The following is a 72,089-nucleotide window of genomic DNA, read 5'->3' as shown; positions in this document are numbered from 1 at the left end:
GATCTTGAACTAATAAAAATGGTTGTTTGACATGTATAATATATTTTTTTAATTCTTGTCTCATTTTTTCTTATAAATAAAAATTACCAAAAATCGCATGCCCAATTTGTATTTGAGTTTTGTCTTATTATTTTTTAAATGACTGTCTCTGTGTCTAGCCGCCAAATGGTCAATGCCCCTTTGCTATTATAACTAAAATCACTTTTACATGTCATGTAAACTACTCTTTCCCTTTCCCTGAATATCCTTTACTTGAAACATTTCCTAACCATCACTACTCTCTCTCTTGCCACCCCTAGAAGCAGTAGTAATATAGGTGGTTTATTCAGCAAGAGTACCATAACACCCATATCAGTGCTATCATATTACGATTGGACGTCACCAGAGTTGTAAGGAAAGGGATTGTGAGAGGAGCTGGCCATTTTAATAAATTTGAAATATTAAAAACCTAAATAATAAAAATTAATTATCACTTACCTGGTCCACCAGTCCGGTATCCCAACTTGATTTCAATTGATGAATCTTCTAATCTTCTCCAATTGCAAACTTGAAACACTTGAACAAGCCTTGTCCTTGTTGAAACTTGAATATAATTGAATAATATTATATATGTATATATTTAATATATATAATCGGAGTCAGGACGGAGTGGGTATTCACTCCTCATCTCCATCCCCGTCCCCAATTGGGTATAACTATAAACCCTTTGTCCCCGACCCCATTCCCACTAAGGCAATCTCCTTCCCTAACTCAATGGAATAAAGGAGGCTAGGTACCTGGTTTGGATAGGGAGAATTTCCATCCCTAAGCCCACCCCATTAATAGTATATAATACAGACACATAAAGTTAGTCATAATAAAACAATGCTAAGATAAATTAGGAAAACTAAAATAAGTATTTATAAATAATACTAAAACAAGTTAATTAGTAAGTATATATGCGTAATATTTCATTAGATGTTTTAAGTAGCCATTTAACTTGAAATTATTATTTGTATACTGCACCTATATTTAATTCCGTTTAAAATAAATGAAAATGAACAAAATCTAATAAAATATAGTAAAAATCAAAACAAATTAATGTAACAAAAATTAATAAAAATTAAAATTCATTTAAATTCAATATAAAATTATAGAAGTTAAAAATAGTTTATCTAACAATAATACAAAGTACAAAACATCAATAGAAAAATTAATACAAGTTTATCTAACAGTACATAACCTAAAAATAATGCTTGGGTTGGAATCTGTTTAGCTTTGTCCACTTGAGAATGTCATAAGGATCCTTCAACATGCATTTAATTTATTTAACAAATCCTATCCATCACACAAGCCCCTGTAAATTAGATAGGTCAGTTTAATTAAAGTAGCTTAATTACTTATATTAAAGTAAAAATACTTAGATTAGTTATACCTATATGTGGTTATGTTAATTTATATATTGATTTAGTTTAAATTGTAATGATTGGAAATAAAAAATTGATATTAATAAAAGATTTGCCCTATTTTGTTAGCTAGTACATATATTATCCTAATTTAATTGTTGATAAATATAAAGGTTTTGTTTCTATTAATAAAAGATAAATTAACTAATTATTTAACAAAATAATATTTATATTTTTTAATCCCTTTTATCATTATATTAGATATCAAGTATTCCCGTACATTACTTGGGCCAACTAATTTACATATGAAACATTTAATTCTGACCAAATTAAATCTCGTTTATTATATTACTTTTCATTCATAAAATCACACTGTACACTAACTTTTCTAGCATAAGAAACCCCAGTTCAGAAAGGAACAAAACTTCACACCTCATAACCCCGTCTTACATTTGTACAAAAACCCTATTTATATTCCTGCTGTTTGATAAGCCCATGACAGTCTGTCTGCTATATATCTGCTAGCAAGCATTGTATATTGTATTGCATTGCTTTATTAGTACTTGACAGATGGTATGTTCACCAACAGTGGTTTCAAACCCTACCTTCTGCCAAAATTTCATACAACTTTTAGAAAGTTCTGAAAGCAATTTCAAAGTTGGAAGTCAAAAGTTTACACCTGATGATCATAAGTAGGGCCCAATCAGTAATGGGGACTCAAACTACCAATTAGAGTTTGGCTTCCATGACAAAGCCAGCTAACCACACCACACCCATTTACATTTTCTTTCTATCTGTTCCTTTTATTAATTATTACAGCTACATCACTCTTCCAATGCATGGGATCCTTTTCAACATTAAAATACCAATAAAAAATTAAAAGAAATCATTGTGGGATCCTTTCTATGTCCCATTACTTTTAGTGCCCGTTTGGGAGGACTTTGATGACCAGTCTTCTGGCGTGGCGTTCCCATCCGTTCCGTTGAGAAACCCGGATGGTAAAAGCCCAGAATGTTGGAAATAATAGGCTTACAAAAGCCGCAAATTCGACTTTTCATTGGAAGCGGCTCAACCTTCCAAACGGCCTCTTAAAAAATGCAGTTTCATCGGTCTATAATTAATCATTTATTATTTTATGAGTTTATTTTTAATAAAAAAAAGTAAATAAATGATATATTATTAGTTAAGGGCAATTATCGTCTTGAACTTAAGATCTCTGAACTTTCACTTTACAATAAATACCTTTGTCCATGGTTCAAACCGCTGTTGAATTGGATGATCGGATTGTTTAGCCTAGAAATGGATTAGGCAATCAGTTCCATTTTATTGTAAACTTAATCCTTGTTCAAAAACTGTTGAATCAATTAATGATATATTGATTTGGGTGGTCGAACCATCGACCCGTTTAACGGTTTTTGACTTTTTTTAATTATTTTTTATTTTTTTAATTTTTATTGTTAAAACGGGTCATTCATTTGAACTGAACAATCAAACCATTGATCCAAATATTGGTGGCTAAAACGGTTATGTTTCTGGGTCATTTTTTAAAACCATGCCCTTGGCTGTTAAGTCATATGACAAAATGCATTAAATCACCAAAATACCCACCCAGATTTTCTTTATTGTTTTTTTTTCTTGCCCTTTTCCTTTAAACTCTAATTGACTTAAAAATATCTCTATTTTCTTCAAATGAAACCAGTTAAAATAATAAGAATTATTTTACTGACATAGAAAAACAAGTTTTTTTTTTTTTATTTTTGTTTCATTTCACTTACATGAATATCTTCATCTTACAATATGAAAATTATCATTCCTTTTTTCCACCTTAAATTTATATCCATCAAAAAGAATCCTCTACCATTTCATCTGAATACTAAGTCCAGCCAATAATCTGTAAGGTTCAGTTTGGAAAGAGTGTAAATGTAAATATGTACAATATAGATACATACAAAATAATACAAAATATAAGGTTTTGCACTCTATATATTTACATTTGTACTCTTTCCAAACTCAGCCAAGGATTTAGAGCAATGAAAAGAATTTCAATATTTCAAATCATAAACAATTCAAACAAATAAGAAAAAGATAATTTAGAGATTTAAAAAAAAAAATAAACAGCTGAATTAAAATCTTTTTCAATAAGCGACAAACTCTAAGGGAAGGGTGTTTGTTGTAAAGTAAAAATTTAGGTGATCTTTATGAAAAATGAAAGTTCAGTGGTTAATTGTCACTGACCTCATTAGGAAGTGCTTGTAATTTACCAAAAAAGAAGTGTGGATGAACATCAACGTGGCTGGCACTTGTCTCGAGGGGGAGATTCATAATGCGGGAAAAGGAAGAAAGGACGAGATTTGTTTATCTGGGCTGATTGATCATTCCCCCATATTATTATTACGCAAAACAAGCCCTGCAGTGGCCTTTTTTTTTGCAGAATTCAAGGATATGCCCTCCACAAGCTTGATATATATGATTTTTTATCCATTTTATGCAATTAAATATAAATTTCTTACAAGTGTTTGTGGGAGAGGTTGGGGGTGGTTGCTCAATCCACCACCTCTCTCTCTCTTAAAAGAATATTTTGACAATTAAAATAGAGAAGAATCAAAATTCTGGGTTAATCAGAGATTTCATTGGAGTCAGCTAAAAGTATGTTTGGTTAGGAAGGATAAAAGATAATTTATATCCCAAAAATTAACCTTGTATTGATTAGCATTATGGGTATTGACAAATAAAATTAAATAGATGATACAAACCTAACTCTATTTTTTTACATAAATATGTAATACAAATCTCTCTTTTGAGATAATAAAAACTCAGGGAGAGAGAGAGAGGCAAATGGGCTACAAAGGGAGGTTCTCTTGTGTTGTGTAGAGGGTTGTTTGGCTCGGGTGATATGATTGTAGGGTAGGCAGAACTATGGGATCTAGAGATGCTTAATGAATTGGTTAATATGGCATTATTATTGATTGATTTCTCCATATCTGCAACTAGTTTCATGTCAAAATCACCTTGCCAAGTGTTTCGTGAAAGAAGGTGGATATGAGATAGGCCTCAATTGGAGTCAGTGAAGCTATTATTTCTATTATTTCTCTCTCTCTCTCTGAGCTGATGGTAGTGAAAAGGAAGTGCGATGGATCATTTTTTGGCAACAATCCGTGTCATATCTAGATCTCTGGACGGTGGCAAAGAGCTAAGAACGTCCACACAAACAAACAATTGACAATTGAATTCTTCAATGCACCAACTTTAGGTCCAATTTTTTTTTGTCTTGAAAGGGATATTTTTCTGATATAGATCCATATATAGATATAGATGAACTGAATGTGAATATGAAAATAAGGGAATAAAAAATAAGGGTTTATCAATATTTTATTTAATTTTTTTCATAAAAAAAAATAATAATTGGCATTCTATTATTGGCTTTATTACCAATTCTAGGGTGTTTCATGGCTGCACTCATTAATAACCAGTAGAGACAATATATTATAGTTATGACCAATATATGCAAATTAGATTGAGGCCCCTTCATCACCTACCATGCATGTGATCTCATTTAATCCAATCTACCACTTTTGCCCACCCTACCCCAATGTCTGAGAAGTGTCAAGTCTCTGGCTTGGATCTTTGAGAGCAACATTAATGCACACCAAAGAGTTGTCCTTGTTCACACTACCTGGATTCAGTAATTTGCTTTATCTTTGTGTCATTGTTTTAATATCATTTTGGCTATATGAATTTATTTTAATGTCTTTTAAAATGCAAAAGACAAGACTACCCCTCATCATTTCTACCTCTAAATATTCTTGACCCAAAAAGAAACTCTGAATCTCTGATAAGCATTTTGAGTTCATTTAGTGAAATTGAGACCCATTACCAGCTTCAATCCTAAAATTACCAAGTGATCTTTACCATCTATCTTTTTATAGTTCATTTAGTGAAAGACCCACAAGGGGGCTGTTTGGTCTTCATTGGTGTTGTAAATATAAACATCACAACATTAGTGACATATAGGTATTTTGAGTTTAATTATTATTTTTCTGTTGGGGAGCAAAGTTTCAACGCCCTGACTCTCACATGGATGAAAAACAAGAAATTTTCACCAAACTGGATTCAAGTATAAATGGCGGTGTTTTTATTTCAAGTACAAAATGAGTTTGTGCATTGAAAGAAAAAAAAAAGAGTGTTTCAACTCAAAACATGGCAAGTTGAAATACTAGAAGTACTAAACACAACCTAAATTATTATAAATTTTCTATCAAAATTTGCCACGTGGAAAAGGAATGGCATGGAAAATTGATAGTATCATGCAATTCTTCTGTAATATGCCCTATTTCTAGCAAATATTACAGGAGATAATTCATACTGTAGTTACGACAAGGCTTAAGTATATGCAATTAGAAAACGTGGGGTTTAGGTAGAAGGGTTTGTTGTGGAATTAAAATGGGAATTGAAGATCCCTCCTCATCTCATCCCGAGAAAAGGCCCACTTGTTTTGTCTGAATGCAGAAAGGTAAGTTATTGGCTTTTCTTTCCACTTGATACCAAACCCCACCTCGCACACCTTTACAACTTTATACCTCCCCCCCCCCCATCAAATCAGCCTTTTTAGAATGAAAACAAAACCCAACCACTCTCCTTTCTTTCTTCACCTTTTATTAAATAAATTAATTTATTGAGAGAAAGAGAGAGAGAGAGAGAGAGGAGACTTTTCTCTTTATCTTCCAAGGTACATAAAACCACGTCTACCATGTGATGTATTGAAAAGCTCTCTCCCTCTCAAATTATAAACAATGGTATTATTATTTTATGCGAATAGAATATTTTCTTCTTTTTCTTTGTTGTTATTGGGGTAAAGGCTTTCTTTTGGATGCATCTCCAAATCTCTTATACTAAACTCAGTGTCCTTTTCATTTTGTTATTTTTATTCTCTTTATAAGGGTGTTTCTAGTAATTTAATTAAGATTGGTTAAACTCAACCCTGCTTTTAAGGTTTTTATTCTTATTTATAAACCCTACTTTTAGTTGGGTATATACAGGTAAGCAAGGGATCCAGGCCCAACAGATCTCTTGCAGGTAGCTAGTATATGTTTGATTTGTCTTATGTAGATCCATTGCCAACTACAAAGGAGAGCTCTGAGAGTAAGAGAGAGAGAGAGAGAGGTTGGTCTCAATGCCTTTTATTCATGTGCCCATGTCAGAGATCCTTTCAAATTGGATTCTTTTAAACTACAAACAAATAAAACTTATAAAATTATTAAAAGTTTCCAACAACTAATATCACTTGGGTTTAGTTTTTCTTTTTTTTTTGGGGGGAAAAAAAAGGTTTAGTTAGTGGTGTGAAGTTGTTATGGATTGGGGAAATGATCATGAGCAGATGGCTAATTCAGAGACTACCTATTTAATGGATGATTCAGATTTTCCACACCATCTCTCCACATGGACTAAATAGGATGGATCATGGAGGAATTGAATGACAAATTAAGTGAAATTGACTAAAACTGTTGAAAATATATGATATTTGTTAATACAGTTTTTGGAGTTGGATGAAATAGTTTCCTGATTTCTTACTCGGTTAACTTCTAAAGATAACTTTTGGTATTACAAAATATTAGGAATCTCCAACTCACCACCTGGATCATAGAGACATGAAGATATTAGAGTTTTCTGCTGTCAAATTTCAAAGGGTCATTTAGTGAGACACCTCTTATAGTTTTATGTATTTGTTAAAATATACCCTCTAATTTGTATATTTTTAAAATACCCCCTATAATTTGCAATTACCAAGTGCTTTATTTGATCGGCCTTTTGTTAGGAATCATATATATATTTTTCCTGAGAATGGTCATATGACCTCTTAAATCAAGTGTATAATGTGAAAGGACATGGGTTCACAGTTTTTATTTCAAAAATGCCCCTAACAATTGTCATATCACGTCCACTTTACACTTTCCAAACCAAGTTATAACGTGGGAGAAAGGTATTTTTAAAATAAAACCCCTGAGCGATGCCCATGTAAATATATATATATATAAACAATTTCTTAAGGAAGGTCGATTATAAAGTAAAGTAATCTTTTCAAAAAATTAAATGAAGTAATTGCAAACCATATGGGGTGTTTTTTGTAATATGAAATGTAGAGAGTAGGGTTTAATAAATACATGAAACTATAGAGGGTGTCATAGAAAATGACCCAATTTTAATCTTCTTTTCTACTTTATTCTTTACATTATTACAAAAGAAACCAAAAATGAAATTTAACCAAAAAAGGGTTATAATGGAAGTGCCATTTCATTGGGATGTGACTTTTCCTCTCTAAAATGTCAATATTTTTTTCTACTATTTAATTTAAAAAGTATACTTAAAAAAAATTAAGTGACGAAGATGCAATATAAAATGTCAGTGATGAATGGCAGTTCTTTTTCTTGATTTGTTTTTTATAATAATTCTTCACAAAAGTTGAAAAAAAAAAAAAAAAGATCTAGAAACACCTCTGGGCTTTCTAAATTATTATTGACCTTATGAGAGGTCTTGATTCTTGACTTTAGTATCCATTACCTACCCCTTATAAAAATAAGGCTTCTACTTTCAGTTTGCTAAAAACAGTTCGCATGATTTGATTTAAGTACATATTATAGGTCATATTGCTACTAAATGTAGTTATCAGTTCAAATTAAGAAAAATAAATAAATATTTTCCCAACTAGAAATTGGGCTTTTCATGTTTGAAAACAATTAATTCAACTAGTGTGAACTTGTATTACACCATCAGCAATTTCAAGTCTGGATAAAAAGGATGGTTGGATCAAGTTGACAGTCGATATTAATACTTTTGCCAAATTCTTATGGTTTTGATTTGTCTTTTTTATACTACACCTAAAATTTTAATGTTCAAATTCATAATTTAGCAATGGATATACAGGAAAGATAATAGAATAGCAAAATCGAATTCATGTAGCCATCTAATATAATTGGGACAAAGGTTTAGATAATGATAATGATGATATGTAAAATTAATTGTTGTGGGCATCTTAAAGAAATGAATTTTTACCAGGGGAGGTTCTTGGTAATAATGCTTAAACGTTGGTAATAAATAAGGAAATTTCGAGGACGACGAAGAGATCATTGTGGAATTTTATGAAACCTCATGGGGGATCTTTGAAATTTTGAAAGGGGAAGTTGGTAAAAGTGAAAACCTTCCTGATGTGTGTATCATCAAACGCGGTTTGAATAGAATAGGCGAGTCAGAAGAATTGGTTGAGATGTGAGACAAGTGTTTTCTAGAACATGGGCCGGCTGCTCTAATAAATGGCTCCTCAACTCTCTCTAATTCAACATCTCAGCTACTTTACAAAGTCCCCCCACGGCCCCAACGGTATAGGGCACTCCATCTGCAGCTTTACTTGGCCGCGAATTCTTCATGCTCAGCATCATTAGCCTTTTGAAAAGAGATACTGACCAAAAAAAAAAAAAAGGTGATAGAGACTCCAACCTTCTTTCCTCTTCCAACCTAATACTTTATCTTGTATTTTGCAACCTAACAACTCATCAAGTGGGTCAGGTTGGATAAATTCATGGAGTTCGTGTAATGTTTTAAAAACTGATTATTAGAGGCTTAACCATTTTTGCATCCGGGTCATGGATTAATGGTTCAAACATTTAGGTTGGATGGGTCAGACTATGATATGTCAATATGTATGTACATATATAAATATGTATTATATTAATTAGATAATATATAATTATATTCTATATATAATATAGATCTTGAAATGTTATCCAAAATTAAAAAACATCACAATCCAACAACCAAATGCAAAGTCATGACCTCTAAAAGATTAAGGTCATGTTTGGTTCACAGGAATAGAGGTCTGGAATCAGAATTGGAATGGGTTATTTTGATTCCAACTGTTTGGTTGGGCCGAATCAGAATCTCATTCCCATTCCTATTCCTGCTAGAATGGCATTCCCTCATTTGAAGAAATGGCCATTCCCTCCCCCTCCCCTGCTGATTTCAATTCCCATTTTCACTCCTATTTGAACCATGGGAATGGACCGATTCCGATTTCAAAAGAATTTGATTCTAATTCTAATTCTGATTCTGACCGTAAACCAAACGGACCCTAAATGCATTATAATGTGTAACCTATAACCCGGTGATTGAGTCCAATGGATCAATAGTTCAAATGTCCAAATCAATGATTTATGGTGAATTTGTGGGTTTTAGGAAAACAGACCAAGAAAAATGCCAGATGACAAATCAAATGGTTGAACCATTGAAGTCAACATGTTGAAAACATTGAGACTGTATTGTGTGGATCAAACCCTGGTTGTCCATGTATGTCTAATCTGGGATCCTCTACTCCAAGTGGAAATGTATAAAATGAATGGAAAAGTACGAACAGGCCCAATGCAGATTTCTGAATTCTAATATAAATCTATAAATATTCAAAATGTCAAAAACCCCCACTCTATACATCAATGCCCACCTATGAATTAACATCAATTCTGAGTTAATACCCACCTCAACTGTACTTTGAGCCTATTAATTCTGACGTTGGACTGAATCGTCATTCTCCCTTAAATGATTTGAAAGAATGAACTTATGAATCATTAGGAAATTTGAATGCGGGACTATCCTTAACTGAGTCGGATTGGAATTTGGGCAAATGGATAACATTTACAACCCAAATACCCAACTTGTTCAAGAAAACTCACTAAACGACCCGACTAGCAGATCGGGTCCTAATTCCCACCTTGTGTAGACGTGCCGACCGTGTCCAGACAACAGTTTTCAATACGTAGACTATAATTGGGTACAGCAGCCAGACTGAGACTACACAGTCTACACTAATCAATGCTGGGAATTTCCATTATCCAAGTAATTGGGCACCCATTGAGACCACAAATTCGAACTTAGGGGATGCATTCGGGTCAATTCGATAACGGCTGCTGGCTTTTTTGACTATGTAGATATGGTGGCAAGAACAACTCTTTAGGTATATTGGCGCTAGCCATTACTAAAATCGTGATTCATCTTGAGGTCTGAAGTACAACAGTTGCTGGTGGCTACATTGACTGACAACAAAGTACATTTGTGAAAGAGTGGATGGTTGAAATTTACGAGGCTTCGTTTCTTTAATTTTAGGGGCGTTGCTTGCAGGACATGCATTTAATTGCTACGCTTACTTTAATGCCATTAATTAATTAATGGGGAGTTTTGTACCTATTTGGATGCGGTGTAAATACGTATTTTTACATCGCTTTTGTACGTGTTTGGTAAAGAAGCGTAATTATTATCGACCTAAAACTATATATTTGGATGGAATGTAATTTTATAATGATGATAGATGTAAAAGCTCATCACCTTTAAAGTGTAAAACTTAAAACATTTTTTTTACATCGGTTTCAAAATACAAAGGTCATATTTGATCGGGTCCCAACCGTTCAAATCAAGCATTATTTGAATTTTAATTTGATTAGATCTGTTTATGGATCGGGCATGGCCGGACTTTACCCCTTACTAATAAAAAACTGTTTATGGATTGGGCATAGCCGGTCTTTACCTCTTATTAATAAAAAATGTTCAGGCTTGAATAATATTCCGGGATTAAAATCTAGTGTAAGTAATGCAATATCTTAGTTCATCTTTTAATTTTTTTTTTTTTATTTTGTTCTTAATGCCATGCTTCAAAATATTGATATGCTCTTGTGTATCAGTACTAAAAAATACTCGCTCAATGGGTTTTTTTAGTATTTTTTTCAAAATTTGATTTTTAAAGATTTTTTAATGTTTTTTTATTGAAATAAGTGAGGGTCTCGAAACACCTGTAAATAGGTGTATCAAGACTAAAAGATACGATACGATACGCCCAATATAGGGCATATCATATCGATACTTTGAACCTTGCTTGATGTTGTCTAAATTGAGGTGGATGAGCAACAACTAAAGTCCTGATGAACTAGATGGGCTGAGTTGTTGAGCAATAGTATATAGGCTAAACCGGGTGATCTATCATGTACGTGGTGTGCAAGACGAGGTGGTGAGAGTCCGACGACCTGCAAGGAACCGGAATCAAAGTCCCCAAGGTGGATGCCCAAGGAGGAGCACTCCAATGCTCAACTCAGTAAAGCAAAGAGGAGGTCAACTAAGCCAAGCTGTCTTAGCTGAGCAATGCAATGCTAAAGAGCAAAAGAGTGAGCAAGAGAGAGCTGGAATGCTGAAAGTGGAGAAAAGAAGAAGAAGAAAGTACCTCGAGTGGAGTGCCCTTAAATACCCGGGAGGAGCATCTTTGTGCCTCCTACTTGTCGGGACATGTGGTGTGCACTAAGGCATCCTTCATATGAGGTTCTAAGGTGGTTTCATGCTCTCCATCGAGGGAAATTGTAGAGGACTCATTATTCTGCCACATGTCCCTCATCATTTGGTGTTTTCGATCTGCTTTGTGGTCGTGCTCGAGTTATGTGGCGATGATCCGGATTAATGATGTGGTTAGACCAATGTGTAACTCTCTTATCACATCAGCTCTAAGGTGGCCGATCAACTTGCTTGAGGTACGGCTCCATTACCAACCCTTAGTTCCATAGTCAAGGAGGGAGGTGTTCAGTCGTAGTTTGGAGGAAGAGCTTTTGTCATGCTCGACTGTAGAACTTAGTCGTGGCCTTGAGCCTTGATTGAACCGTACGACTCATGGTTGGACCTAGTTTGGAGTAATGATGGTGGACCTTACGTGTGAAATTCAAATTTTGAATGGATGGATCATGGGTTGTGTTGTTTGGCCTTCCTGAGCTCACACACGTACGTAGAATCCAGGGCTTAATCTATTGTATTAATTGACTTTGGTATGGTTGTTGGCTACCTCTATATGGTAAGCCATTTTACTTTTTCATTCGAGCGAGAGCACCTTCTGCAATTTGGCTAGTCCTCGTCCTTGTCTAGTGCTTTTGCGCTCACTTCATCTTCATAGTCATTGTCTTCATCTGGCTGCTTTAGCTTGGATAGTGAGCAATGATTGGGGTCACCGCATCAAGAAGCTACTGAGGTTGTGGTGCCTAAGACTGACACCAATGAGGCCAAGGTTAAGGAGGATACGGTTGGTGCCGACAAGGGTGAGGCCGAAGAGGACAGTTTGAGATTGAGTCTGAAGTCCAAGGGGAGTCCAATGAGGACTTCATTCTAGAAGAGGTCCAAGAGTGGACCAAGGAGGCTGAGGACTTCGCACCTAGAAATCAAAAAAGTTAAGAGTGGTTAAGGATGGTGTGATAGTGGTGGACGTTGAGGAGCAGTGCTCGACGAGCCAAGGTCCACAACAAGTGATGCTGAGAAGATTGAAGGGTTAAACCTTGGCCTAGTCCAAAGATGATATTTATCGGCTAGTTTGAGACATTCATCGATGAGACACACTTGAGAGGAAAAGCATAGCCAAGCAGGTAGTGCAGGTCGTACTTCCACAAAAATTGGGCTTAAGACCACGAGCCATACAAGCGGCTCTCTGGAGACCTTAACCATCCGCGAGGCCATAGCAATATGTTTTCATCCTTGCATTTTTTTCCAACTTACAGAGCTTGAGTCTGTATTGGCTTTGTTTTTTGTAGAACATCTGCATTGTGACCCAAGTTGTGAGCAGATTGCACAGCCCACACAAGTATGCTGAGAAAGTTGACCTTGGCTAGGAGGTCAAGAAGCTTGGCCAGTACACAAGATGAGGGTAAAGCTCACACTAGCTAGGAAGTTGGTGGATGATGATAACTCTATGATGGCCCATGCTAACGAGGACATTGTGGTCGAGTTCAAGGCCATTAACGAATATAAGACTATCCTAGATGACTTTAGCACAGACTCCTACAAATTCGGTTTCGCGTGCTACAAGAGGAGGATTATGCGGCTCTTTCCTAAAATAACTAAGGTTATAATGGAGTTCAACCCCTTTGATAAAGAGGTGTCTGAGCAACAACAAACCAAGATGATGGAGGCAACAAATGTGGCCAAGGTGCTTGATCAGGTTGATGATGACATGCAAGTGGATGTGAATGACCCTCCAACGAAGCACTAAGCTTTCGAGTGTCATGGCCTTGTTGCTTTTTTCCTTTTTGTTCTTCAGGTCATTGCTCCTATCCCCCTGTTTTGTTAAATTGTGAGGTGTGATATGCCAAGCCAAAGATATGTTTAATGGACTAATGCAATGAAGCACATTTTTGTTGCACTTGTTGCCTCAATCTATTATCTATGTTTTCTCTCTTTTTTTATTTTTCTAATGGTGGGGCTCAATGCATCAAGTTGTTTGATCACATTTACAACATAGTAGAAGGATAGTATGGTTAGCCTCAGACCTAACTAGACCGAGGTCATCACCTGTGACCTGGTTTAGCTGTGGCCAAGGCCTTTTGATCTAGTTAGGATGTAGGACCATAATGTATCTGAGTAAGATTGAGTGCCATCTGAACTAAGGTGGCCGAAAAACTTTCGAGCTCTCAATCCCTAGGGTTTGACTAAGTGAGGAACCTTGGTTGGGCGGGGATGTTCGTGAGCTTGTCCAAGGCTCATCGACCAATTGACCGTGGTTTTCAATCAACTCTACTCCCCATAGCACCAAGCTAGAGAGTCGAGTTCATGGGTTCTTAGCCGAGCAGGGCAATGCAGACACCATGTTGAGTGGTTGAAGTTGGTTGTTATCGAGCCATGGGTGGTTGACACACCATTCTTGTAGTTGGTGCTCAATGTGTGTAGTGTCGTTAGTGTTCAACAATATCATCAAGTTTGGGAACACATTGAGAGGTAAAAACTTTGATTGCTTGATAGTAAAAAGATTTGCATAGACTTTAATCGCCATCAAGCTTGCCTCCATTCATTAATAATACATTCTCAATTTAGCAAAATTCCAACTCTGAGGTATGGGACAGTTGTTGAGGTCTTTTAGTTGGTAGGAGCTTGGCCCAAGCACCTTGCTGATCTGGTATGATGAATTTCTGGAGTATGAGGTCTCTTGTCTTGAATTACCTGTTGCAAACCCAAGCAACCTCCACTATGATTATTGTCTTGGACCTAAAAGTGAGGTTGAAGGGAGTTTCCCCAATTGCAGTTCTTGGCATGGTGTGATATGCTCAAAGGACACTTGGCAACTCTTTAACCCATCTTTCTTTAGCTTGGTGCAGACATGTCTTCAAGCCATGCAACATGGTGCAATTGGTGACTTCAATCTAGTTGTTGCTTTGCGGGTAGTAGACCGCGATGGTGCAATGTTTGATGCCAAGCTTTTTGTAGTAATATCCAAATTTTATGCCTATGAACTGGGGTCTATTGTTCGTGATCAAGACATGGAGGATACCAAAGTGACAAATGATGGACCAACAAAAGAACCTTTATGCATTTTTTATTGTGATCTATACTAGGGGCTCAACCTTAATCCACTTGGTAAAGTAGTCGATGGTGATAAGAAGAGTGTTTTTGGTTGGTTGTAGGAGGAAATACACAAAGGATGTCCATCCCCCACAAGCCTCAACATGTGTTGCACCAACCTCTTGGGTGAGGTGGAGTCTAGTGATGTGCCTCAAATTTTGCTTTATTGTTGGAAACCTTGAAGTCAAATCTAAGGGCATACTCTAGGGCGATGTTGTTTGGCTCGAGGAGGAGGAGGCCGGCACCGCTCCCTTGTTGATTTGAGGAGCCATCTATATGAAGAGTCCAAGCCGATGGCTACTCAGTGGGCTCTAAGGTAGAGAATGTGCATTCGACTACGAAGTTGGTCAAGATCGAGGCCTTGATGGCTGGCCAAGGTGCATAATTGAGGTCAAATTCATAAGTTCTATGCTCTACTCAAATGCCTAGAGGTCTTAGGCTTCTATAACACTTTCTTGAGGTGCTAGTCAGTGAAGATGTGGATGTTGTGAGCCTAGACGTAAGGTCGAGGTCACTAGCTCCAAAGAAACTTTCTCTAGGTTCGGTAATTCGATCTCTGCATTTAAGTATACCTTACTGGTGTAATAGATGGATCTTTATATGTCATCATTTTCCTTAATGAGGACAGAGCTAACCACCTTGTCGCCAACTAAGGTGTACAACTCATCTCCAAGGCTCGACATAATAGGCAAGGGAAACGAGCTTAGATACTACTTTAGCTACTAGAAGGCTTGTTCACACTCTTCAGTCCACTGGCAGTGTTTCACTTTCTTGAGCACCTTAAAGAATGGGAGGCATTGGTCTGCAAACTTGGACATGAATTTATTGAGTACAGCGATTTGACTTATGAGGCATTGTACATTCTTGTGAGTCTAAGGAGAAAACATATCTAGGACGGATTTGATCATTTTTTAGGTTGGTCTTTATCCCCCTTTGGGTTACCATGAATCCTAGGAATTTACCTGAGCTAACTTCGAAAGTACACTTGGTCATATTCAACTTCATTTGGTATTGCTAGAGCAAGCTGAAGACTTTCTCAAGGTCTAATAAGTGTTGTTTCGTCTCCAATTACACATTTTAGTCCATTTGTTTTCCTCTCTCTTAGAGTCCAATATTGTCAACTCAAAATGAACAAAAGCAAGGGCGCTCATTATGTCATATGGTTTTACTAGTTAATTAGCCCATTAGGTCATCCAACTTGTATGAACTATCAAATAACTAGAACCCAGAAAGCTCACTCACTGGGTGGAATTGCCTTGTTTTAGTGTTATGCTTTTTGTATCAATGGTTATTAGTTAATATGCTGCGGTGTTAATTGTGTATTAATCCATATTCGATTTTACAAACTAATACACAATTGTCATAGGTCTTGAACTCTTATAGAAGGTCTTTGATGGAGGAGTCGTTTCTCCAAAGCACTTCCGTCATGCCAGTCCTTTATAGGCATTTTTCCCTCTCCCTTACTTTTTCTTGTTTGTGTGGAGGTTTCCCTTCTCATAAGAAGCTAGGTCCACTCATGTGTTGGGTTTCCTTACCCATCACGTAAATAAGTTATTTGAAATTCAAATAGAAAATGCTCGGACTCTTGGCATTATCTTACTTGTGAGAAAGAGACAAAAAGGAAAAGGAACCTCTTTTTGTTTTGTTGCTAGTGTTGTGTAAAGAAACTTTTGAAATCCATATGTTGGGTATTACTCTTAGTTAAGAAGAGAATACAAGAAAGAGCAAGGGTTTTTCTCTTAGAGTTGGAAGAATACAAGCATCCTTTTACACGAGAAGAATACAACATTGGGTTGAATTTGTGAGCATCATTTTACAACTCTATTTATTCATGCAGTTCTCCATTTTTCTCTTGTAATTCACTTGGTAATGAGTTTGTTTATAGTATTAGTTGTTAAAGAGATTATTGTGCCTCATTATTATTGTTGATAGTGTAAGAAATTTGAATTTTGAACCCATGCTTTTTACCCTAAGGGGTTTTTCACATAAATCTTGGTGTCCCTTATTATCGCTTGCATTATGCTTTGATTATTGAGATATTATCTAAAATTCACCATGACTTTTTTGCATTTCTCTTAAATTTACCACAACTTTTCAAAATCCCCATAGAGCCCCATGTCAGTAATTTGTCATTAAATGACAAAAGGTTTTGATAAATTTCCAATGGTAACTGAACCATAACTAGAGATACCTCTCTCTCTCTCTCTCTCTCTCCTCCCTCTTTCCCCTCTCTCCCCCTTCTTATTTTCCCCTCCCTCTTCCCCTCTTTCTCCTCCTTCCTCTTCTCTACCTAGCAAAACACAAAGGACTCTCCCTATTGGTCCTCATCTTGCTACGTAGTATTAGTCTTTCTTGCCCAAAAGATTTTGGATGAGGAAACGAGGGCCTTGCAATATCTTTTTATGGATGCTTTGCACTATGATATATTGGCTGTGGTATCTTCTCTTATAGTAATCAAGTACATCTCCCTTGGTTTCTAATGACATGGTTAAGACTAAAACCTCAAGTGTTGTACAATCAACAATTGTGGCGTGCAAATATCTTTCCCCAGGGAATCTGGATACCATGCGAAGTGAGTTTACAATCCATGTAATGTAAAGTAAGGAAAAAATAGATTTGATGCCCAGGTATTGGGGTGGGTAAGGATGCAAATGGATCATATCGGATTTAAATCGGGATATTCAAACCCGGTCTAAAACATTGTAGATCCAATTGGATCTCAGACATGGTGATTTGAATTCGAATCCGATCAAGATATCGGATACCCGCATATGATCCGATCCGATTTAATATTAAAAAAAATAATAAATTATTAAAAGGAAAAGAAAATATTGCTATTTAAATAAAGAAAAACAAAAAATACAAGTATTTTTTTAACTATTTTCATCGATATATACATGTCTTTATAAACAATAAATAATATAAAAAATTTACAATAATGTAATATAAATAACATATGCATCTATATATATCGGATCCTTTCGGATAAAATAGGGGTTGATCCAAATCCAATCTGATTTGAAAATCTAAAATAGGGATATCTGAATCTGACAATATAGGATTGGACTTCAGATCAGATCGAATCATAATCTGATCCATTTGCACCCCTTGAGGTGGGAGACTAAGTTCAGATTTATGGTGCTGTTTAATTTATGTTACCATAGAAGAAATCCCACTCCAGGCACATCTTGTCGATCTTGAACGATCTTGGTCCATTGATCAAGAGCATCACATGTTAGAAGTGAGAAATATTCAACTTTCACAAATCCCTATTCAAACATTACAAATCATACTGTGACTAATATAGACCCTAAGAAACTCATACTCAATCATCACAAACTAAAACCAAGGTTCAAAGTATTGAGATGCATAAAACGCAAAAATTGTGATCTACACATTTTACATGTATGATACACACTGATACAGTAATATTTTGCATGCACCTTGACTAAAATCACCATCTACAATGAGAAGCACAAAAAATTCAAATTAATTAACCATTTTAGACCAAATCAGGATATCTGGATAGCTAAGGAAGGCACTCATGAATCTGCTATAGTTCATCTCCTTAAGGCCTAACTAAAAACAAGATTATGACCACACCTTCAATGAGAATTTGACAACAAAAAAGAGGCTGTACTTATTCACAATCTGTCAACCAAACAGAAAGATGAAAATTTTCCAGTTTTAGTTAAGCAATCCATCACCTGATCTGATCCAACTTTTTGGAGCTCCAAAGAAAAAGTAGTGGTAAAGAGGGCATCAGGTACACGCATTTAGCACACAGACAACACGACAACTCAGACAAGTAGAGATTTTCTAAATTCTGCCACCTTATTGACTATCAAGAATCATCACATGATACTAAGTATTACGACCAAACCTTTAGAACTATTAAAGCCACAACTCAAGAAATTACAAATTTAATTTATAATCTGGGGTCCATTGGGTTGCCTGGAAAATGAGGTTTTCATACCTTAACAAGTTCAAGAAATTTCCAAAAGCCCATCTGTATAGGAAGTAATGCTCCACTTTTCCTTCCATCTTTCTTCAAAAAGAGAATGTTGACTGAGGTTTAAAAAATAAGAACTAATGATGTAGGTTGATATTCCCTTCCATAATTTTGTTTGAATTTCAGGTACTACTCCCTCCTGAAAGTTGAAAATCAAGAGGCGCTACTTGGTGGGAAAGCATTAAATATTAAGTTAGAAGAAGAGAGAGAATTAAAGAAACAGTTGGGAGAGCAATAGAACAGGTAGATGACAAAGCAGAACATGCTTTCTTGCTCATCTTTTTGAAGATTTGCAGGCTTTTAGCGCACCACGCCTACCTGTTCCCCCTCTCACCACTTGCAAACAAAATATTAAACTATATAATATGGAAGCTTTCCCTTCATTTGTTGGTTGCATCTTTTTTATTCTTCTTGGATTAATTATTATTTTGGTAAAAGTTAACTATTTTTAAGTTGTGTTTGCTGTTTCTACTTAAAAATTGTTTTGGATTGATTGATATTAATTGGCACAGAACTGATATTTGAGGCTGTTTATGGTTAAAACTGGTTATTACCCAATATTGGTCCTAGCTATCTTTCTTTGTTTTTTTTAAGGTTACACAACGTATGATAACCCATCCTCCAACCCAGGTGCAGGCGAGATTAGATCTTTAGTCTCCACTACAACCAGCTGATTGACACCTTACAATTGGTCCTAGCTATTGAGTGGAGGATCTTCATCTTTGGTGTGACAACCCAAGGTTTTACCATTACAAGTAATGACCCATTCTTTATTGTGGAAACAAACATATATACATTAAAAAATCATGTGGGAGGCTGTTTGTACAAATGCCAAATTGACGATTTTTGCTCCAAGTTGAATGAATCTAATCCTTGTAAGATGAAATGACTCTTATATGTGATATAACAATACATACATATCCCACCAATATGTATTAATCAACCCAAAACGTTTTAAAAACAGAAATGGTATCAAACTAAACCTTAGTTTTGCTTGATAAGAGCTTTCCAAAATATAAACCATGGATTAATGGAGTTTGAAAAAGGTCCTTTCATTTTGGAAAACTGATCCAAATTTGTGCGTTTATAGTTGACTTGGAAAATGAAGATCCAGAATCTGGACTAAATTTACACCGCGCTGCCCTTAATTTGATGATGATAACTTTTGCATGAGTAATCTCTGAAGGCTTGAAATTTCAAATGCTCTTTCCAGCTTCTCTAGATTTGGTTTTTGTTATTTTGGCTTAGGGCTGACTCTATTAGTGGCGCCTTATCAGACATTTTTCCAAGTTTGACCCAAGTGTGATGACCTAAGCCTGACCCTAGGGCAGTCTTTTGTTCTCCATAGTCCATACACTCTCTAGAAAAATGCTACAGCTTGCCATTTGAAAAGATATTTCGAATGAGAGAAAGAGAGAGAGAGAGGATTTGAAGTGGGGTTTAGCCTATTTTTGTTATGGGTAAGTCTTAGATTTCGGCTAATCTACAAGGGATTTTGTATTGGTCTATTGTCTTGGAGGTAAGAGAATTTTCTTTCTATCAACCTGCCTTATCTATTTTGGCTGGATTTGGTCAGGCAACTCTTTGTCTATGGCTCTTGACTCAAGGAATGTCTTCTGAAATATACATTACAGACTGTATGGGTCCGGCTGCTGCCTTACATTTTAGGTCAAGGCCAAACATCTAAGTCCACAAGCTTCAAGGCATGTTCTGGATGAAAGCCAATGGCAGGACCCATTGCCGTATATGTCCAAGAACTCTGCCCAAGAAGCCAAACCCTCTTTAAGATTCCTCAACAAGCAGCTCAACCTATCCTCTTAAGCACTTGTGTCCAGACAAGAGAATGAGAAACTAATCTTCCTCTGAAAAACATGAGTCACTCAGAACCCATGCATAGAGTCAACTTAGGCTGCGTTTGGAAAGAGTGCAAATGTCAGTTCAGTGCAAATATGCACTCTGGTTCAATTTTGTTAGACTCAGTTTGGAAGGAGTATAAATGCAAATATGTAGAGTACAAAACCTTATATTTTATATTATTTTGTATGCATTTGCACTGTACATATTTGCATTTGTACTCTATCCAAACTAATCCTAACATAGTGTTTGACAAGAAAGCATTTGTGTATTGACAACGACAGAAAATTCAAATTCCAAGGTTTGTTTACACCCAGAATGAGACGTAATTTTATATCAAAGGCTGTGTTTGGAAATGATGCAAATATATAGAGTGTAAAATGGTCCATGTAAAATTGGGTTAGTTTTACATTGACAAATTATACTTTCTTACCAAACAGACTTTTAGGAAATTTGCTTGGATGCAGACTAGTATACTAATGTAATCCTAAACACATGTATTGTATGGATGAGAAGGAGAAGACAATGACTAGTTGTTTGAAAGGGAGATGATCAAGTGCTGGAATGAAAGCAATTGGATGGTTAAATTTGTTTAGGGGCTAATGCCCTCATAATGGAACAAAAAGCTCTCCCAAGGGATGCAAACTAGTATGTACATTGATGTAATCCTAAACACATGTATTGCAAGGATGAAAAGGAGAAGACAAGGAAGAACTGACTGAAACTCTGAAATGGAGTTGGGTGATGGAACAATGGAAGCAATTGGATGGTTAAGCTTGTTTAAGGGCTGATGATGTCCCCTTAGTGGGAAGCAAAAATTCTCCCAAGAGAGCCATTCATGTGGACAAAAATAAGTTATCTGGTAACTGTGGGACAAAATGATAACTTGGGCTGAAATTTGATCCCAGTAGATAAGCACTGATTAAATTTTACAGAGTTCTAAAGATGAATTAAAACATAATTAATCCAAAGTTAGATTGCTTAGACATTGATAGAACTTCTATTCTGCCACTAGGGATCCCCGTGTTGTCAATGCTATTTCATAATTAGATCAGGTATGCTTTTTGAGACATTGGCTAGCACTCCTTATTGGGCCATTTCTGTGCACCCAAGTTGATCCTAACGGCCCATATAGTAAATTGGCCCAGCTCTACTGCTTAAAGTGATAGTCCATACATGTATTAACGTCATGATACAGTTGAAGATCCTTCTTCTTGGACAGAGCAGAATGACAATCTCACAGAAATCCTGGTACAAAATTTGGCCTTGTAATCCTAACCAACATTCAGTAGCAAATCACACCTAATTAACTGACATTATATGTCAACCCCAATGACTGTGAAGTCATTTCATTAATTTGCGGTTGTTGTATAGTCCTGATTCAATTTGATAATATCCACAGTTGCAACAAATTTGAGTGGTTTTCTTTAAAAATTGAAAGCATTATAAAGGATAGAAAGGTCTTTTAATTGATTTTGTCAAAGAGAACAGTATCTTTTTAACAAGGAGGTTTAAGTCCTCTAATTATAAGTATTTATGAGAAACCTCGGGGGAGGTTTAGGCCTTTTACCCTAAAATTTAAGATCAAGTTGACACTTGCATTAACTACTAGGGGTGCAAGTTGGGTATCCGATTTGAAGAATTTATGCTATGTTTAACCTTAACCTGCGTCTTTTGGGCCTGGCCCATTTAAACCTTAATAAATCTCAACCCCAATCTGTTGGAGTTGTAACCCTAAACACCACAAAAGAATGATAATTTTACTACCTTCCACTCAAAAAGCTAAATTACCATCTACTTTTCCGATTAAAATACCTCTCAAACCCTCTAAAATACTTAGCCTCTTCTTGGGAAGAGTGCAAATACAAAATTGATTTAGTTTTGCATTGATAAATTTTACCTTCTTGTCAAATGGTTTTTAGTTGTTATGGGTGCAAATTCGAACCGGCATTTGCACTCTTATCAAATGGAGCCTTAGAGTGCCTCTATCCTGTAGTTCCATTTAACATACTTAAAGCTGCTAAGAGTCAAAGACCCCAAAAGAACAGGCTGCCGCACCCAATTCAATACAAGAACAATACAAGATGAAGCAGGTGCAGGTTATATCCTTGACTTTATTTGTGGGTGCATGCCTTTTTGTTCAATTTCATTCGTTAGGCTTATTGGCTTTTTTCTCTTTTAGTTATATTCTATGTTTTTTAATGAACTTTTTAGCCTCTATTCGATTGTAGTTCAAATCCGAATCAAATACAAATTTTTCATCCAGTTCAATTTTCGCATAATTGCATCTATTTGTTTGTAATTATAATTTGCACTCTTATCTGATATAACATTCATACTTTTGGTCTTCTTTGTACTCACTTGCAGTGCAAATTTTGCATGTAGTCAAAAATTAATGCAAAATTTGTATTACCTTTTTACTGTAAAAAGAATTTTGCTTCTTACCTCACTGTAAAATAAATATCCTTACTCTTGTATCTATTCTATTTCATATAAAAAGGTGGAGACCATATTATTGTACTTCCTAATCTACTTGTTACAAACAAATAAACTGAAGTCAAATATGAAACTAAGGCTCAGTTTAGAAAGAGTATAAATACAAATATGTAAGGTATAAATACATACAAAATAATACAAAATTCAAAATTTTGTACCCTACAAATTTATATTTATATTTCTTCCAAACCGAGCCTAAGGTAGACCAGAATTTAAACACAGCCTATTTGCACTCCCATGCATTCATATCAGTGCAAGTGAAATTTGCACTACAAACAGAAAGAGCCTTAGTAACTAGGGAAAAGTACAATAAAATGCAATACATTCCTAGGCACAAAATTTATAGTTGCTGGAGTTCACTTTCACTCCCAAACTTATCAATGGGTCGAGCATACTCAAACCAAGCCAACCCAATTATATAAGGTCCGAGACTGCATTATGTTTCTTATTATAATTGGGTTGGGTTGGCTCTGGTTGTTTTGAACCGACGATTTATAAAATTTGATATACTAGTGTAAGAGTAAGGGCACATATTATGCACGTATATAAGTAAAGGGTAAAGATATAAGTTCATGTTATATAATCAAATTCAAAATTTTATGACTTTCACAAAAATCAAAAAAAAGCATCAACAATTCAACATTATATTAATATAAATGTATATTGAATACTTATTTTTCTCTTTCACCATAAAAGCATCTATACATAGTTGTAATATCATCATAATTATGATGCCCAAATGTGTTAATTTAACAAATAAGTAGTAATTTTCTTTAAAAAAAATTAAAAACATTATTCTAATAGGGGCTTCACTCATGATTGGTCACTTAGCCATGTTCTTACCAAATTCAGACCGTATAGGGTCTGGTTCGAACTGATTCTGCACATTTAGGTCAGGACATGGTTTACCCTGACCCATTACATTTTGGGCTGACGATGAGGTCATGTTGCGTATCGGATCCAGGCAGGGGTGCTCAGGATGAACGCTTGCTTCCTTAATTGAAGAAGCAAAATTGAACTCAGTTGTTTTGTCTCTTTTCCACGTGGTAAGAATGATTCCACCATCATCCATGGGTTTGTCACCTGTGGTCTTACGTGGCCAAATAGATCGCCTTGTTGCAGATCAGAACCTTTGAAATGGAAGCACATTCTCTGTATATATAATTTGGGCCATTGGATGTGTGAATTTCATCCAAAGGTCTGTTAATTTTCTGAGAATTTCAATGGACAAATTATTGTGCAGCATGTGGAATTCTTCTGAAAATTTTAGAGCCAACGGTTAAGATTTGTCTTGGGCAATGTATTTGGCCACATCAAATTGTTTGAGACTCGCCTTGTAGTCCTGCTAGTGACATCTCGTTTTCATCCAACGTTGGAATGCTTCAGAAGTTTAATGGTGTATTGCTCCATCCTGCTCTGTTGCAGGCCTACCTACCGTCCCAACCGGCCTGCTACAACGTAGGGCCGAATTGGGATCTGCTCCTCACAGCACGCCTTGCACCAGCCTCACAATTATGTTCCACCCTGTATTAGGAACATCTCTCCATGAGTAATAAATACAAGTACAAGAGATATTCTCAATGTGCAATCAGGACATGATGTGAGGCGCGTTCTGTGAAGAATAGATCCGGATTTAGGAGGGCCGTGCAGTAGGCCAACGTTGCTAACTTCATGGCCCAGTACTACAAATCTTACATCTAAACTAGTGGATTAGTGGATTAGTGACAGGGCGCACACAGGGCCCACTAGCACACAAAGACAATGTGAATAGCCTGCATTCCTGTGATTTGAATTCATGCTTCTTCAATCCAAGGAATGCTCAACATTGAGGCGATAAGCACATCTAATGATCTAATTTTGAATTTAAGGCTGCATTTGGTTGCAGCGCAATTTTATTTGCATTGGTATAAATGCATGGGAATGCAAATTCTCGTTTAATTTTGTTTTGTGTTTTATTCTACTTCATGCCTTAATTTGCTTCATTTGTAGAGCAATCTAATAAAATAAGCTAAATTTTAAAATAAAAATAGGTCAGAATTTACACTCAAATCATTTGCATTGCTCTGATTTTGCATTACAACCAAGCACAGCAAGGTTCAGATTGGAATGAATGCATGGGGCCCACATCTTTTACGGTGAGGCCCATGAATTTATTACTTCCGTGGAACCTTCCACAGCCCGCTGAACAGATAAAGCATTCAGCTATCTGAATTCAAATATATAATATAATTTGTAGCAGTAGTGTGTTATGGTGGAATATGCTCATGCACTTGGCCCAGATTTGGGCTCCACTACAACTTAATAGACTCCATTTGGGAAGAGTACAAATACACAAGTTTTGTATTTGTAAATGTTTGTAAATGTTTGTAAATGTTTTTCAAATACCATATACAAAAGTTTTGCATTGTACATGTTTGTAATGTTTGCATTTGTACTCTTTCCAAACTGAAAATACTGTATTCAAGACATGGTTTTCAAACCATCATTGACCCAAATAGCTGAACCATTCTGTTATGGACGCATTCGTGGGGAAGAAGTACCGCCGCCGGCAGCAGCAGTAACGTGGGACCCTCATCAGATTATCTAGCTAGCCACAGTTCATCTTACCTTATCCTTATCTTATCTGCTTTCTTACTCTTATCTTATCTGTTCCAATAAGGAGTAGTATAGAGTCTGATTTATTTTAGGGAGTTTTTATCCTTCTTGAGTAGGGAGTCTTATCTAGGAGTCTTATCTATCTTATCTGTAAGCAGTTTAGTTATCAATGACTCTTACCTCTTGCAATCTCCTATTTAAGGAGCTGAAATTATTGAATAAAGATATCAAATTTCCAGTCAAGAAAGAGAGTAAAATGAGAGTTCGGTGATCTCTTGGACAAATCACCCTCTAGGACGCCAAGATAGGTTCAACTAGGAAGGGGAGGAATAAGGGAAAACATGAGTTTTTCCCCGTGGACCGACCCGTGACGAGATCCTACGCCCGAGCCCATAACATTTTGGTATCAGAGCCAACCGTCATGGGAGATCTGGAGCAGCTATCATCCAGGGTCCACGAACTGGAGCATAGGCTCATGGAAACCAACGTAGAGGTTCGTAAGGTCAAAGACAATGTCTGAGAGCTGCGACACTTGCTGGAATCATATTTCTCTAACAAGGAGAGGAATCCAGAAGGGGCTGTAACCACAAACAGCTGCCGACCAGACTTGACGGAGTCGTCCGGCGAACAGCAAGTCGTCACCCCGGTAGCCGCGGTCGTTCCCAAGTACAGCAGGTTAGAGTTCCCTTCATACAACGGCGCCGGAGATCCTTTGGGATGGTTGTACAAATGCGAGCAATTCTTCCGCAACCAACGGACAGGGGACAACGACAAGGTAAGCTTGGCCGCATTCCACATGACAGAGGAGGCGCAGCTCTGATTTTATAAATTGGAGCAAGAGGAACCCGGGCTCAGTTGGACCCAATTCAAATCCTATTGCCTCCTCAAGTTTGGACCCTCATTGACGAACAACCCATTAGGTGAACTGATCAACCTCAATACCATATACCAAGTGTTGCACTGAACATATATGTATTTGCAGTTTGGCACCCTTCCCAAACTGAGCATGGCACAATTCAAGTGCAAATACAAATATGCACAGTGCAAAACTTTGTATACGCCTGTGGGTAGTTTCAAATGCTTTTAAAGGGAATATCACTTTGGAGACAAGTGAGTATTCGACAACATGGTTTTTGAGAGTTCAGACGTTAATCCAGTGCTACCAAACACTATGGCTCAGTTTGGAAGGTACAGTACACATATATACAAAATAATACAAAATGTGAGATTTTGCACTCTACATATTTGTATTTGTACTCATTCCAAACTGAGCCTATCTGATTGTATAGGGATCTATACTCTTAGAGAGTCACTTTTTAGATTTTACGTCTACCTCCATCAAGAGTATCCCAAAAATTTGATATACAAGAAAACGAGAGAGAGAGAGAGTTGAATATCCAATCCGATAGTATATTTGTAGTTGTATCCAAAATAATGAACCTGCCTCTCATCAAGTTAGGATCAAATACCAGGAGTTGCAACTAACGAAACATATGGTATTAAGATTTTGAAGACTGAAGAATTAGCACAATTGTATAATTCTGTTTTCTGATGCTGCTCTTACTAGATTAATAAACAAGAATTGATAAGAGTTCATGCTTTTTGGTTATGCCTGTAGAGTTGTAGGGCAGTAATGTCTTTATTTATATTGTTGTTAGTGTCAGTAAGTTAAGTTAGTTATTTCTGTTATTATTGTAAGTTGCTGACATGTTATGTTAGTAGGGGCAATATTGTAAGTGTACATTTTTAAATCTTATATATATATATATATATACTGAGTGGGGCGGCAAGCCTATTCACTCTCAACTCTGAAATCTTTCTCTTCGACTTCTCTCTTCTCTCTCTCTCTCTCTTTTCCAATCTCTGTTTTGAATTCTCATCTAGAGTAGAACTGATCTCAGTCTCTACTAGACAAGTAAGCCCAATAGGTAAAATGCCACCAAAATCCAAGCATTGGCATATTTCGTATAGATGTTATATTTGGAACTAATAGAAAGCTTGCAAAAAATACAACTTCATTAGGCAATGAACATCCATACTTCAGAAGTATTGTACCATGGGATCAGTACAACAATCTCAGTAATTCCTTATAATCTGTGACACCGAAGAGTATGTCCCTAGGATTGCACCGATAATTCCCAATGCAGCTATACCAATGCTCAGAGTAACCTGATTAAGACAAACAGTAAGAAGAGATGAATATGTATAGATTCACAACCAAAAAGATAAGAACCAATTCAAACATTAGCTTCATCATCAATCATGTTTTTGAAAGTTGGAATGAATATCTCATTCAATTGGACATGTAGATCAGCTAACTATAGCAGATTTCTTGAAAAGATCAGAAGTGGACAAAGAGGATCTATATTTCAAAGCTCCACACCATTGAGGTTACTGAATAGATCATGGACCAGTTAACTGAAACAGTCGGTGCTCACTAGTTGGATAACCAATCCTGTTGGCTTTTAAAAAATACCAAACCAAAATAAAACTGAATCAATTTGGTTAACCAGTTGACCAGTTCGGTTAACAAGTATATATAATATAAATACTATAAATGCATATTATATAGAATAAATCTCAGTTGGTTCAGTTAACCACGGGTTTTTTCTAGGTTAACCAAAAACTGAGCTGGTACCTTTGGTTTGCTTTTTCCCATTCAAATTTTGGCAAAAGCTAAGCCCAAGCCCAAACCATGAACAGGTCTGTGTGTGTGTGTGTGGCTTTCTTTAACTATGTACTCTTTGAAGAAATCTCTCCCTCCTCATCATTAATATAATCTCAATCACAATTTATTCAAGATGAGAAGATAAGAAAATGCTGAATTACAAGTAACTCTATGGTTTTGTTTTAGTCTACCTGCACTGGTGTTGCTTTCTTGACAATCTTTATGAAAAATAGAGCTGGCATTATAACTGCCTGCACAAGAGCAGTAAAACCAACAAAAAAAGATCAACAGTTTACAATAAATCATCATTCTCAATATATTTGAATTTTTCAATATTTTCCATGCAGTAGTAACAGATAAAAACAAAAGTATTAATGACAAATAATGATGTTCAGGTTCCAGATATAGAGAAGTTAAAAACAAAAATTTAATGCAATAGACATAAACCAATATAACAAATAACGAACATGCATTCTCTAATATTAGTATCCAGCACATAATGATAAAAAAGGACCAAATTTAAGCATTTTACACCAAGATTAATATAGTCACAATGAAATACATAAAGATTTAGAAATAAAAATAAAAAGAACAAAAAGGAGAAGATGAAAAAAGAGGAAGAAGAGACTAATAACACCAAGCAAATCCTAAACCCATAGTGTATGCTAACTGTAAAAGACCAAAACCTGAAACCCCTGGGTGTACATTATATATGCAACACTAGTAACACTAAGCAAATCCTAAACCCATCTACAAATCCAAAACATGAAATCCTTCGATGCTTCATAACTCCATCTTGCTGAAATTAGCTAATCATGTAATAAACAAATATAGGACTGTTGAAAGCATGCTTTTCAATGTAACGGTAATATACATACTAGATCAAGGACATATTTGTCACATTGGTTATATTTCATAATTGAGGGTAGATCTGTCATTTTATTGTGTTGTATTGCACTAATATAAAGCTAATGAAGTAGGATACAATCCCAAGACTGAAGCAGAACTCTGTGTAGTAGTAGAGGGAGCAAAGAGTATCAAAAGCCTATGAATCAAAGGAACATCAATTTAAGGGGATTCAATAAGGAAACCCAACAAGGGAGGTAAAAGGCATATCGAGAGCACTCAATGCCACAGTGGTTTGGATACCAAGGTCTGAAAATGCTTTGGTAGATTCTCTAGTAAAGCAAGGAGCAATAAGGAAACCATCTGTTCTAGGGAATAGTCCCCCAGGGGTGGGAGTTGTAATTTTTGCAATGAATGTATTGGTGTATGCTAACTGTAGCAAACCACCATTGTGGGTGCTACTTTGGAAATTTGTAAATAATTTTAATCTTCAATAAAGTTATTCTATTGTCTTTCAAAAGAGTTCCATCTCTCTTGATTCGGCCCAGCATTTCTTATGCTGTTGGTGTGGTGAGTCCATGTTTGCATCAGCCTAGGATTCCTCGTATGCCTAACAGACTATTGAGTCACTCAAAAGATACTACTAGAAGTGGTAATTTGTAATCTTCACATGTTCATCTTAGACTTTAAGCTTGAATTTTTTTTTTATCAATAACACCATCTTCATTAAATTAAAAGAAAAGAGGGAATATGGATACAAAAGGGGAGATAAAATAACTTAGCTCCCCAAAAACAGAAAACAAAGGGAATGCAAAGAAGAAAAATTAAAAACTAGCCCAAAAAGCACTCCCTTTCAGGCTACTTGTATTTTTTTAAGGTAACTTTTTATAAGACAGTATTCTACTATCTAGTTCAGACTACTATTTTTACTTGTGCGGTATGGGCAAGGAAGGTGTTAAGTACCTAATCATTCATTGCAGTTTCACTCACCAAATATAGCACCATGTTCCCCTGTTGTTCAGGGTTCAATGTATGGAACCTGTTAAGAGTATGCAAGAAGAAGTCTATGTTGTCTCAAGGGTATTTCAACCTTTCTTCTCTTTTGTATTTGGGCACCCATGTAAGGGAAATCTTGTATTTCGCTCATCTAGTATGAATACTTTGTTTTTGGAAACACCATTTGTCAGAGCACCTCCTATAGAACCAGAAAGGGGCTACATGGATCAGGGGGTAGCACGTCCCCAGAAATCAAAACAGGTGATTACACTTAGAGGCCTAGGAATGGAGCTGAAAGATGCTTAATTGATGTGTGCATAGTTAGCTAGCCAGTCTGCAGCAATATTTCCTTCTCTGTAGATGTGATGAACTCAATGTTCCCTCTAATCTCTCCCTTAAAGCGATGCACTCTTCAATAATTGGACGCACTCTCCACGGGGGGCTGGAAATCCTTTTCAGCCTATCAATAACTAGCTTTGAATCTCCTTAGTATGTACCTGTTAGGAAAGTTAAGAATAAGATTGTGGGCCACCCACGCAGCCCACGCTTCAGCTACATTGGTTGTAGTTTCTCCTAGCTTCTAAGCCTTGAAATCCAAAATATGCCCAGGTGATCCCTGGCAACACAAGCAACTAAGCAGTCCCCATTGATACACGAGGCATCAAAATTAATTTTAATAGCCTCAAACTCAGGACTATTCCATCTAACAGGAAGAACTTCCTTCTTTCTCAAACTACTTTGATCTCCATCATTCACCCCTTGGATCTCCAAAAACGCATTAAAAGCCCTTTCAATGATAATATAGGGAGGCACACTCCTATTTTTGAAAACACATTCGTTGTGATTCTTCCAAAGTTGCCAGAGGAGGAGTGTAAATTTCTCCTTTCTATATGAGCCACCCGGATCCATTCCATTATTACTCGAGATGAGATTCCACCAATCACAAATATTACCATTGAAGTCATTGGGAATCCAGAGGGAGTCTTTAGCAATATTCAATACTTGTTTAGCAATAGGGCAATTTATAAAAATGTGGTTTGTGTCTTTTTCCTCTCCACACATCACACAGGAACCATCAATATTCAGCCCTCTCAAAATTAGCATGTTCTTTGTGGGCAGCTTTAGGTTGAGAAGCAAGAATAAGAAATATTTGTACTTTGGAGGGGTTTTCATACCCACCACTTTTTTGGAACCATTTCAATTTCCAGGGTTATTGCAATTCATAATGCAAGCTTCATTGTAGGCTGATTTAATGGAAAAACTGCCATCCTGGTTGGGTCTCCAAATTTGTTTGTCTCTAGTATCACTAGACGGGATAAAAATTGCCTTAATTTTATTCCAAGCTGAAACAGGGACCAAACTGCAAATTTTTTGCTTTATCCCATGTGAGTTTCTCCTTGTTAATTACCTCACTAACTTTGAGATTAATATCAGTAAATGGTACCTCTATTTACCTCATAACAAAGGGTCCCCCATCAACCCAGTTATCCAGCCAGAATCTGGTTGTGTTATCATTGCCAATGATAACACCAATACCACATTTAATAAGGTCTCTAGATGAAAGAATGTCTTTCCATGCCCAAGAATAACCCTTTGTTGTCTAGGTCCCAAAAATCCTTCTTAGGTATTTCTGTCTTACAACCTGGACCAAGAGATTATCCTCTTCATTCAAAATTCTCCAGCCAAGTTTGGCCAAGTTAGCTTGGCTAGTCCACCAAAGATTCCTCAATCCCATTCCTCCCCACTGTTTTGAAGTACAAACTCTGTTCCAGTTAACCAAATGTATAAGCTTTTATCGTTACTACTTTTCCAAAGAAACTCTCTTTGCTTCTTGTCCATCTCCTCTATGGTATTTTTGGGAATTTTGAAGGCCCTCATGATATACTAAGGGATCATACTTGTCGAAGACTTGAGGAGTGTGATCTTTTCTGCATGAGACAACGTGTTTCTTTTCCACCCAGCAAGTCCTTTCTCGATCTTCTCATTTAGGAAATTAAAGGTCTTCTTACAATACCTGTTAAAGGAGACTAGGGCTCCTAAATAAAGATCATTTTTATTGCCTAGTGGAATTTTCGAAATTCTTGACAAAACTTTTTGTAATCTTGGATGAATATTCTTTGATATGATGATGCTTGACTTAGTGAAGTTAGGAGCCTGGCCAGAGGCCTTTACAAATTTATCCAATATATCTTTGATAGTCAGGCAAGCTTGAATGTTGGCCCTTGCAAAGATTAGACAATCATCTGCATATTGAAGGATTGGGATGCACAGGCCATATCTCGAGGCTTTACATCTAATAAGTTTCCCATGACTATGGGAGACTTCCTGCAAATTCCTTGTTAAGGCTTCGGCACAAAGCACAAAAAGATGAGGAGATAGTGGGTCTCCTTATCTAATTCCTCGAGAGGGTATGAGTTCCTTGAAAGGAACACCATTAATAAGGATCTGGTATGAAACCAACTTGATACATTTTTTTTTGAAAAGGTAAGGTAATTTATTAAAACAAGAACCAGGACAAAGGAGCCTAGGCCATTAGAGGCTGCCTAGAGCCATCACAAATTACAGATACAACCAGTTCTGATATGTAAACAACAGACTCAAATTCTGATTTTTAAACACCTCCGTTGCCGACACCTAGGACAGAACCCAACCAATCTATTTGGGTTGGAAACCATATCTCCTAAGGCTACCCACAATAAAACTCCAATCAAGTCTATCATAAGCTTTCTCCATATCAATCTTACAAGCCATAGCCCCAGTCTTAACTTTCTTATTATTCATTGAATGGAGAATTTCATGGGCAATCAGAACATTGTCAATGATTTGCCTACCGAGATGAAGGCACTCTAGAAAGGGGAAATGATGTCGTCCAAGAAGGGCTTAATTCTATCAAGAAGAATCCTAGCAATGATTTTATAGATAACATTACAGAGGCTTATAGGTCTGAACTTGTTAACCGAGTCTGCATTCTCAGACTTTGGGATGATAGTGATAAATGCTTTGTTTAAAATTCTATTCATCTTTCCCGAGTGAAAAATGTTTTAATCACATTACAAATAGAATGACCAATGATGGGCCAAAATTTTTTAAAGAAAATAACATTCAGCCCATCAGGCCATGGGGCTTTCAAATCCTTCATAGAGTAGAGAGTTGATTTAATCTCTTCATCAGTCACCTCTCAGATGCTGGAATAGTTTTGTTCATTAGAAATACATCGACTTATTATCCCAACAAAATTATCAATTCCCTCCACATCCACAACTTTGAATCTATCTTCAAATTTACTATAGATATGTTCAGCAATCTTCTTTTGGTCATATATATATTGACCATCTTCATCTTTAATTTTAACTATTTTATTTTGGTTCCTTCTAATGGTTGTTGAGGTATGAAAGAAAGTGTTGTTTCTATCCCCAAGCTTAATCCAATCAATTCTTGACTTTTGGGCCCAGTATATTTCCTCATGGGCTAAAATAGCATTTAGCCTCTTATGGAGAGCCATTTCAAAATTCACTAGAATCATGTTACCTGGATAACCAACTGTCGTCAGACTATTGCCAAATGACATCAGTAGTCCGTACAAGTGGCAGCAACAACCCTTCAATCTGGTACAGTTCAAATCACCCTGATTTTAGGGATTTGATGGTATGAGGTTCATAGCCATTTGAAGTTTCTACTATTTGTTATGACTTTTCCAAGCGAAAATCCACAAAAACAAAAAATTGAATTCAATAATGTAGTTGTTTCTGCACTGTAGGAGTGTAGAAATGGGAAAGCCCAATACATAGCATAAAGAGAGGAATGAACCAATTACCAGGACCACGTCAAAGGGGGCACACGGGCACCAGAAGGTACATCACGATTAAGCAATTCTATTGATTCCACTTATCATGTTCAGCAGTGCATGTCTTTGGTTCTTTTATTGCTCCATTTATGTAACCAATTACCAATCTTGCCCCTAGCTGTGATGTACAATTTCATCTCTTTGGATTTCTACCAACGAGGGGAATAATGGTCATTGGGAAATTCATATGGTCTATGCTACTATTCAATCCTCCTTGTTCAGATGTAACACCTGAAGTAGCACTGTCATCAAAAACCATTGTAACAGCACCCTCACACTAGATTTCTCACAAAAAAACACTGTTGTACCTCTAGATAGCACCCTTCCAAGGGATCAAAGTACTAGATTCTCAAGGGGAAAAATCACACACCTTCAAAAACTGATCAGGGCACCTCCAAGTCTGGGAAAACACAGTACTATACCAATTCAGACCCCACGATTGCTTCACAGCACCAGTTAGAGATCCCACGATTGCTTAACAGCACAAGTCCACAAATGTCACTACACCAATAGGTCATACTAGACCTGCTGAGGGCATCTTCCTCATTAGAACAAGATCATACGATCTACAGAAGGTTTCTTATTTCCTTCACTGCATCCGATCACCAAGTTTCTGGGTTTTCTTGGCACAACCAAGAGAAAGAACAGGAATGGAGAGACCTATGAGTTTCTCAAATCGAATCAGTAGCTTGTAGTTGTCTTTCTGTCCAAGAGAGCAAGAGAAAAGAAGGTAATGAAGTATCGATATGTTCTCAGGCCTTCAAGACCTGCTCTGGTACCATATTAACAGCAATAAAGTAAAACAGAGAAGAGAAGAAAGAATAGAGAAGAGAGAGAGGAAAAGAGAAGAGAGAATGAGGGCCAAAAAGATAGGATGGCAGCATCTCTATTAGTATTTATAGTAGGGTGACAATACAATAAAAAAAGGAAGAACAAAAAGACATTAATGCCTCTGCAGCATATATAGTGATAAATACAGAACAAGAAAAGGCATGTTGGTAATTTGGCTTTAATTTAACTTGAAGTAATCCCTCCTAAACCATAGATTTGAATTTTTTTTTTTGTTTTTTTTTTTGATAAACAGAAGAAAACACTAAAACAGAAAGTCTATACAAGCAGGTGGCAAGCTCCACCACACAGTATTTGAATGAACCTAGTTATTTGATCTCATCCTTTGGATTCAAAATAGCTCACTACCCTTCATTTTTCTATAAAGTAACAATCCTTCCCTCTCTAACCATAATACTTCCCTTTCCTTTCTTTCCCTCTTCAACCTCCAATACAATCCCAATACTAGAGAGAAAAACTGCAAAATTAAAGCAAAATAGAAAACCATGAATACCCACCCAAATCTTCATTCAATCACCTAAAACCTTACCCATTACACCTCCCTACCCAGTTGAACCATCTCCCAATTTCTCCTACTTCATTTGTGAGAAGTAAATGAAGTAGATCTAAGAGATATAAAGGTCTTTAATGTTAAAATTGTGTACAAAGAAAGAAGAGAGTAAAATGAGAGATTCATTCAAACTTGACCAAGCTTCTTTCCCCTACAAAAATCCTTCAAAACTTGGCCCAAAAACATTTCCCTGGATTCAGATACAGTTTAACATTAAAGGTAAAACTCTCCCCTACTTCACTCTTATGAGTTCTAATGTAGTTTTGACAAAGCTTCTTAGTTGTTATTATCCATTCATGATTCTTTGTTTGATTACCTTAATCCAAAGCCCAATATAATCAAGTACCCTACAAAAGTCTACCAAAGTCTTCTTCACTGAATCTTTCAAATTCTAGGAGAACTAGAACCCATCCAACTACCTTCGAGCTGATTAACACCCTTGAATCTTCACTGCTTTTTCCTTTTCCCTTCAAATATTCTTCTATTTCTTCCTTCCAAACCTCCCAACAAACTGCAGAGGGGATGCAACTCTAAACGATGCATTGAACTAGAAAATGTAGAACATTTTCTTCCTCAGCCAAAGTAACACACATCTGTTTGGGAATTGAAAGCCTCTTTTTTTAGCTTATCTTGAGTGAGAATGCTTCCCGTAGATACCAACCAAGAAAAAGCCTCAGTTCTTGGAGGAACCAGTTTCCACCAAACACCTTTTATTTCTTCCGGCTCCACCAGATTCCTAAGCAAACCATTATAGAAAAATTTGACCGTAAACTTTCCATTCTTGCATTTCTTCCACCATTTTGAATCTGACATCATGGGATTAACCACCACCTTATGCAACTATGATAACAGCCCCACACATTCCTCCATCTCCCAAACTAGCAACGGTCTTCTAAAATTTGGAGACCATACCGATGATCCATTCATAACTTCATAGCATTGAGTGACCATCACCCCCTTCTTGTTTAGACTATACCCCACTCTCCAAGACAACGGCTGCACCAAAGAGTGAAACCTCATAATTCCCTTCCACACACTTACCCCCAAGGTTCAAAGTATCGATACACCCCTGTGTATCAGCAGAGTCATATCAGTACTGAGATACACGCGGTTTTATATTTTATTTTAGTTTGTTTTCAAATTTTGGTTTATGGGGTGGTATTTAGGCATATTTTTTATTAAAAAAGAGAGGATCCCAAGACACCTGTAAACATGCGTATCAGAACGATGGAACCCGAAAGATACAATAAGGTACGCTCAATATGGGGCGTATCATATCAAAATTTTGAACCTTGCTTACCCCCTAGGATGATTTTCCCTCCCTCACATCCCACCCAAAATTAACCACTCCATAGTTACAAGTTACAACCCTTCTCCACAAAGCTTCACTCTCCCTCCCAAACCTCCAAACCCATTTCCCCAACAAGGCTTTATTGAAGATCCCTACTCTTCTCACTCTCAAACCCCCCATCTTTTTTAGCTCTACACACCAAATCCCATTTGACCAAATGAAATTTCTTTTTCTCCATCTTTACATTCCACACCTAAAACAATGCCAAAGCCTTTAGAAGGGATAAGTAAAAAATCAGCAGATTTGAAAGAAGACTCTTGATTAGAGTGATTTTTCCACCAAAGACATGGCAGTTAGGTACAAATTTTAAATTGCATTTTTTTGATAGATAATCAGAAACTTGGATTAATTAGAAATTTAACAGTATTACAAGGCTCTCAACCCGAGTCATACCCCCATAAATCTTATGAGTACATATTAACCCATAAAAGTTGTCCCCTAGTCACCCCTTGCTTGGCTAAGGAGTCTGCCAGTGCACTTGCAAACCTGTTAATCCTCTTAAGAGTGGCCTCAATCTCTCCTGCTATTCTGATTTCCCTTTTTACATGTCTGAGAACCCACGGGCCCTCATTATTGTTCACCATCATACCCACTACCAAGAAGGAGTCACCCTCAATAGCTAAATATTTTAGGTTAATCTGCCTTGCTAAACTTAGGAAGGTTCATAACAACCTACATAAGGCTATCAACCAATGTTGGTTGTCTATCTTGGCTCTTGGAAGAGTAGACAATATATGGAGTTATGGACCTAATCTTTAGCATTTTTTGCACACAGTGCCAACTCTCAGATCACAACAACCTACATTACTTTTAATTTTATTTGTTTAAGGCACGCTATGTAGGCACTATTTTTATCATTGTTGGTCCAAGAACATTGCAGATGAATCAAGATCATCCGCATAGGAATAGGACCCACCATTGACTGAGTAGTCGATCAAGACTACAATCAGTCTTGAATCCAAAAGTAAAAAAGTGTTTCAGATGGAGAAAAGAAGAGGAAAAGAAAGAAGCAGAAGTACACAAGGGTTTTAGAAAAGGAGAGAGGGACAGATAGATTAATCTGCCGACCCACTCTTACTATTTATATGTTTACTAATTGTAGAAAAAAGGCAGAATTGCCCTTAATGCTTACATGGCAAATAAACTAATAATAAGACTGAAATAACAGGCTGTAACAACAAAACTGAAATAACTACCAACCAACACTGACATAACTAATAAAGAATACATGCTGTGCTGTCATACGAACACAGTGGGGACCACAGCCGTGGGGTCCACATCAGTGTTCTATACAGACTGCATGCATGCTCAATACTATTGTTAACTTTTGGGCCATCAAAAAGAACATGAACAATCAAAAAAGCATAACTTCCCTTGCCATTTGACAGAAATATAAATATCCTCCATGAAAATCATTGAATGGTGGGTATACTCCCTAGCATCAAGCATTCATGTACAGTTCCTTTGATATGTAAACTACAAACAGAAAAAGAATCAAATGAGGAGAGATGAAAAATACCACAAGTATACTGAGGAGAGAACCAATTAAAGCCATCACAAGACCTGCAATTACAGTTGTATAAAATAAACAGCAGTCAGCCTAAAAAATTGATGAAACAAAATGACCATGAGTGGAGTTAAACATAATGAATAAAACCATTGACAATGGTAGTTTTCATTTATAACCATTGAGAATGATACAGCCTGTGAATAAAAATTCTATGACACTAACTTCTGCCTTGAAACTACTCTTTTTCATAGGTAACATGAACTTGATAACTTCATTGATTTACATAGAAAAAATAAAGAAAATTACATACAACATGCCAAGAATCCCGTCGATAGGAAAAAACTCATTCCTTACAGACCGGACCTTACCAACCTTTTTTTTCTTCTTACAAAACTAGCTTATACAACACATAATCCTGTAATACACCCCAAGTTTTTACCCCATTGTTTGGCTAATCCATCACCAAGAGCAATAGCCAGCCTAGGGACCCATTTGAAAGTTAAATGCAAATTTCTTCTCAGTTTTCTTTTTCATTTTGCAGCCATCCCAAAACCCCCTTAGAATCCTTCCTTCCACTATCAAGTTCTCAAGATTAAAATCTTTGCCATCCTTAAGCCATGCAGTACAGCAGTACAGCCAATAGTTCTGCTCTTATTGATTTCCCTCCCCAATGGACTCAGAAAATAAAGCTAGAATATCGCCTCTACCATCTCATTGTAACACCAATAACTGAGAATCCAGGATTACCTAGACTGCAGCCAATAATTCTTCTCATCAATCCTGAGTGGTGTCCATAGAGCATTACCAATGAATCTGACTGCAGATGAAGCTGCAAACCAATTCCAGCCTCTTACAATGACTTCTATGGAGGAGTAAAAAGCGTTCATTGTTTTGATATGTACAACTTTGATAGTGGTACCTTCACTCTATCATCTCTCCTCTTCCAATTAAAAATCCTTCCATTTCTCTCTTCCCAAATAGACATAAGAAATTGCAACTCTAGTGCTTCTCCACATGGCTTTGCATTTCCTTCTTGGTGGGTTGAAAAAGGAGGGTTTGAAGACACTACAAATATCTGTTGAAGGATTGCACCTGCATCCAAAAAGGAGAAGAGCCCAGACCAACTTTATGCCACAAACGGACAATAGATTAATAGATGGTATATTTCCCACTTGCATTACAGAGGAAGCAGGATATGAAGCCAAACACCATAAATAAATGACATTACACATGCTGATTTTTTTGTTATACACCTTCCAAGAAAAAGCTTTCACTTCTTGTGGTCCCATATTGTTTTTTATTGCTTTTTACTATTGTTATTGCTGTTTTCCATTTGTTCTTTAGGTGGCAGGGTATTATGGTCATTATACGTAGGGGTGTTCACGGTTCGGCTAACCGAACTGTGGGCCTTTTTGTGAACCGAACCGGTAGTACCGCTTTTTGGAAAACCAGTAACCGGAACCGAACCAAAACCAGTCGATTAACCGGTTGACCAGTTCGGTTAACCGACGGTTCGGTTTGTCAATTTTTAGGTTTTTTTTACTGTATAATATAAATTGTAAAAAAATATATATAATAAAAATTATAAATATATAAAAAATATATTTTAAATAATAAAATATATATAATATATTATAAATATATATATATTTATATATATAATGCATATTTATTAATTTATAATATATAAATATATATATATATATAATTTACATAAATATATAGAAAATATATAGAAAAACATGTATACCGGTCGGTTCGGTTAACCATCAGTTTTTTAAATTGATTAACCAAAACCAAACCAGTACCTTCGGTTTTTAAAAAACACCGAACCGATCGGTTCGGTTTCAGTCGGTTCGGTTTTTCGGTTTTTTTTGCTCGCCCCTAATGTACATTGTTTTCCTTTTACTAATATAAATAGTAGTGGATGGAGCAGCAGAACATAAGAAATCTGGACCCCTTTTTCTTCTTTTCTCTATGTTCTCTCTTCTCCATTTCTTCTGCTCTCTTTTTCTTCTTTTCTTTTACTTTTCGTGCTGGAATCTGATCTAAACCTGATTTGATCACCAACTATCTCAGCCGAGTTGGTATCAAAGCATGTCTAGGTTTGAGTAAGGATCTCATGTGGACTTGACCCATCCGACTCCATGAGATCTTTCTAGGGCTGCAGTTTTCAGCAGCTATTGCCTGATTCTTGGAGGTTATTGGAGAGTATACCTGCTCACCGGCTGGGATTTGGGCTCAACTTTATACTGTCCCAGGCTCGGGCTCAGGCTTCAGGTCAGGCCCATTAGAATTTTGGAAAAAGCCAAGCCCGAGCCTGGCCCATGAACAAATCTATTGGAGAGTCCAGTTGCTGTCCAAGGTGTTTTTAATCTTGGAGATTGCCCAATGACCAGGAAGAACCAGAGAATTCAGGTTGATTCAAGGTTTAGGAGTTAAACCTTCAATTGGAAGTGGCACTCAATGTTTTATAGGTAGAAAATTAATCTCTCTTCAGATTGACAGTTTACAGGAGTCCTTTAGAACTAACTGGAGGGAGTGGCTGAAAGAAATTATCTTCCTCTAGGGCTGGTTCTAGGGTCTTTCACTGGAGAGTGATCAATCCTTTCCTTTCCAGTCCTTTTTTTTTTGTGATTCCTACAGTTATCGGAGGGACTGTTACAGGTTGGTTACTGTACAGAATTTTATCAGCCTTTTAAGGTGTATTTCTAGGTCTTTTCCCTCCAGGTGTGTGAACCTTTAGTTTTGTGTTTAGCATAGAGACAACAGGGAATGAAATGAAATCACATGGGGAAGGATCTCTTGGGGCTGGAAATGTGTCAAACAACTCTGCTAAATTTGATGGCACAAATTATTTGGAATGGGCTCAATCGGCCATGATAACCATTGGAGGAAGGGGAAAACTAGGATATGTAACTAGAGACACAGAAACCAGCCGAGGAAGATACATCTCATGCCAAATGTGTTCAAGAAAACTATTTGGTAATGACTTGGTTGTGTAATACCATGCAGCTGCACATCAGCAGGAATTATCTATTTTTTTTATTGGAAACGGTAACTTCATTAAAGTAACTTAAAAAACTTACCAGATTTAAGTACAGCTGTCAACCCCTAAGTAGGTGTTGAGCCCCCAATAATCTTTCTTACAAAACTGCCCAGAACATACTCTCCCTCATAGTCCCTTGTTTAGCCAACGTGTCAGCTAAACCATTAGCTGATCTCCTTGTCCATTTGAAGCATGCACCGATCTCCCTTGTTATGTTGAGGATTTCCCTTATGGGCTGTCTATAAATCCAGGCTCCCAACTTACTAGATTGCAGCCACTCAATCAACAATTTAGAGTCTCCCTCTATCTCAATTTGGTGTAACCCCAACTGTTTTGCATATCTTACATCTTGAAGCAAGGCCATCACCTCCACTCTTAATGAGTCCCCTACTCCTATTGGTCCTGAAAACAAAGCCACAATTCTGCCATTTTCATCTCTTAACGAGTCCCCCACTCCTATTGGTCCCATCAAAGTTCAATATCACTCTTTGTTGTGTTGGTGGGGGCCACAATTCCTGCACAATAGGTTTCATGGAAGTTGCAGGAATCATCTATAGGTTAAGTCTGCTAAGGAAATTTACATGAAGGAGACTTACTCTCAACCTCTTAATGTTGCTAGAGCTTATGAATTGAAGAATGAAGTGAAAAAAATATACAGGGGGAAGAAATTAGTATCTGCTTACCTCTCTACTTTGAAATCATTATGGTATGAAATTGATCATTTGGAGACAAATGAGTGGGAAATTCAGAAGGATGCAACATAATATAGCAAATTGGTTGAAACAAATAGGGTGTTTTAGTTTCTTGTTGGATTAAATTTAGAATATGACATTGTAAGGCACCAATTACTTACTAGAGATAGTGTCACTTTTTTTGTTTTCTTGGGTCAATAACAAATTCACATTAAATTAATGAGAATGTAGAGACAGTTGTTAGTTGCTAGTGTGTGGTCCCAATCCCACTAATATCTTTATATTTATTTCATGGTAGTTATGGTAGTTAAGCCAGATATATTTGTTTTATATTAATTTCTGTTTCAGAAGGAATATTTGTGTAACTCCACTAATGTTATGTTACAAACATATAAATACTAATCTGATGGGGCGACAAGATCATCTATCTGCACCCTTTTCTCCTTTTCTCCTTTTCTTCTTCTCTTCTCTTCTCTCTTTTCTTCTTCTATTCGCGACCTTCTCTCTTCTTTTTCTACTGAACTTATATCAGAAAAACAAACAGGTTCTGATTTCTTTTATCCAAGTTGGTATCAGAGCCAACTTAGGACAGATTAGGGTTCTCATGTGAGCCTAATCCAGTCAGCTGCAATGACAACTTTCTAGGACTGGAAGCTCTGCATCATTGCTTGATTCTTGGAGGTTGCTGGAGTCTTTAGTTGCTGCCCAAGGGATTGTATGACCTTTGGAGAGTGCCCGATGACCGGGAAGGATCAGAGAAAATAGGTAAGTCCAAGTTTAGGGTTTAAACTGGAGATTGAAGGTGGCGATCAATTTCTTTTCGAAAAAGAACTTTTTATTGAAACTGGCCTTGAATAAGAGCAGTTTAAACCATTCGGGAAGCGGCAGTTGACAGATTTCTGTCTTCCCTGTTCTTTTCTCTAGGGTTTTTCAAACCCTATGATCAGATCTTTGCTCCCAGACTTGTTATTTTGAATATGGATGATTTATAGGTGATTATAGTTAACTGTGAATGGTTTCTGGATGATGATTCTTGGCTGTGAATGATTTCTTGGTGGTGATTCTTGACTATAAATGGTTTCTGGAAAATAACTCTTCATTGTGAGTGATTTCTGGGTGGCGGATTCCAATCAGCTAAGGTTTTCTACATAAAAAAGGGGCAGTTCAGGGGTTTATTTCTTGAAACAGTGACCTGTTAATATCTTATATAAAATGGAGAAGGCTGGAAGTGAATTATAAACTCAAGGAGAAGGTTTTTTAGGGGCTGGAAGCATGAATGAGAGTTCTTTTCAGATTACTACTGTTAGGTTTGATGGAACCAATTACTCACTTCACCAAACAAAGGACCTTGGGAAGTTAAAATACCTCTTTGGGATAGAGGTAGCGAGGTCTAAGCATGGTATTAATCTGTGTCAACGGAAGTATGTTCTTGATTTGTTGGATAAGACAGGTTTATTAGGTGTCAAACCAGCTAAAACACCCATGGAACCGAATATCAAGTTGAGTAGTGATGTAGGTGAGGAGTTTGAGGACTCAGGAAGGTACTGAAGACTAGGAAACTTTAATTATCTAACCATCACTCGGCCAGATATATCTTTTGTAGTCAGTGTAGTAAGTTAGTTCATGCAGAATCCTCGAGTTCCACATTGGGATGTAGTTTTAAGGATTGTCTGGTATTTGAAGGGAGCTCCAAGTCGTGGTTTGTTATATAAGGGTGGAGGAAATCTTGAGATAGAGGGATATACAAATGCTGATTGGGCTGGTTCAATATCTGACAGAAAGTCCACTACGGGGTATTGCACCTTTCTTGTAGGCAATTTGGTGACATGGAAGAGTAAGAAGCATACTGTGGTAGCAAGAGGTGTAGAAGCTGAATATAGAGCTATGGCACACACTACATGTGAAGTAGTATGGTTGAAGAACCTTCTACAGGAAATGGGATATACAATTGATTGCCCCATGAAGCTTTATTGTGACAACCAAGTTATAATCCACATCTCATCTAATTCAGTTTTCCATGAGAGAACAAAGCACATAGAAGTTGATTGTCACTTTGTAAGAAAGAAGGTGCTCAGTGGAGTAATAAGTACTGCATACGTAAACACATGAAACCAATGGGCAGACCTGTTCACTAAGGGGATGATTCAAGGAAGAGTGGATTACATTTGTGATAAACTGGAACTATATGATATATACTCACCAGCTTGAAGGGGAATGTTAGAATCGACAATATAGGGGTAGTTTTGTCTTTTCAATATATATTATTAGTGTGGTGTAATGTTTATTATGTTCAAGTTTAAGTTATATGTCCCATACTTGATTAGGGGCATAAGAGTCTTTATGTACTTAATCAGAACTATATAAATACAATCTGGCCGACTAAGAAGGTTGACTTTTCTTCTATAGATCAAACCAGTTTTCTCCTCCTCCTCCTCCTCCTCTTCTTTCTCTCTTCTCTCTTCTCTCTCTTCTTTTGCCTTTAATCTCTGCTAATCTAGGGCTGAAATCAGTACAGATTTGTTCTGTAACACATTCCTACTTCTACAAGTCATCTTTGTACCAAGCCTCTTGAGTCTTGAGGCAAGCCCAAACAAGTCCATATTAGGGCCTTACAATCATAATCCTTATAAAAAAGGTTTTTCAATCATAATCCTTGGTTGGGTCCAAGGGGTAGAGCTCCTAATCCAATTGCTAAGCATTAAAAAAATAATAATCACAAATTTTCAAAAGGCACATGCCTAGGCTTAAGCACAAGGTGCACCAAACACAATAGGTGCACACCCATTGAAAGTGTTGCACCTAGGCGTGCCTAAGGCACACCTTTTAAATCACTGGTCCAAAAGAGACTCTTGTTGATGTTAACCCAATTGGCACTACTCCCAACATTGTGACCACTACTAGTCCTGATAATGAAAGAGTGCTAATAGTGAGACTTGCTTTCATTTGTTTATTACTTGTCCATTTGTTGCTGGTATTTGGGAATGGCTTTTTTCCTTATTTGAATGCAGGTGGACACCTCCGACTGACATCAAAAGTCTCTTTGATCCAACTTCCTGTCCATGGCCGAAGAAGATAGGTAACATCATGTGGAAGTGTGCTAGGGCGGCAATAATCTGGGTAGTGTGGGAAGAAAGAAATGCAAATTTTTAGAGAAAATGAGAGAACAAAAGAGGCCTTGATTGAATCAATACTGATTAGAGTGGCTCAATGGCTGAAATCCTTAGAAAACTTCTCACATATATCCATTGATGATATCATTTGAAACTGGAAAATAGTGGCAGACTCAAATGTCAATAAGCAGCCTGTTATTCCTATCTGGACCCCTCCTGAAAGAGGATTTATAAAGCTTAACTTTGACAGCTGTAGCATGGGAAACCCAGGAAGGTCAAGAATTGGAGGTGTAAGGGTATAGTGTGTGCATTATTCTCAGGCCCAGCAATGAAGGAAAATCATTAAGAGCGGAAGTAATGGCAGTTATGGAAGGGGTGCAAAGGGCTAGAACCATGAATGCTAGAAAGCTAATCATTGAAGGGGATTCCAAGCTGGTAGTGGCTTGGCTACTAGATGAGGAAAGTAGGATGTGGAAATACAATAATGAGAAGAAAAAATTCAGATGGATCACAAAGGACATGGAACTGAGAATACAGTGGGTAAAAAGAACAGCTAATTCAATGATTGATGCGCTAGCCAAGCAAGGGGTTGGGAGACCACAAACATTTTGGGCTCAAATGCAATTGTAATTATAACTAAAGTTAAAGGGGAGAGATAAGAGAGCTTGTCTCTCTCTCACTTTCTCTTGTACACTTTCCTTTAAATTCAATGAAGTAATCAGTTGTTCATCAAAAAAAAGAGTGCTAATTCTTTATCGCAAAAAGAGAGAAAGGGATAAGCCAACTAAACACCACAACCAATTTGGTGCTACTGATGCCAACCAAGGTATTGTTCTTATTAATTCCACTAGTTATAATTCTGATCTACCCATTGCCTTGAGGAAACCTATTCGGTCATGCACCATTCATCCTATTAATAGATTTGTTTCCTACTCTCAATTGTCTTCTGCCTATCACTCTTTTGTTTCCACTTTGTCTTCTGACCCTTCTAAGTACTCAAGGTTGTTTGCAATCCCAAATGGAAAGAAGCCATGGATGAGGAGATGAAAGCCTTATTAAAGGCAAATACATGGGCTCGATCTACCAAATGGGAAGAGTACTATCAGATGCAAGTGGGTCTATACTATCAAACACAAAGTTGATAGATCTATAGGTACAAGGCTAGATTAGTTACAAAAGGGAGGGTGTTGACTATGATGAGACCTTTGCTCCAGTTGCTAAATTGAATACCATTCAAGTGTTACTCTCTGATTGCAATTTGGGAACTATACCAATTGGGTGTCAAGAATGCCTTTCTGAATGGAGACTTGCAAGAAAAAGTTTACATTAGGAGTGCTCAAATTCGGTGATAAACCGAACCAAACGAATAAGCTAATTCGGTTCAATTAATTCGGCTATTGGTTTGGTTTGTTTTATTTAAAAAAAAAAAAAAAATCGATTTTTGGTTTCTGTTCAGTTTGATTGGAATTTTCAACCGAACCGAAAATTGAATTAATGTTGTTATTTAGTTAAGTATATTAAACATATTAATGTTTTATTTCATACTTTATGCTAATTAATTATTATATTTCCCAATGAACAATTAATAATAGTTAATTAAAACCTAGACTAATTATTAATTGTTTATTAGTCATTAATTGTTCATTAATCGTTAATAATTTTTGAAAATGGCCAATTCACCAATTCCCCATTGGCATAGGGCTTTGGGCCTATTTCAGCTTTTAATTAATAATAGCTAATTAATTAAAACCATTGGGCTTTGGGGTCATTTTAACTTTTAATTAATAATAGTTAATAGTTAATTAATTAAAACCATAGGCTTTGAGGCCATTTTAATTTTTCATTAATAACACTTATTAAATGCTTGTCATTTATGTGGAACCAAGGTCTGACTGAACCGAAAATGAACCAAACTGAACCGAATTCGATTAGGGTCAATTCGGTTAGAGAAAATGATAAAACCGAATAGTCAGTTAGGTTCTCGATTTGAACCGAACCGACTGATTGTACACCCCTAGTTTACATGGAGCCTCCTACAGGGCATAACATGGGAAGAAAGGTGTGCAAACTAAAGAGGGCATTGTATGGTCTCAAACAATCCCAAAGGGCATGGTTTAAGAGATTGTGCAAAGCAATGATGGTAGTTGGATACCAATAAAGCAGTGCTAACCACACACTATACAAAAGAAATGGAGAAAAGCTAACATCATTGATTGTGTATGATGATATGGTGGTCACTAGAAATGACCCAAGTGAGATTCAAAAGTTGAAATGCTTCATAGCCAAAGAATTTGAGATCAACCATCTAGGATCACCAAGATATTTTCTAGGAATTGAAGTTACTAGATCCAATGATGGAATTTATATTTGTTAGAGGAAATATGCTTTGGACTTGTTGAAGGAGATAGGGAAGCCAAAGGCAAGACCTACAAATACTCCTATTGAGCAAAATCATTGTCTACAAGAAGGTGATGGAGAGTTATATCTTGACAAAGAGAGTCATCAAAGACATTGTTGGTAAACAACTCTATTTATCTCTCACCAGACCTGACATTGCTATTTAGTCCATGTGGCCAATCAATTCATGCATGCTCCTCAGGTCACAATTAGGAAGGCAGTTGAAAGGATCTTGAGGTACCTCAAGACTTGTACCTAGTAAGGAGTTATTGTTCAAGAAACATGATAAAATTGATGTAGAAGATTATATTGATGCTGACTGGGCAAATTCCCCTAGTCATAGGAGATTCACATCAGGATATTGTACATTTGTAGGAGGAATCTAGTCACTTGGGAAAGCAAGAAACAAATTGTAGTGGCTAAATAGCCTAGATCAAGTGCTGAAGCTAAGTATAGGGCCACGAGTCATAGAGTTGTTCAATTACTTTGGTTCAAAATTCTCTTAGGTGAATTGGGGATACATATGACTGGACCTTTTAAGTTACATTGTTACAAACAAGCTGCAGCAATTAACATTGCAAATAATCCCCTTCAGCATTTTTTATTTAGTGCTTAAGTGCTTATGTTTGCCTTTATTGTATTTGATTTTTTTTTGATAAGTGAGAGTGATTTAGTCCTTCTAATAGTTATCCTTTGGCTGGGATTGCTGATCTCTTCTATGAACTTGGTAATGTTAAATCACTACATATGCACCACAGCCCCTCCCATAATCGACTAATGTCACTCGTCTTCATGTTTGAGATTCTTTCAAAACTCTTTCAAAAAAAAACTTTAAGTTGAGGATAAGCATCTTTTAATCAATTCTTTTATTGAAAACGGTAACTTTCATTAAGAATATTAAATAAACATCTTACACTGCCAACCACTCAGACAAAGAGTGTTGACCCCAAAATAACATCAAGAATTACAGTACAGCCCAAAATAAGTTTTCCCTGAAATTCCCCTGTTTTGCCAAGCTATCTGCAATAGAGTTTGCCGATCTCCTTGCCCATTTGAATGTTACTCCAACTTCCCTTGCCAAGCAGATTATTTCCCTTATTTGCTGTCTAAACTTCCATACACCCAACTTCTTTGTTTGCAGTTTTGAAACTCCCATTGCTTGACAAATCTCAAGCCTTGTAGGAGAGCCAAAAATTTAGCTTTCTAAGAGTCTCCCACTCCTATGGGACCAAAGCATAGTGCCACCATTCTGCCCTCCCCCCACCCCTAAAAACTCCCCTAACTCCCGAGGGTCCTGGATTACCCATGGAGCTTCCATCAAATTCAATTTTACCCTTTGTTGTGCTGCTGAGTCCTGGATTACCCATTAATCTGTTGAGTGGGTCGATTTATGTTTAGTTTGTTTTCTTTTAAATTAAGAAGTTGTTGGGCCTTGGGCCCATTAGTTTTTTATTTTTAAAAGAATTGTAAGTACTTAGTTTGAGTTGCCGCCCTACTAGGGGCATCTTTGTAATATCTCATATTTAAGTTAATTATAAATAGAATGAGGGGCTGGCAGCTAGGGTTATGAATGACTATCCTAGTCGACCTTCTCCTTTTCTTCCCTTTCCTCTGTCCATTGCTGAAACCCCCAACTTTCTCCGCTTCCTTTCACAAGAAACTTGGCCGAATCAGCACATAAGGCTTTCTACTTGGTATCAGAGCAGGTTGAAGGTTCTTGAAGAGATTCACTCCTGCAGCCCTAGATTGGCCGACTGCATGGAGACTTAAGAGGCCAATCGAAGCTCTCAGGTAAGCCTAGTTTTTGGATTTTCTTGATGGATCTGTATGCCCTGTAGCTGGTCTAGGGTTTCTCATCAGAATCAGGAAAAACTAGAGAAAGGGGAAGAGTCTTGATTTTGTTGGACTCTTCAATTTTGACCTAGGTAGTGGCGCCCTAAATTTTTAGGGTTCCCCTGGATTTTTTGTAAGGGGCGATTCAAGTTCCATGTGGTTTGGAGGCTTCTAGAGAGGGCGGTTGCTTTTTCTCTCTCTTCTCCCATCCCACAGAAAAGGAATCTTTCGTGGGAAGAAAGTCCAAGACACCAAAGGAGTGTCGTTGGTTCCAGAAGGTATTCTGTTTGTTCTTGTTGCATTTTTTGGTTGTTTTCTGTACCTCTTTTGAGAAACATGGAGGGACACAGAGTTGAATATAAGCCCGGGAATGAAATAGGACCAGTGAGAAGAGGTGTTGGAGACCCCTTTGGAGCTGGGACCATTACTACAGTTAGGTTAGATGGTACAAACTACTTGGAATGGTCCCAATCTGCAAAGATGGCCATTGGGGCTCGTGGAAAATTGGGGTATATTACTGGTGAAGAGGTGAAACCCGAAACTGGCAAATCTCAGTGGGTGCAGGAAAATTATATGGTAATGACATGGTTGTGTAATTCTATGTTGCCACATATAAGTAAAATTTTTTTATGGGCAAACACTGCTAAGGAGATATGGGATGGGGTTGTAGAAACCTATTCACAAAGGGAGAATGTTGCTAGGGCTTATCAACTGAGAAATCAAATTATTGCCACAAGGCAGGGAGATAGATCTGTTGCAGCCTATTTTTCAGTCCGTAAGACCCTGTGGCAGAAGATCGACCATCTAGAGACCTTTACTTGGGAAACCACCAAGGATGCAGCTACCTATCAAAGACATTTAGAGAAGTATAGGGTGTTCGAATTCCTTGCTGGCCTTAACCCTGAATATGACATTGCACGACAGCATCTTCTTTCTAGGGACAGTGTCACTCTCTCCCAAGCATATGCCTTTGTGTCAGGAGAGGAGTGCAGGAGGGATGTAATGATGAAAAATCTCAGTTTTGATCAGTCTGCTATGGTAAGTGCTGTGAAATCTAAACAGAATGGCAATGAAAACAAAAAAGAAGACAAAAGGGACTTGGTCTGTGACTACTGTAAGAAGCCTAAGCATACAAGAGATACTTGTTGGAAGCTTCACCCACATCTTGTGCCGACCAAATTGAAGAATAAGAAAGGAAATGCGCACATGGCAATTACTGGTGATACTCCAGCCCCCCCTACTACAGCTACTTTGGAGTCCGTTGCAGCTGCTGCAGTAAGGGCCGAGCTTGAGAGGTTTGGGTTACTTCTGAATCAGAGGGATACAGCTAGTTCCAGTTCAACCGTAAGCGGACAACAAGGTACAGGTAACACAGGTGGAGCTCACTCTACCTCCTTTGCCCACACAGGTAGTTCACATGTCACTACAAACTATGTTTCTGCTTCAGGTAAGGAGAGATCTCCTTGGATTATAGACTCTGGAGCCTCAGAGCATATGACCCATTGCTCCACTATTTTCTCCTCTTATCAGCTCTGTTCTGGCAGAGATAGGGTCTCCACAGCTGATGGATCCCATGTTCCTATTGTTGGGAAGGGATCTGTCAAGATTAATGATTCTATTTGTTTACCTTGTGTCCTCCATGTTCCTAGATTGAGCACTAATTTGTTATATGTTAGTAGTTTGACTAAGAATCTGAACAGCTCAGTAATTTTTTCTCCTGGACGCTGTATTTTGCAGGATCTGGATTCAAAGAGGATGATTGGGAGTGGTCGTGAAGTGAATGGAATCTACCTCTTGGATGCTCCTCCTCTTCACCAAAGCCATCATGTTTGCAGAGACAGTGAGTCAAAATATGTTGGTTAGATTATGCTTTGGCACAACCGTCTGGGTCATTTATCCTTTTCTTCTTTGAGTTGTATGTTTCCAAAACTGTATGAGTCTGAGTCTGTCAAGTTTGAAGTGTGAGGGTTGTGAACTTGGAAAGCATTGTAGACACTCTTTTAAACCTAGTAATAAAAGATGTTCTTCTCCCTTTGATGTTATTCATTCGAATGTGTGGGGCCCTTATCATGTTCCCTCTATGGGCGGTTATTGCTATTTTCTCCTGTTTGTGGATGATTTCTCTCGATATTCCTGGATTTACTTGATGAAATCATGCGATGGAGTACCATCCTTGGTGAGGCATTCCACCAGATGGTACTAACACAGTTTGGGACGAGAATAAAGATGTTCAGATCTGACAATGCTAGGGAATATTTTGAGAGACATCTTGCCGCGTATCTGTTGGAGTATGGTGTTGTCCATCAAAGCAGTTGCTCCTATAGTCCACAACAGAATGATGTTGCAGAGAGGAAGAGCAAACACATCGTTGAGACGGCAAGAAGCATGATGATCACAACCACATTTCCGGTTCGTTTTTGGGGTGATGCAGTTCTCACGGCAGTACATCTGATTAACAGGGTGCCCTCTCGTGTACTCGAATTCAGGACCCCATTCAGCCTTCTTTTTCCTCAGGGAGAGATGTTTCATATTCCTCTAAGGGTGTTTGGATGTGTCTGCTTTGCGCATATTCTTGGCCCTCACCATTCGAAGCTTGATCCCAAGGCAAAGAAATGTGTTTTCCTTGGATATGCAGAGAATCAGAAAGGGTACCGCAGTTATGATCCAGTCTCTGGGAACCAGCATGTTATTATGGATGTTACCTTTTTTGAATCTACGTACTTCTTCTCAAAGGATCCTTCTCAAGGGGAGTGTTTTGGGGAAGTAAGTCAGCAGTCTATCCCTCTCCCAGTTCCAGTCCCTGTGTCTACTCCTATGCTTGGCCACCACCCGATGTCACCCACCTTGCCACCTCCTTTGTGTTCCATTTCACAGCATTACTCACGGATTCCTTGGAGACTCCGGATTCGGCTGATACGGATTCAAGTATTCCTCTTGATCCCACTACTATTTCAGTTCCCATTGATCCTACTGACACTGTTACAGATAACCTTGATCTCCCTATTGCTCTTAGAAAAGGGAAGAGAAAGTGCACTGCTCATTATATCTCACAGTACTTATCCTACAGTGGACTTTCTCCTTCCAACCGTGCTTTTCTCTCTTCTCTTGATTCAGTGCCTATACCCAAGTGTGTTAGTAAGGCTCTCTCCAAACCTGAGTGGAAGACAGCTATGCAGGAAGAGATGGAGGCTTTGATTAAGAATTAGACATGGGAAATTGTAGACCTACCAGAAGGCAAGGAGACAGTTGGATGCAAATGGGTTTACACAGTAAAGTATAAGGCAAATGGAAGTATAGAGAGGTACAAGGCAAGACGTTGCAAAAGGGTACACACAGACCTATGGAATTGATTATCTAGAGACATTTGCGCCAGTTGCAAAGATGACCTCTGTTCGGATACTCCTTTCTCTTGCTGCCTCATACTCTTGGCCCTTGTTTCAACTAGATGTAAAGAATGCTTTCCTAAATGGGGATCTGCAAGAAGAGGTGTATATGGATCTTTCAGCTGGTTTTTATGATAATGCTGAAAAGGGAAAGGTATGCAAGCTGAAGAAGTCACTATATGGCTTGAAACAATCTCCCAGAGCATGGTTTGACAGATTCAGAAAGGCCCTAATTGTTTTTGGCTATACTCAAACTCAATCTGATCACACCTTGTTTGTGAAGCGCAGGGGATCTTTGGTGTCAATCCTAATTGTTTATGTGGATGACATTGTTGTCACTGGAAATGATCTGAGTGAGATTGATAGTCTGAAGAGGAACCTGCATAAGGAATTTGAGATTAAGGATCTTGGAGAACTAAGATACTTCTTAGGCATCGAAGTTGCAAGATCGAAACATGGAATTTTTATCTCTCAAAGGAAGTGTGTCTTGGACCTTCTCCAAGAGACAGGGAAGCTTGGAACAAAGGCAGCTAGCACCCCCATTGATCAGAACCATAGAATCAGTGCATCAGAAGGTGAACCAGTGAAGGACCTTGAGAGATACCAAAGACTTGTGGGTCGGCTACTATACTTGTGTATGACAAGACCGGACATCTCCTATGCAATAAGTGTAGTGAGTCAATACATGCATGCTCCACGAGACCAGCACTGGAAAGCAGTTGACGGGATCCTTGCTTATTTGAAGGGACATCCAGGCAGAGGCATATTGTTTACTGATCATGGACAGCTGAAGCTAGAGACCTATACAGATGCGGATTGGGCAGGATACCTTGATGACAGAAGATCAACTTCAGGAGTGTGCACCCTAGTTGGGGGTAACCTAGTCTCGTGGAAGAGTAAAAAACAAATAGTTGTGGAAAGATCAAGTGCAGAAGCGGAATATAGGGCCATGGCACATGGAGTTTCAAAACTTCTCTGGATCCGTTCTCTGTTAGAAGAAATCAGTGTATAGGCAAAAGAACCTATGATGCTATACTGCGATAACCAGGCAGCAATCAATATTGCCCATAATTCAGTCCAGCATGACCGAACTAAGCACATTGAAGTAGATAGACATTTTATCAGAGAAAGGGTAATTTCTGGAGAAGTTTGTCTTCCATACAATTCTTCTGATCTGCAGCTTGCTGATGTTCTCACAAAAGGTGTTGCAAAGAATAAGATGGAACATGATCTACGCAAGTTGGGAATGTGTGAAATCTATTCCCAACTTGAGGGGGAGTGTTGAGTGGGCCGATTTATGTTTAGTTTGTTTTCTTTTAAATTAAGAAGTTGTTGGAACTTGAGCCCATTAGTTTTTTATTTTTAAAAGAATTGTAAGTACTTAGTTTGAGTTGCCGCCCTACTAGGGGCATCTTTGTAATATCTCATATTTAAGTTAATTATAAATAGAATGAGAGGCTGGCGGATAGGGTTATGAATGACTATCCTAGTCAACCTTCTTCTCCTTTTCTTCCCTTTCCTCTGTCTATTGCTGAAACCCCCAACTTTCTCCTCTTCCTTTCACAAGAAGCTTGGCCGAATCAGCACATAAGGCTTTCTACTAATCTTTTAATCGATTTTCTCCATATATCTCTTAGGCACCAAAACAATAAATCTAGCATTTAATCACGAGATTATGATTCCCATTATAGAATTCTCTAAAACCAGCAATAAAGTCCAATTTCATAATCTCCTTTGTGAAAACCCTATTCAGTTCTAGGTTAAAGTAGAGAAGAAGGAGAAGAAGAAGAAGGAGAAGAAGAAGAAGGAGAAGAAGGAGAAGAAGGGTTCGGCCCATGGAGGAAAATCTGTCCTCTCTAGTCGACCAACTTGTATTTATCTCAAATAAACTTAATTACAAGAAAGACAATATTGTCCCTCATAAGTGATGAGACACACAACTTAAACTTGAATAAAGCAGACTTTTCACTCTCAAATAGATAAACCCAAATGACCAAAATACCCTTGTTCTGTGAACTCTAACACTCTCCCTCAAGCTGGAGAGTATATGTCACATAGTCCCAGCTTGTCACGAATATAATATACTCTGCCTCGAGACAATCCCTTTGTAAAGATATTTGCCCATTGATTTCCCGAGCTCACATGAGATGTGGTTATCACTCCACCGATCACTTTCTCTCTTACAAAGTGACAATCGACTTCAGTATGCTTGATTCTCTCATGGAAAACTGGATTGGAAGAGATGTGAACAGCTACTTGATTATCACAATATACTCTCATGGGTTTGTCAACTGAGAACCCCATCTCTTGCAGTAAGTTCTTCAACCATACTAGTTCACATGTGGTATGAGCCACAGCCCTGTACTCAGCTTCTGCACTACTCCTTGCCACCATTGTTTGTTTCTTGCTCTTCCAAGTTACAAGATTGCCACCAAGGAAGGTACAATACCCTGTAGTTGATCTCCTGTCTAATACAAAACCAACCCAATCAACATCTGTATACCCTACTATCTCAAGAGTCCCTCCACTTTTGTATAGCAAACCACGACCTGGAGTACCCTTCAGGTACCTAACAATCCTTAGAACTACTTCCCAATAAGGAATCCGATGATGTTGCATAAACCGACTCACCATACTCACATAAAATGATATATCTGACCGGATAATAGTCAAATAATTCAACTTTCCCACCAACCTCTTGTATCTTCCAGGATCATCAAACTCTTCACCTACATCAACACTCAACTTGACATTCAGTTCCATAGGAGTATATGTTGGTTTAGCACCTAACAGTCTTGTTTCTTCAAGTAGGTCAAGAACATATTTTCTTTGACATAAGTTAATTCCATGTCTTGACTTTGCAACTTCTATTCCCAGGAAGTACTTCAGCTTACCCAAATCTTTTGTATTGAAATAGTCCTGTAGGAATTTCAACCTGACAATCCCATTACTATTACTCCCATTTATGACAATATCATCCACATACACCACTAGCAAGATTTTTTCACCTTTTGAGTCATGGTTGAACACAGAATGGTCTACCTGACACTATTTCATCCCAAAGTTCTTCACTACTTCATTGAACCTACCAAACCATGCGCGTGGAGATTGTTTCAGTCCATAAATTGCCTTTTTGAGTCTACAAACCATGCGCGTGGAGATTGTTTCATCCTCCCCCTGAGCAACAAACACTAGTGATTGCTCCAATATACACCTACTCAATGAGATCACCATGCAAGAAGGCATTTTTTATGTCAAGTTGCAGAATAGACCAATCATACATAGCAGCTAATGAAATCAACACCCGAACTTAACCAATTTTAGCCATAGGAGAAAATGTCTCCATATAGTCCACACCATACAACTAAGAATAGCCCTTGGCCACTAACTTGGCCTTCAATCGTTCCACACTGCCATTTAGAAGATACTTCACTGTGTAGACCCACGTGTGATTGTGTTGTAGAGCAGATAGTTCCTCTTCCATTGCTTGTCACTACCCTGAGGAGGTAAGGGCTTCCTGGACAGTCTTGGGAATGGAAACAGAGGATAGCAATGACAATAAAGTTGCGATGAGAAGCAAAAAGGTGAGTAGCTGAAACATAGTGTGAAATAGGATGAGAATTACAAGTGTGTTTACCTTTCCGCAGGGTAATAAGAAGATCAAGGTCCGAGGGAGAAGATGCAACCATAGGATCTGTCGACGATGGCTGAATTAGAAGAGGGGTTGGTGCTCTTCTGTGAGTATACACTTGTCTAATTGGTGGCCTCTCATTAGGAACTGGCACGGGAGGGGAATCCGCAACTGGAATGGGGACCACGGGAAGGGGATCCTCAACAGGGATAGGAAGAGGAACTGTGGGGAAGGAAAAGGAAGCACAGAGTCCAAGAAAAAATGAACTGATTCAAAGAAGGTGACATCAGTGCACACAAATGACTTATGGGAGTTACAGTTATAGCACTTATACCCTTTCTGAGTCCTGGAGTATCCAAGGAAGATACACTTAGTAGCTCGTGCATCTAACTTGTCTAAACCAGGACCCAAATTTTGAACAAAACAAACACACCCAAAGACTCTCGAAGTGAGAGGAAATAGAGACAAGGTAGGAAACAACACTGAGAAGGGGGATTGACTTCCAAGGATGGACATGGGCATCTGATTGATGAGAAAACATGACGTGAGGACAGCATCACTCCAAAAACATTTTGGGACATTCATATTAAGCATCATAGACCAAACAGTTTCAAGGAGATGTCGATTTTTTCCGTTCAGCTACACCGTTCTGTTGTGGGGTGTATGGACAAGAAGGTTGATGAATTATCCCATGGTGCTCTAAGTATTGCTGAAATGGTGTTGAGGTGTACTCTTTTGCATTACCGAAGTGAATAATTTTAATATGAACACCAAATTGGGTACGTATTTCAGCATAAAATTTCGGAAAAATAGAGAACAATTCACTGCGATCTTTCATAAGATAAATCCATGTCATCCTTGAAAAGTCATTTCCAAAAATTACAAAATACTTATAAGCCATTGTATGACATTACTTTAATTAGACCCCAAATATCAGAATGAACTAAAGAAAAAGGACTCAAGACATGACTATCAACTCTCGGACTAAAAGAGATTATGATGTTTCCCAAGCTAACACAACTAACAATCCAACGATGAAAGATGACTCAATGAAGGAACCAACAACTTCAGAGCCTTGAGAGAAGGATGACCAAGTCTGTAGTGCCATTGAAGAGGAGTAAGAGATGATTGAAAAGCTACTGGAGAGCCACTACCATCAAGGTAATACAATCCTCCTGCCTCATGCCCTCCATCAATCTTCATCCCCTTCTTGAGATCCTGAAACACACAAGAAGGATAAAAGCTTATGGAACAATTAAGTGACTTGGTTAATCTACTAACAGACATAAGGTTAAGAGGGAACTTGGGAACATATAAAACAGATGATAAAGTGATATGTCCCGAAAAGTTCACACACAATTCTCAGACACAAGGCAAGAACGCCACAACTCAGATAAAGAGAAATTGAAATTCATTCAGAGGAAAACATTAACAGTAGGTCGGTTCTTCGAGAGACCGCCAGCTCTCCCAACACTCAAAATGTTCTTCACTCCAAAAAACATACCCCTCCCCATCCCCAAAAGACCCTTCTTATACTCTTCTGACAGCATAACAAACTCCTCCCCCATAAATGTCTAGCTGGCCTAATTATAAATGCCCAACACTCTTCTTATTCATAACTGACATAGCTATAAATGCCCAAAAACTCTTCTTATTCCCTTCTGACTTCCTCTATAAATGCCCAGCTGGTAAGTCCCATGAGTTCAATTATTTCCCCCCCTTAACCGATTGCTGCCCTTTCCTCTTCCTAGCATACGTAAGGTTAATTGGGGGCCTATCATTACCCGCCGCCCAAAGACTAACCTTGTCCTCAAGGTTAAAATGAGGGAATTGGTCTCGAAGCAAGTCAAAAGGCTCCCAAGAATCTTCAAAATCAGGCAGGTCCTGCCAATGAATAAGCACTTCTAAACCAATAACTCCAGGCATAGTGGATGGACGCACACTGCACACGGCAGCAAGTTCCACAAGCATCTCCATATCAGCAGACAGAGTGGAAGGAATCACAGGAGAAGAGATATGGTTGCCAATTGCTTTCTTGAGTTGCGAGACATGAAAAACTGGGTGAATTCGTGCATCTAGAGGAAGTCGAAGTTTATAAGCGACAGCGCCAATTCTCTTCACAATAGCAAATGGTCCATAAAAACGAGGGGCAAGCTTTTCATTGACTCAGCGAGCTAGAGACTGTTGGCGATAAGGTCGCACTCTCACATACACCCAATCCCCGACATCAAAATTCACATCACGTCGGTTCGCATCAGTCGAGTCTTTCATCTTTTGTTGTGCACAGTGTAGAAGAGCACGTAGCTCACCAAGTATAGCGTCACGCTAAAGGAGAACAGCTTCAACATCAGCATTAGTCGTAGAGCCAAGTTCATAGCGGATTAATGGAGGAGGATCGCGCCCATAAACCACCTTGAAAGGTGTCATGCCAGCAGCAGTGTGAAAAGAGGTATTATAGGTGTATTCTACCCAAGATAACCAAGAAGACCAACGGGAGGGAGAATCAGCCGCGAAGCAGCGCAAATAAGTCTCTAAACAACGATTAACCACTTCCGACTGACCATCCGTCTGAGGGTGGTAAGCTGAACTACGACGCAATTCTGAACTTTGCAAAGTGAAAAGCTCGCGCCAAAAGAAACTCGTAAAGACTTTATCACAATCAGACACAATTGATCGAGGAATGCCATGTAAGCAAACTATGTTGTGTAAGAAAGCCTGAGCAACCGTGAGAGCTGAGAAGGGATGACTGAGAGGGATGAAATGAGCATATTTGGAAAGACGATCAACCACCACCATAATTGTATCAAATCCCTTCGACTTTGGAAGAGCCTCAATAAAGTCCATAGCAATATCCTCCCAGATCTGTTCAGGAACGGGTAAAGGTTGCAAAAGGCTAGCAGGAGACATGGCTTCATATTTACTGTGTTGGCACACATCACAGGCCTGCACAAACTCCTGAACGAAACGTTTTATTCCTCGCCAATAAAATTCAGCTGCTATACGCCAATATGTCCGGCGGATTCCAGCGTGTCCTCCCACAACACCAGAATGAAACTCTTTAAGTAAGAAGGGGATAAATGGAGAAGAAGCCAGCAGAACCAATTTACCATGATAACGAAGGTGATCCCCAGCTAAAGAGTAGGCAGGATAAGCAGTCGGATCCTGTTGTATGACATTTTTAATGTTGCCCATAAAAGAATCAGCATCAACTTGCTCCTTAAGGTCATCAAAATCAAGAAAAATAGGGACTGTAAGAGAATTTAAGTACATTTCAGCAAGAACTCTGGAGCGAGCGTCAGCCACGGCATTTTCAGTACTAGGTTTGTACTGAATCTCAAAATCATAATTCATAAGCTTAAGGAGCCACTTATGATGCTCATCTTCGACCACCCGCTACTCCAACAAATACTTAAGACTACGTTGGTCGGTACGCACAATAAAGCGTCGACCAAGAAGATAGAGGCGCCACTTTTTAATGGCAAAAACAATAGCCATTAATTCATGCTCGTAAACTGATTTAGACAGTGTAGACGAATTAAGCTTGTGGCTGTAAAAATCTATGGGACGATTATTTTGCATTAATACCGCACCGAGACCCACACCGGATGCATCTGTCTAGATCAAGAAAGGCTGAGAGAAATCCGGAAGGGCCAACACAGGTACGGTCGACATAGACCGTTTCAACTCCTGAAAGGCATTCTCAGTTTCTGCATTCCATGAGAAGGCATCCCTTTTAAGTTGTTGTGTCAATGGCCATGCTATTTTACTGTAGTTGCGCACAAAACGTCGATAATAGCCCGTAAGTCCCAGAAAACCGCGAAGAGCTTTAAGTGAAGATGGTTGGGGCCAATCAATCAACCATGGCCTGGATTTTAGAAGGATCGGCAGAAACACCAGCTGCATTGATAATATGACCCAAGTATTCAATGCTAGGTTGAGCAAAGATACATTTCTTTGAGTTAGCAAAGAGGCGGTGGGCACACAACACAGAAAAGACCTGTTGAAGGTGATCCAAACGGGCAGCTTTGGAAGCACTGTAAACCAGAATGTCATCAAAAAAAACCAGCATAAAGTGACGGAGGAACCCATGGAAGATAGTATTCATTAACGACTGAAAAGTCGATGGTGCATTGGTAAGACCGAAGGGCATGACAAGGAACTCATAATGGCCCTCGTGGGTGCGAAATGCAATCTTGGGAATATCCTCACTACGGACACGAATCTGATGGTAGCCCAATTTAAGATCAATTTTGCTGAAAATAGAAGCACCATGAAGCTCATCGAGAAGTTCTTCGATAACCGGAATGGGAAACTTATCTGGAACCGTAGCACGGTTAAGGGCCCAATAATCAACACGGAAACGCCAGCTTCCATCTTTTTTCTTGACTAAAAGGACCGGGCTCGAGTAGGGACTTGTACTTGGCTGAATAATACCGGCCAGCATCTCAGAGTAGGTGTCCAAATTAGACACATCAGAAGTAACTTCCTCCACATCATTTTGAACCCATAAAACCTGAAGTGATTTTTGAGCACAACGGTGACCAGGACTGTATTTCTCGTCGCAACGGAAACATAGACCCTTCGCACGCTTCTATTGCATCTCTTTATCGGTCATTTTTTTGAAAGCAGGTGGCGGGGATTTAATAATAGGGACTGAGGAAGAAGAAGGAATCGCGGCACGTGCGGGTCGGGTGACAGCAGAAGTAGTCACCTGCGAAACCCGAGAATTAAAATGAGCTCCAAAGGGGGATGTTGTGGGCCAAAGAGGAAATGAACCTGATTGATAAGCCCAAAGGGCCTGATTCTTATCCTCAATCTTTGGGCCGCAACCATTTTCCTGATCAACCCAATGGGTTCCATCTGTCGAAGTTCAGCTTGGATATCTGGGTGCAACTCATTAACAAAGGCTGCTTCAAGGACTGATTCCGGCAGGTCACGCAAGGGAGCGGAGAGCACCTCGAGTTGGTGATGATACTCCTTAACAGTAGAAGACTGATGTAACGAGAAGAGCTACTCCTGTAAATTACCCTCCTGAGTTGATCGAAAACGTTCAAGGAGGAGCTCTTTGAATTCTGCCCTACCACGAAAAGGTCGTCGACCATCTTCCCAGTAATACCACACCAATGCATCGCCCTCTAAATAGACAACTGCAGCTTGCAGACGCTCTACTGGAAGCAATCCATTAATCCCAAAATAGTGCTCCGCGCGAAAAAGCCAGTCGTCTGGATTTTCCCCATAAAAAATGGGTAACTCCAACTTCTTGGGAAGTGAATCAGAAGTATGTTCTGGCACCAGCATCGAAGAAGACATCGGAAATGACGCACTCTTCCCTTTGTCAGCAGCACGACTCGATGTGATTAATGGAGGAGCAATGTCAGTAGAAGACAAAGGAGCAAAAGAGACCTGTTGATGAAGCAACAGATCAAAACATCTCACCAGATCTTGAATGCCTCCCTCCAGAGACTGAACTGAGCTCTCTAGAGGCGAGATCTTCGAAAGTCCAGTTGCTACCTTGTCCGGATCGAGACGCTGAAAATCGTTACGTAAGCCATCCATCTCCAAACGCAAATCAGAATGCAGAGAAGACAAGTGTTCTTCAAATCCCTCCACCCGCGATGCCACTTCCTTAACTGTCACCATGGCCGAGGAAAGACGGGCTCTAATACCACTGATATGTCCCGAAAAGTTCACACACAATTCTTAGACACAAGGCAAGAACGCCACAACTCAGATAAAGAGAAATTGATATTCATTCAGAGGAAAACATTAACAGTAGGTCGGTTCTTCGAGAGACCGCCGGCTCTCCCAACACTCAAAATGTTCTTCACTCCAAAAAACATACCCCTTTCCATCCCCCAAAGACCCTTCTTATACTCTTCTGACAGCATAACAGACTCCTCCCCCATAAATGCCCAGCTGGCCTAATTATAAATGGCCAACACTCTTCTTATTCATAATTGACATAGCTATAAATGCCCCAAGACTCTTCTTATTCCCTTCTGACTTCCTCTATAAATGCCTAGCTGGTAAGTCCCATGTATTCAATTATTTCCCCCCCCCCCTTAACCGATTGTTGCCCTTTCCTCTTCCTAGCATACGTAAGGTTAATTGGGGCCCTACCATAAAGATAAGGAGGAGAGATCAACATCACCAACACCACAAATGGGAGATGTAGAACCATTAGCAAGAGTAACTGTTTGAGATGTGAAGGACCGAGAAAGTGAAGAAAATACATCTGGAGTCCCAAACATATGGTGGTCCAAGGCTCCAAAGTCAATGATATAGTGTGAAGGCTTGAAAGCCAAGCAAGCCATACCTGAATGGGCAAGGGTAGTTGTATTCTGTTGAGAAGATGTCTGAAGGAACTGATCATATATTGCACGGGGTACACTCACCATCTCCTTCCCAGAAGCACCAGTACCCCTAGTGGAGGGGATCGGGTCAATTTGTTGACTTTCACTAGCTATACCACTACCCCTAGTCACAGCATGGTTAGCCCAAGTGTTGGGTGGACCATGTAAATCATAGCAAAAATTAATCGTGTGCCCTCTAATCCACAGTATGTACACTTCCTAGGGGCATTACTTCTTCCTTTACCACGACCACCCCCTAAGTCCCATCCTCCACTCTGGCCACCAGCATGGTTAAACATGAAACCACCACGGTTACCTGGAAGTCCACAGCCACCACCACCACCACCTCTATTTCCACGACCTCCCCCTCTAGTCACTACCAAACCAGATCTGTCTGAGAGAGAAGAATGCTCTGTAGACTCACTAGATGTCCTCCTAAGACGGGCAAACACTTCTTCAAGTGAGGGAAGAGCAGATCCACCCAGTATTTGTGCTCGGACAGGTTCATATTCAGCCTTCAAACCCACCAGAAACCTCATCACATTAAGTTGCTCACGCTGTTGTTGCTGAACTTGAACATCCAGTGTCAAAGGATGATACACATTAAGCTCATTTCTCAAACTTGCATAGTATTCCTCCAAGCTTTGACTGCCTTGTTTCAGATTAAAGTACTCTTGGTACAACTGATACACCCTAGTTGTATTGTCTTGCACGAATACAGTTTCTTAGCATGATCCCAGATTTCTTTAGTTGTATCTAGGAACATAAATTTCACACTAATTTTTGGTTCCATGCTATTCCACAACCATGTCATAATTTGAGCATCCTCCTACTCCCAGTCACTAAACCCTAGAGAGTCAGAGAAAGGTTTTTCTTCTCTCACATGCTTTACCTTCTTGTCCTTTAAGAACACCTCCACTGACTTGGCCCATGGTACATGGTTCTCACCATTCAGCTTAATAGATGTCATTTGAACATTTAGATAATCTAGGGAGATCATAACACCAGTTTTGTTGTCACTACCATCTCCAGCTAACATCATTTTCAACCAAATCCGCTCACCTTACAAGGAGGTATGAACACCACCACAAAAATCAGTGTGAACACCACCACGCGACACAAGGTTTTTCTACTTTCAACTATTTAGAATCAACCACACACTATACAACACAGTACAAACACCACCACACCACTGCTGTTGTGAACTTCAACAATTGAAAACCCTACTTTCAACGCACATGCCAGGTACAAACAGAGGAAAATGAGACTGATATGCACTCTAATCACTTCACACCACCACAGAAAAGTATTCTAGGCCAAAACACAGTATTTGTAGTCCACTACTTGGGCGAAAAAGAAATTGTTCATACCTGTCCAAAAACAGCCCATTTCGTATCACAGAATAGAGGGCATCTAGTACACCACTTCAACGACCACCACCACAGCAACTGGAGGCATGCTCACCTCCAAAAGACCACTCCTTTTTGGCCTCTTGTCGAGCTTCCACTCAGGTTAGAAGAAAATCGAAGAGAGCTGATATGGCTGGCGGCAAACCCAAGAAGAAGAAAGGGCAATGAGGAAAGAAGAAAAGAAAGAAAAGGAAACTGAGTTTTATTGCTCTAATACCATGTGAAACCCTATTCAGTTCTAGGTTAAAGTAGAGAAGAAGAAGAAGAAGGATTTGGCCAGTAGAGGAAAATATGTCCTCTCTAGTCGACCCACTTGTATTTATGTGAAATAAACTTAGTTACAAGAAAGACAATATTGTCCCTCATAAGTGATGGGACACGCAACTTAAACTTGAATAAAACAGACTTTTCACTCTCAAATAGATAAACCCAAATGACCAAAATACCCCTGTTCTGTGAACTCTAACATCCTTAAACTCCTAAAAGAACGCCATGTAGCTATCAGGCAAGCTTTTTATTTCTCCATAGAGAAAACGACCATTTTGATTCCAGCCATCTCAAAAGGTTTCTCTAAATTTTCAACCATCTCCTTATTCAATGTTGGCCAACATTAACCTTCCACCTCAAGTCTACATGGAAGGAATTGGAAGTAAATGGATTTAAAATAATAAAATGATCCACAAAGGACTCAGTTTTACCCTCCTAGCAGTTTATGAATTCTCCATTTATGATAAGCCTCAAATTTAAAATTTTCTTTTGCTACACATTTGCTAAGTTGTGTATTTAGAATTCTTATCCCCCACTTTGATCTAACAAGTGATGAGTAGCATGTTTTTATACAAGTGATGAGTAGCGTGTTTTTGTATCTAGCATATTTCCTCTTTAATCCAAGTGATGGGTAGTGTGTTTTTACACAAGTAGAGATGTGTTTTGATGATGTCAGCTGCATGAAGTCTGTTGTTGATCTTGTTGGTGTGTGATATGACCCTTTTTATGTTATTTAGAGCATTGATATGTTCATTCTAATTACTACATATTCACCTACTATAGGTTCCTTACCTCTTAATCACCATGATTTGGCTAGATGGAACCAGTGTTTTGGAATAGCCACAATCAATGAAGATATATACTGGAGGAAAAGGGAAGTTAGGTTATCTAACAAGAAAGACACCAAAAGCCTAATGAAGAGGTACCGGCACTAGAGAAGTGAGACCAATATAATCTCACTATTTTGGAGTGGTTGTTGAATCCAATGCAGCCTCAGATAAGTAGGACTTTGTCATTCCATGACACAGGCAAACAGATTTGGGAGAACCAATTAGGCAATTATACTTACTCCTAATGGAAAAACATAGCACTAACAAAGATTTAACAGTTGAAGTAGGACATTTCTACTTTTTGACAAGGGGAGATGAGTTCGCAGGCGTACTTTCTTTTTGATAAGTAACTTTAGTTTGGTTAAGGCATTAGGCAATGCATTTGCTGACCTTTTCACCCATTGTATCCTAACAATCATTTTCACAAGGCCCATAATGACATTATTAAAATGAAGAGTAAACCAATACAGATATGCTTGTGTATATCATGAATTCTATATCTCACTTTAGTTCACACTTTCAAATTAAAGATGACAGGTATATTTTCTTTTAATATTGACTTCCAATACGTACCAAAAAATGGAAGAAGAAAAGCAACACAAACAGTTGAAAAGACAAGTGCTGTTCTTAGCATAATAAAGCACCAGGGATTATTAGAGACTCCAACAGGAAGTAGCTCTTCCAACCCCCTGGCCAATGGATTCATCAACAAGGCATATTTGTTGGGTGTCAAGGAAGCAAATTAGAGTAAAAACTCAAATAATGATGTAACAATTTCATTTCTCAATTCTAGAAATAACTTGGAAAACTTGCGGTTGAAAGGATATTTTGTGAAAGGATTGATAACCTACAAGGCAGGAGAATCAAGTTTAGAAATTACATTGAAATCTTAAAATAAAAAACAGGAAATTTCAGACAGTGAAAAGAAGAAAACTAGATATTAGAATGACTAGGGATAGAGTTTAGACAAAATACTCACAGTTGTCCATACTGCTACTTTGGAAACCAATGCATTCTTTGGCATATTCAGAGTTATCTGAGACAATGTGGCTTCACCAAACATGAGATATCCCATGGCTGCAACACCCCAATATATTGCAGTACAAATGAGAAAGCTGCACAAAAAGAGAATATAAGGCCTTCTAGTGGAGAAAACCAAGAAGAATATGCCTCTTATGCAACAATGAGAACTCAAAGTCTTGTACCAGGCTATCAATGCCTTGTTAAATTCTCTTTTGTTAGACATCGATTGGTAAATATTTGGAAACACCGAATGTCCAGAATAGCAAAACCCATATACCCCAATAGCAAATGGGAGACCACTCCACTTCACCAATGAACCAGTTGAATGGAACCCAACCCCATCCACTGTACCAATAAAAACAACTGAGAGAAGTATCAAAAGTGTTGCAATCACCCCTCCAGCTGTAAAAATAAACAAATAAAGGAAAATTAGACAAAAATTTATTCCAAGATTATACAATTCCTTAAAACCATAAAAAAAGGAACCACATAACACAGAAATGTGTCCAACCTGAAAGGTAAGAAATGACACGGAGATCCCTTAACCAAACAGTTGGCAGAACAATGAGAGCAGTTAGAAGTCCAAAGAGATGTATGGAATCAATATGAAACCCAGCCCAATCCAAAGAAGCACCAGGGAATAGCCTTGTAAGATTATCCCCTTCCAAGATAATAAATTCAACACAATATGACTGCATTCATGGAAGAAAGAAAAAAAAAAAAAAAAAAAAAACTGATAAATTTGTTTTGAAGGTTTATAAGCAGGTGGTTCAAAGAACAAGTAATGACAGAATGTGTGCTCCACTTACATATAACTCTGTGTACAAAACAATCTGCATCAAATTCAAAACTGAAACTGCATCAGAAAATATAAAACTAATGGCCAATTGAGTCAGAAAAACTAAATCTTGCAGCATTTCAGTTTCAAGGTCAACACTATTTTCCTCTGGGTAATTTTCAAGCAGGAGAAGAATTTCACAAGTAAATAATAGGCCTGAAGTTATTTTCTTGAACCTCTTTGCATGGCAAGCCCACAATATAAGAAGGGGAAAAAACATGTGTCCAATAGCTACTCTTGCATGCTAAATTCAAAAGGTAAAAGTATATCCGTGAAACATGACAGTTTAATCTAGCATGAATGGGAATACAGTAATTATCATTGGAAAAGTTAAGAATGAAATGAAGGCTGAGAGATCCTTTTAGATTGACAAAAAGGTAGAGAAGTATGAAGCTAAGAATTACAGTAACAACTCACAGATATGAAGAGGCGTCCAAATTTTCCAAAGGCAGCTTCTCCAATATCCGGATAGCTCAAGATACCTCCCCTGCTCTCAAAACAGTATCTCAAGAGGAAACCTGTATAACAACAAATACAAGCAAAAAGGACCAGCAGAGCCAAGCTTGCCCAACCAGCTTCTTTCACTGTGAACGGTGTAGAAAGAAGCCCTACACCAGCCAACACATTCACTCCTGTTGCAACAAAGAGGAAAACTCTCAATCAAGGAAATTATTTCACCATAAGGAAACTTTACAGGAGATTTTGTGAAAATATCTGTTTATATCCATCTGACAAAAAAGAAACATTCTCAGAAAATTTAAAAGGAAAAGGAAGAGGGGATATGCCTTAAAAGTAATATTTTTGAATTTCAAAGTTTACAAATAAGTATCATGCTCCCAAAAAAATCCAAATTCTAAGTGAATACCAAACTTCTAATGCCAAGCTCCAGTTCTTAGAAATTTTAGAACCATGTACAAAAATTAGTATTAAGAAATTATTAGTAGGAGTTGTATACCAAACTTCTAATGCCAAGTTCCAGTTCTTAGAAATTTTAGAAACATGTACAAAAATTAGTATTAAGAAATTATTAGTGGGAGTTGTTAGAAGAATAGGCCAATGCAACTTACCATTGAAGACAGTCTGGGTAAGGCTACATCCATGACCAATGGGTACTTCCCCAGTAAGCTGCTGATGCAAGGAAACCTTCCCTTCTGACCACAATGATTCGGTTCTTAAGTTTGTGTCTGTGTCTTCTCTCTGATACAATCTTTCAACACCAGGTAGTAGAGGAGATTTTGCATCGAGGTCCAAATTACTTCTAGTATGGAGGTCAAAACTTGAATATCTAATAATAGGTCCACGACGAAGGATTGCAAAGTTTGGTGATACAGTAATTGTGTAAGAATCAGTAGATTCCCTGGCAGATACAATTACGTATAAGTAGTTAAACCATGATCATGTAGGAAGGCCCCAAAAAAATAGCTATGCTAGAGAAATAAGCAGGAAAAGGAGAGTTTTCAAATACTATATATGATATTCCTCCTAGTGAGAATGCAAAAGACTGAGTAACCCAACGGGATGAAAACAAAAGAGGTCTTAATCAAATATACAGAACAGAAAATGCAAGCACTATTTCAGGAAAAATAACAAACAGTAATAATGGGACACATCAATAGGAGAACATATTAAAAGACAGCTTTTATTAAGATGAAAGCTTCATTAGATTGCATAAACGTTTCAAAGACTTGAAGGAACTAGATGGAGTGGATAGGCAACTCCAATCCCCTTCATTGAAACCATTATGCTGCAGGTCCAGAAAACTTCAAAACCAATTCCAGATCAATCAACGAAATAAACATTGCTTTTCAGCAACAAATTCAAGGCCACTCTGTGAATTCGTCAACACTCGCTATCAACTGTCATCCTCTAACACTACAGAGCTAAATAATCCTGCTATCAAAACCCATGTGGTCGAGATCATACTCATTGCCTTACACGTAAAACACAAGACGGAGACTGATAGCCTATCTCCACTATCCATACCTTCGAATAATGCTCAAAGTGTTAATCTAGAAGTACAGAATTCCAAAAGAAACCATAAAAGAAGTTATCAAATAACGGAAATCCAAACTCACCTGTAACTCTGCGGCCACTGCTGAGAAAAGAAAGGAGACGAAGTCGAACTCTCATTACCCTTCTCACTCTCTTCCCCAGCCTCCACATCACTGCCACTACCATCACTATCATCACTATCACCCCTGTTTTCCTCTATCTCTTCATCCTCTCCATTCTCCATGAAAAACTGAACATCCTTATCCGCCATTCCCACCACTCTTCAGCAACCCCAACAAACAACTCACAAAACCCAGAACCCTAAACAAAGAAAACCAATACTTAAAGCGTTTCAGTCGTTTCAATGATCTCCTGAATCCCGCAAAGGTAACTTTTCTGCTGGGCTTTCCTTTTCAGGATTGACTATTGTGAGGTTAAACCGCAACGCCAAAGGAGTGTGAAGAAAGCGAAGAAGACAAATAAAAAAGCTCTGGTAACAAGATGCCAACATGTTCATCAAGGGAGCTCCGACCAGGACTCTTCAACTCTAACGACTACGACAAGAAGTGCAGCAGTGTCGAGTGTGTGAGCCTGTCTGTCTATCCATGCTTATCTGCAACAACGTGACCCGTCTATCGTCGATTCGTTATCTGTTTTTGTCGTTCTTGGAACTTTGAAATCGGGGAGAAAAGATTCAGCCATCAACTGAAGGAGTGGTCATGATACGAGGAAAACCCGCCGACTGTCATAAACATAAACCACGTTCACTTGTTCAGTCTTACGGCTCGCGTGAAGTCGCGCTGTGGACGGGGCATGTGAACGAGTTTCTAGAGACCAAGAGTGAATGAGACGTGAAGCAGTGTGTCGAGTGTGTGAGCCTGTCTGTCTATCCATGCTTATTTGCAACAACGTGACCCGTCTATCGTCGATTCGTGATCTGTTTTTGTCGTTCTTGGAACTTTGAAATCGGGGAGAAAAGATTCAGCCATCAACTGAAGGAGTGGTCATAATACGAGGAAAACCCGCCGACTGTCATAAACATAAACTACATTCACTTGTTCAGTCTTACGGCTCGCGTGAAGTCGCGCTGTGGACGGGGCATGTGAACGAGTTTCTAGAGACCAAGAATGTATGAGACGTGAAGCAATAGGCAACGTGATGGCAATCTATTGGCTGCGTGGCGTTGGGCTCTGAGACATGTTACAATTAATTTTAAAATACTTAAAATACCCCTGAATTTTTTATGAATTTATTAAATTATCCTCGGATTTTCTAACTACCAGGATAAATACATCCTTCCATAATCCATTAGCGCCCCATGCAAATATTTTAGAAACCCAATTTTGCCTTCTCTTTCTTATTCGCCATCTCTCACCACCCAAGTCCATTTTTGTTTGTAATTGGCATCCCCTATTCTCCATGAATGAATAATATTGAAAGCATTTCTTCTTCAAACAAGAAAAAACTTCTTTTTTGGGAATCCAATGTTGGTAACTTGGAATATAAAGAGATCAGTGCAACATTCTAACACCATTTGGACAGCTTTTTACAGCATTGCATTGGAAATATCTCCTAGCTATACAGGCTGTTCGAACACAACTTGCACTGACTGAATCCGGTTTTGAATATAAGTGGGGATTGATAACTGGGACAAAGTTGTAAGTGGGGATCCTCATGGGTGAAGATTGGAGCCCTCTAAGGCGGGGAGTACTATAAATGGGGATGAAAATTTCCTCATCCCTGTCTCCATAGGGAGAAAATCATCCCCATCCATGAGAGATTAGAAAAATGGGGTAAACTGTCATCTTTAATAAGATATCTACAGACAACCAAGAATTGTATTGTATGCTCGTATATAAGATGATAGAAGATTTTGAAGTGGTTGGATATTCAAATTCTAGCATTGTTAGTTGTCATGATACCCGGAAATCCACTTAGGTTATGTTTTCATGATAGTTGGCAAAGCCATGTCGTGGAAGAATGCTAAACAAACACTTACAACTTTGTCCACAATGGAAGTAGAATTTGTAGCATGCTATGAAGCCGCAAATCATACTATATGGTAACGGAATTTCATCTTTAGATCGAAAGTGGTGAATTCTATCTAGACTGCTAGTGATTTTCTGTGACAATTATTATATATGCTACAATTATGTTTTCTAGCTAAGAACAACAAGAGTACATAGCAAATGATTGTTGATCCCATCACAAAGAGCTTGCAACCTATGTTGTACATTAAACGTGTCTCACATGGGGCTTGCTAACAATTTTGATTGACTTGGTTAGTGAAAGGTTGTATATGGCTCAGTTTTGACACTTGTTATTGTGATCATATGTTGTTATCCTCACTCATTTATTCATGCTCCATATTGGTGTACATGTGTATAGAAATTCATGATTGGTTATATACTAATTTTAAGATACATTTTGGACCTTGGCATGGCATGGTTAATATGTAAGTTGTGGCTATGTAGTAAAACTTGGATTTAGGAGTTGGGTGTATTGGCATTGTAACCATGAGTAGTTTTGTGTCGAAGAATTGATGTGATGATTTCCATGGGTCTGATCATTGCATTCTAGAACTCTATCATTGCTAGTTATAGGAATTTCTCACTTAATGGGTGATTTGTTCTTCAAATCAAAGTGCACATTCAACGATTGTTTTAAAAAGGTTGTTTATCTAGAGGAGTCCTTTTCAAAATGTTTTAAAACAAAATTATTTTAATTTTTAGACCAAGTGGGAGAATGTTACAATTTGATCTTAAAACATTAAAAAAAATAGTTTCAAGTCTTTAAATTGTTTATAGTCTGGATTAACACCCACCCATAATGTGAGAGGTGTTACATCAGAGTTTTTGAGAGGATAGAGTCAGTTATGTAATGTCTCCCTCATCTCTCTCTATAAAAGGGTAGGTCCTAGCTCTACCACCCATC

At 38.1% G+C, this 72,089-nt stretch overlaps 1 protein-coding gene across 3 annotated transcripts; it reads right to left on the bottom strand.

Annotated features, from left to right (window-relative positions):
* Positions 1–27,473: 27,473 nt before the first annotated feature.
* Positions 27,474–70,035, bottom strand: LOC104612368 (Transmembrane amino acid transporter family protein). 3 transcript variants are annotated; one of them, XM_088898197.1, is made up of 12 exons: positions 69,239–70,023; positions 68,231–68,520; positions 67,581–67,795; positions 67,135–67,158; positions 66,837–67,017; positions 66,508–66,727; positions 66,282–66,417; positions 66,132–66,149; positions 65,876–66,023; positions 38,358–38,401; positions 28,594–28,653; positions 27,474–27,903 (listed from the first exon to the last, which is right to left on the bottom strand). In XM_088898197.1, exons 1-12 carry the CDS (start codon positions 69,424–69,426, stop codon positions 27,811–27,813), a joined length of 1,617 nt encoding a protein of 538 aa, XP_088754323.1. In that variant the 5' UTR covers positions 69,427–70,023; the 3' UTR covers positions 27,474–27,810. The 3 variants fall into 3 exon arrangements, with proteins under 3 accessions (XP_088754323.1, XP_088754322.1, XP_088754324.1); XM_088898196.1 differs by lacking the exons at positions 27,474–27,903; positions 28,594–28,653; positions 38,358–38,401 and adding exons at positions 38,453–39,177; positions 39,268–39,440 and having other exon boundaries at positions 69,239–70,035; XM_088898198.1 differs by lacking the exons at positions 27,474–27,903; positions 28,594–28,653; positions 38,358–38,401 and adding an exon at positions 57,502–57,661 and having other exon boundaries at positions 69,239–70,022.
* Between the last annotated feature and the right edge of the window lie 2,054 nt (positions 70,036–72,089).

Source organism: Nelumbo nucifera, chromosome 2, assembly GCF_055504915.1.
Source record: "Nelumbo nucifera cultivar China Antique chromosome 2, China Antique-T2T, whole genome shotgun sequence".
Lineage (NCBI taxonomy): Eukaryota > Viridiplantae > Streptophyta > Magnoliopsida > Proteales > Nelumbonaceae > Nelumbo > Nelumbo nucifera.
Note: the sequence above shows the minus strand (reverse complement) of the source record. Positions and strands in the feature narration are given on the sequence as shown.

What these genes read in the sequence shown, in the direction of transcription:
- LOC104612368 (XM_088898196.1), bottom strand. Translation starts at nt 69,426, where the DNA reads ATGGCGGATAAGGATGTTCAGTTTTTCATGGAGAATGGAGAGGATGAA. An exon ending in TTGGACGCCTCTTCATATCT is followed by an intron (nt 67,159 to 67,580) that starts GTGAGTTGTTAC and finishes AATTTGATGCAG; the next exon opens with ATTGTTTTGTACACAGAGTT. An exon ending in TTTTGTACACAGAGTTATAT is followed by an intron (nt 67,018 to 67,134) that starts GTAAGTGGAGCA and finishes CCATGAATGCAG; the next exon opens with TCATATTGTGTTGAATTTAT.